The following is a 72,089-nucleotide window of genomic DNA, read 5'->3' on the forward strand; positions in this document are numbered from 1 at the left end:
AGGACAAATAACATGGTCTTCAGTGACTTCTCTCTCCATCCTGTAGATTGTAAGCTCTTATGATCACTCTCTGGTGTAGAGTGTAAATTTTATGATCAATGTTCACACAGGCTCGAGGTGTCTTTGTCGAAACCAGCAGACATAGACAAACGTACAGCCTTCCGGCATAAAGCAGAAGCAAAACAAAAATATTCCAAAAAAACATAAAACAAAAACCGGACATTTACGTCATGTGACATATGGTAAGGTTTTTAATACTGGAGGTTAGGACAGTCCCTAATAGGGTCACCTTGACATGGTGGGATGACTTTTATGTTTTTTTGTTCAAAATTATGTTAACTAATTTACCCTACTTTATTTTCATGCACTATTACTATTACTGAATGCCCGCACTCCTTTCCCATGGGCAGAATACTAATCAGACAACAAAGGGTGATGGTAACACAGTATGGCAATACTTTATTGAACCACTAATAGACAATAACATATAGTACAGTCCCAGAAAATACACAAGTTGGTGCAAATTACAGAGTCTCACCCTTCAGCTGGCTCTCCGAGAAATAGAACATCTATGACTTTGGGGCTTCCAGGGCCAACTGTATTTCTCTGGTTGAAGCCATGGTGTCTTAGCTGCTGTCCTTTTTATACCCATAGCTATCCTTCAGGGCATTATCCACAGGTTTGGGGGGAGGTGGGAGGAGATCATCTCTCATTGTTTAAGTGTTCAATTAAACTGCATATTTTGTCCTGTAATGTTTGCAGAACAACATGTTGCATGGACTATTACAATAGGTAATCAGCATATTAACAAACATCGATTGTTCAATTAACCTGCGTCTTTATCCTCCAAGATTATTTAGAAGAATAAATTATAGGGTTGAAACAAAAAATAATCAAACAGTACTTGCTCATTTTGTTTATATCTTAGGTTTAGGCCATTCCAAGGCCTGGAAGTGTAGGTATGGGAATAGCAACTCTAGTGGATCCAAAATCCGGGCCCATTAAAAACCTCTCAGCACTACTGTGCTGGAGCCTGGTTTTCAGGGTCCTACATCATGAGGCGAGGTAGCTGAAAGACACATACACTCCATCAAGGACCTAGTAGCTGCATCCTTACATAGCCCCCCTCTGCCCAAAGTTGAGGGGCTAGGCAACTTCTGCCAACATACAGTGTACCTATTTCCATCCACATTACCATGATATTTACAGGGTCTATGCTCTACCTGGAAGCTAAAATCCTGTAAAGCTAGGAACTAACTAGTTACTCGTCTATTGTTGCCCTTTATTTCACCCATCCATCTCAGCAGGGCATAGTTCAACACTCACCTAAACTTTCCACTTAACAGGTAGTACCTTAACGGCTCCAGTGCCAATTTGATATCTAAGCCCTCTTACGCTACAATAGACTAGTTGTTTTCACAGGGGGACAACTTTCTACTCAGATGACAGGCTCCTCTCCTTTAACTTCCTATGACAAGACAGCGCCTAGCCTGACTTTCAGCAAATCTATCTGGACTATAATTTCCTTGGAGAAAGAAAATCTGCATTTTGTGTTGACTTGTGTTAACTTTGTCTAATATTTTAATTTGTTTTGTTTTGTGATCTGAAACATTTAAGTGTGACAAACTTGCAAAGGAATAAGAAATCAGGAAGTGGGCAAACACCTTTTCACACCAATGTAGATGATGGGCAACATAACTTGGGGGCTTTGGATGTGGGCTACTGGTGAGGTTAGTTTGCATGTTTGCCAGAACCAACAGTAGCTTGAAATTTATCTGTACAACCCAGGCCAGTATTGTAAAGATCTGAGGTTGTGGGTTGTAAGTAATCACTTAGGCAGGTTAACGATGCAACAATATTTTATTGATCACAGCCATGGTAATAAAGCAATTCCAGGTAAATGGCCAAAATACAGATCTCTCAGTCCTCAAATTCCCAATCTGGGTTCAGTAGTTCCACTGGTTTTGTATAAGGCCATACTCACTGTCTCCCAAAGGTATCCAAGTAGCACCAGTCCTTTTAAGAAAGTGTAAATCCAAATGACATAATCCATAATGGTAACATGTTCATCCATTCATCCTTCCAAGTCCACGGTCTCCATCCTCTTCCTTCAATCCTTCCACACCACTCTCACTAAAATATGACTCTCCTTTATTTCCCTGGGATCAGTCCCCTCCCAGGTCAGAAGTGATCACCCTCCCCCTCAAGCATTCACTGTAAGCAAAAAAGCAATGAAGAATTTTCTAGAAGCCTTCATCTGAGACTGCCTGTAAGACCCCCTGTGGTGACGGCTCCACTGGGTCTCAATCCACACTCACCTAATGAGACCATTGGCAGTTGAAACAATGGACTCCTGAGATAAAGATGAGATTAGTGGAATGCTGGACATTTTATAAGTGAATCTTCCATACTGACAAGTAAGCAGAACTATATAAAACATAACAAGTAAATCACTAATAATACACAATAATAATATTGACAAAAATGGTGGTCCGTTGCTGGAAAAGTATCATAGTCTTTAGTAAGTGGACAGCTCCTCACAAGTATAATCTCAGAAGGATTTGTTAATTTGTCTTATCTACATCCAGTTGCCCACCAAACACATGAGAAAGAGCATGTTTAATACTCTTTATCTACAGGGCCCTGGCACCAGTAAATGCTATATTACCTCACCTCTTTGTGTGGTCAGTCTATATAACAGATCTCCATTCATGGCAAAACATGGGTACCAAGTGATGACCCTCGGCTCTTAAGGAACAGAATTCAACACTTGATTTCAAGTGCACTTTTCAATGTTAAGTCTCTGAGTTGTGCGGTTCCAAAAGTTTCCTGGACATCTCCAGCTTATTACATTGGTTTGAGATGATGCTTCCTCATCCTCAATCTCAATATGCACAGCTTGGAAATTTGTCGGCTGCATCACGCGATAAAGTTTCTTTCATTGCGATCTGCTTGTCGGCCAACTTACCAGGCTTCACCCACAAGTCCCAAAACAAGATGAATTCATGACCAATAATGACAGGGTGAAACTAGTCTTTAACTTCTCCCACTTCATGGGAAACTGAACCACAGTCCATGCTAATTTTGACTCGGGCCACAGAATAGTTTTTACTATACCCATGTACACATGTGATGCCCACCACCATCACAGATACAGAAGTTTGGCCCTTATCAGAGTCACTAAACACCCGGAGTCCAGAAATCCAGTCATTTGTTTCCAATTTACAGTCACCTGGCATGACTAAGGCCCTTCGCCAGATTGAGGAAAAGCGCTGCAGGCAGGGTAGACAAAGTAGGTGCACTGCCGGCCTATGCTGCAGTCCATTGACTCCAAGGTCCATGGGACATTGGGTGATATATGGCCAGGGGCATGACACCTCCAGCAGACCACAGCATATGATTTATGTCTCAGAAGAAGCTTAGACAACTCCTAGGATGCCCCTCAGGTGAAGATTTAGTTATTTAATTTTAGTGTCTGTCTCACTTTGGGAACTCCAGTACAGTGACTTAAATCCCTCTTGACTGCCCACTCTGGAAACTCTTGACCTCCAGATACCAATCCACCAGGCCAACCAGGATGTCTGCACTCTGGAGATCTCCCTGGTAAACCCAGGATTGAACCGGCCTCGGCAGAGAGTGGATAAACCGATCCATTACCCTTTTCACACCAACTGGCTAGAGAACAAGTCTCAGGTTGCATCCATTTTTGCACAAGGGGCAGGAGCTCAAACATCTGGGTTTGAAAAGGTTTGTGCCTGTGATAGCCCCAGTGATGCACCTGTTGTGCCCTGATGACCAGAATTATTCCCTGGCTTGACAACATTTCTGCCTTTATCTTGCCATACTCCTTGGCTTCGTGCAAGTCAGGCCAGAATACACCTTCTGCGGTTCCCCAGTCAAATATGGAGCCAGAACCTCCTCCCACTGTTCCAGAGGGAACTTCTTCTGGTCTGACACCCTCTCAAACATAGTCAGGAATGCCTCAATATCATCACCTGGAGTCATTTTCTGCAACACCCCTCTTAACTTTTTCCTCATCTGGGTCTTGCCACTTAAGCTTGGGGAAGGTGCCACCACCCTGGCTCTGACTGATTCGGCTGAGAGCGCCATCTCCTGTTGCTGCTGTATCTGTTGCATCAGGAGTGTGTTGGTATCCTGCTGCTGGATATTGGCCTGTGATTTTGTTGTCAGCCCATTCAACTTTGTACAGAACAAAGTATTCAATGAGAATATTTCATTGATTCTAATGTAGGATGTGTTATTTGAGTCTTCCCTTTATTTTTTTGAGCAGTGTATATTCAGATGGATATATATCTTGCTTTGGAATACCTATACCTAACTAATAAACCAACAATTCTTTCTCGATGATACTATGCGGTCAGCCAATCGCTGTAATGCCACAACAAACATGGCTACTGCATTACAGTGAGTGGCAGGCAATCCCTGTGTGTTAATTGTCTGTCTAAAAAGTGCCAAATATCGGGGGGTGGGAACCCGAGCTCCCGCCCGAGCATCCCGAAAGTACTCGCCGAGCATCTCGAGCAGTGAGCTGCTCGTGCGAGTACCAAGCAGCGCCGGGCACGCTCGCTCATCACTAGTTTTAGTGTATAAAATACAATACCACAGGCTTGAGCTGCAGGTAGCTGCCGAGTACCACTCCTAGGCAGTCCCTGGTTCGGCAGCTGCTTACCCCAGGGGTCAGGTTCGAAGACAGGGATAGGACTCAGGCTCCCTTCAGACTGCTAGGTTCTGGATCCTCTGCAGAATGCTTACTGACTCAGTCTCAGACAGGGCTGATTGGGAGACTGATCGGACTGTCCGGATACATGGAATACTCAGATATGCACACATTCATTCATTTTATAGGGCCATCTGGCGGCCTTTACTATTCTTAAATGGCCAGCAGTCGGCCCTCGCTATTCTAAGAGAGCCATCAGCCGGCTATGCTTTCTCGCTCCCATTACTAAAGAGTGGGTCTCCTATACTGTTATTGCATATGCAGTTAGTGACAGGTCTGCCCAAAATTTGGCCTCACCCCAATACCTCTTTGAAAATGTGGATGCACCCCAATACCCCTTTGAAGAGACTTATAGGAAGGCCTCCTGAAAACAATGGTCCCATTATTAGGAAGAGGGTCTCACATACTGTTTGCCTATGCAGTGAATGCAAGGGCTGCCAAAAATTTGGACATACTCCAATGCCCCTTGTAAGAGATGTAGATGAGGGCCTCCTGAAAAAAAATGTTCTCATTATTAGGAAGTGTGTTTCCCATTGTGTTTGCCTATGCAGTGAATGCAAGGATTGCCAAAAATTTGGAGGCACTCCAATGCCCCTGGAAAGAGACGTGGAGGTCAGAGGGCCTTCTGAAAACAATCTCCCATTATTAGGAAGTGGGTCTCCCAATGTGTTTGCCTATGCAGAGAATGCAAGGGTTGCCAAAAACTTGGAGGCACTCCAATGCCCCTTGGAAGAGACTTTGAGGTCAGAGGGCCTCCTGAAAACATTGTTCCCATTATTAGGAAGTGGGTCTCCCATTGTGTTGGCCTATGCAGTGAATGCAAGGGCACCCAAAAATTGGGAGGCACTCCAATGCACCTTGGAAAAGATGTGGAAGAGGGCCTCATAATTTTTTTTTCCCATTATTAGGAAGTGGGTCTCCCATGTGTTGGCCTATGCAGTAAAAGCAAGAGCTGCCAAAAATTGAGAGGCACTCCAATGCCCCTTGGAAAAGTCGTGGAGAAGGGCCTCATAAAAAAATGTTCCCAATTGGAAAGGAGCGGGTCTCCTCTACTTGTAATGCCCATGCACTAAGTGTATGGGCTGACAATCATTTACCCCTGGGGGGTATACATGAACATACTGTATAAAAGTTTTTTTTACGAGCATCATAAACACCCTTTAAAACAATTATGTTGGTGTTGCATCAAGGTCACCCTGGTGATATGGTGGTGAAGGATGAGGATGAGGAGAAGGAGGAGGACAAGAGCAAATAGCCAAAATCAAAAAGCGTATACCCATGTGTGGGTATGAAAAGGTGCGTGGGAATATACCTCCCAAAAAAAGACACTAGATTTGAGATTTATGTTACTCTGCTATCATTCGGTGGTGTTGAGAAGTCTGGCCCAATCCAGCCCCTGTTCATTTTCAGCCTGTTGGCATTTTCAGTTGACAGGCGGATTCTCTTATCAGTTCTAATTCCACCAGCAGCACTAAAAACCCGCTCTGATAAAACGCTAGCGGCAGGGTAGGCCAGGACCTCCAAGACGTAGAGAGACAGTTCATTCCACGTATCCAGCTTGGATACCCAATAATTATAAGGCACAAAGGAATCACGGTAGACGTTGGTACGGTCGGCAAGGTACTCCCTCAGCATCTTCCCAAACTTTTCACTCCTTGTGAGAGTACCCCATACCAAACCATAGATGTCCATAAATTAAGTCATGTGCAATAATAAGAAATGAAACATGGAAAAACTATTGAACACATGAAGAAAGAAAGGTGAAAAAAAGCCATGGAATGTCATGACACTAGCTGAAATCTGTCAGTAATTAGAAAGCTATCCTGACATTTAATGAAATATAATATCAGCTGCTTCAACTGATGGCCCGTGAAACGGTTTCTCATTACCAAGGTGCCACAAAAGAAACATCTAATAATGGGTAAAACTAGTGAATTGTCTCAAGACCTTCTCAACCTCATTGTTGCAAAACAGACTGATCTAGCACCAAAATTTCTGTGTCATTCCCAGCATTTGTTTACCTTTGCTCAGCATGTGACCCCTGCAGGTTAATTACTGACATTATGGCTAACATCTTTGATGGTTTTAATACAGAGTGGTACCATTGGGCTAAGTGCCCACGATGCAGAAATGCTGCTGATTTTTTCTGCATCTCCCTGGCAGGAAAACCGCATGCGGATTTTACATGCATTTTTCCTGCCAGTTAGAAGCGTTTGTCAAGCGTTTTTGCATGCATTTTCGCTTAAGGGTTATCAAGCACTTTTCCAAGCGATTTTAGAAAAGTGCTTGACAGCTTGGTCACACTATATAAATCCATGCAACCGGCATGTAATTATATAGTGTGACCCAAGTTAATAGTTAAAAAAAGAATAAAAATGGTACCTGGGTCTGGATGAGAGTCTCCTCTTCTCCAGACTCGGGTACCAACCGCACATTGAATCACTTAATATCCGCATGTGCACATGTACTCATGCGGATATTATGTGATTCAATGCAAGTCAATGGAGGCAATTACGCCGCTTTTCCGCAAATAATGGACATGCTGCTGATTTTTCCGCAATGATAATCCGCAGCACATGCGGATTATCATTGGGGATCATGGGGCACGTATTACCAAGCGTTTTTTAAGCGTTTTCACTGCGGAAATTCCTCGGCGAAAACGCTTGAAAAATGCATAGTGGGCACACAGCCTTGTAGTCAAACAACAACCTCAACAGTCATGTGCTACCTTCATGTAACAAAAGCAGGAAGCAGCCCTGGAAGATTAGTGTAGGCAATTCAGACTTCTATAAAAAAAAAATATATATATATTCTTGGAAACATAATTCATAAATTCATTTTTGTATTTACCTCAGTATTTAGACTTGAAAGAATAGAAATGTTAATCTATTCCGTACTATTACCTTTTCAAGTAGAAAAAATAAATGTATCCTACTAATACAAAACCAGGATTCTGTGGGGAAGGTAGGTTTAGACAGTTTGGAAGAACTAACATATGCCCTGTTTAATTTTGGTTTATTCATACTAATGTAGATGATTTTGATTAAGCCTCTATATTTCTGGTATTTTTAACATCAAGAATAGCAGAGCATACACATTTTTGAACCCCCTAAGGAGGATGATCACATTATATAGTCAAAATGATCTGGCATAGCTGTCATTTTCATCAATATAATAATATCCAGACACTACTGTGAAGGCAGCCACAGTTTTAACATGTACATTGCTAATGTTTTTTATATTGTATAAGAAATTTTTTTAAATGTCTTTATTTATCTTATATTACTGATAAAACAATTTGCTCTGATTTATTGTGTTTTATAATTAGCTTTTAATTTCCTTTCAGTGGCACAATAATGCATTGTATTCACTTTCATCATTGCTTCTTATACCTTATCGCTTACTTTAAATTAACTTTGAACATAAAAATATCCGCAAACTTTTTTTTAAGTCCAAGTGGGTGTGGATGTGTACTTCTCCTTGTGTGATGATGGCCATAGCTTAAAGCAGATTTCTCGGTGTGGGAGATGTATAATGACAGACAGCCCTGATCTCCTGATTTCACCTCCTGCATGATTAGAAAGCACATGGATAACACCTCCCAGAGGGTGGAGTTAGCTGTGTCACATTAAAAACTTTCTATCTGTGAGGGTGGTGAGGATAGCATTCCACTCCTCTGATATTTCTGTTGGTTGAATGTATTTTACATGCATGTTACTGCTATGTATTTAATGAGCAAGAGAAAGAGAGAAGACAGATTGTTCCTTGTGTGGAACTACAAGGCTCATGAGGAAAAGGACCTAGTTACAGAGGCAGCAGAATGACACAGGCAAGTGGGGAACACTGCAAGAGAAAAGCTTAGAAGTCCAGGAAGCGTACTGTCCAACAAGAAAGGGGACCTTGGGACAAGGCATCGCCCTGCTGTGGGTACTAAAACAGGGAGCACGTCTGTATGAGCGGCCCCTGGGATTGATATAAGCAAGGACACAGGGGAACAGAGCATAGGGACACACGTGGACCCGTATGACTCTACCCATAAGGAAAATTCAGGCATTTAAGATCTCTCCTCATTACTATGCTGTACCTGTTGCCAGAAACAAAGTGCAATGTAACTCTGAGAATGGAGCATGTGTACTGTGTGGCAAGTGATGAATAATGCATATCCTGCATATCCCATCTGTAGCAGATGGGCTACAGAGTACAATAAAAAAACAATGTAGTGGTTAAACAGTGTATAGGAAGAAAAAAATGTCCATAAAAGTCCAGATATATCAAAATGTGTGAAACTGTTAAATAGTGATGAGTGAATTTGTTTGAAATCCGATCTTACAAGTTAAATTTGACACGAATATGGCACATTTGGATTCGTGATCCGAAATGCGAGCAAAATTTCTTAAATTCGGGAAAAATTGTCATCGATCAGCAAATAAATGCAGGAACATGATTGTGGAGCAACTACAGCATTTTTAACTGTTTTGCTAGCATAGTGCTTGAGTATGATGAGCAAGGGGACATGATAGATAAGTAGAGGGGCTGGTGATAGCTTAGAACAGGTCAGATCAGCGTAATTTTTTTTTTTCTTCCTGTAGGTTGTAACTTTAAATCAGGAAAGCGCGGCTAGCCAATCAGAGAGCAGGAAGCACCCACACTGTCCAGACACAAGGGCTTCTGAAATCCCATGTTATCTCTATATAAAAAGCAGACACATTCCCTCAGCGCCATTTTATGCATATTACACTGCTGGAGACAGACTCTGCTGAGTGTGCGCCTGTTTACTGAGCAATATTAGCTAGATAGATGGGCACTTGTGTGGAAGTCAGATAGTGTAGTTAAGTCCTGTGCTATGCACCTGTTCAATCGACCTTGCAGCACATTTTTTTTCTTGTGCAATTAGAGATTCTGACAGAAAGAGCAGGGCCTATGCCATAGAACAGTGTTGTGCACTGGTTGTACTGTGCTCCATGCAGGAGTATACCTGCAATCTATTTTTGCACTTGCTAATGTGTTAAAGCAATCAAGCAAGCCATTGTAGGCCACTTTTTGATTTTGTGGGGTTTAAATTCAGCTATCTGCAGAGCTTGTCAGTGCAGAACACAAAAACCTTTTTTTTCTGTTGCTAATGTGATAGTGCAAGCTGTATTAGCCCAGTTTGTCATTTTTTGGGTGGGTGAACTTCAGCTGTATGCACAGTAAAACAAATATTTTTTTCTGTTGGCAGGCAGGGTCCACAAAAGTTTTTCTTTGAGTGGCAAACGTGATACATTCTGCTATACGTCAACTACTACTTTAGTGGCGGTGAACTTCTGCTGTTTTCAGAGTAAAAAAATAGATTTTTTGTCTTGCTAGGCAGAGTCCACCAAATATTTTTTTGCGTGGCAAACATCATACACTCTGCTATACATCAGCTACTACGTTCGTGGTGGTGAACTTCAGCTGTTTTCAGAGTAAAAATATTTTCTTTTTCTGTTGCTAGCCACAGTCCACCAAAGACTTTTTTGTGTCGCAAACGTGATACACTTTGCTTAAAGCCACATATTATTTTAGTGACGCTGAAATTCAGCGGTATGCAGAGCTCATGCAGAGTAAAAAAATCTATTTTTTACTTTGACTAACGTGACACAGCAGGCTAGATCTGAGTTTGAAATATCTTGGTGCATATATTCTATGTTATACAGGCCTCAACCACGGTCAAAAAATACTTTCTTCGATTCCTAAAGTTATACAGTAGAAGATATCTCAGTTTGAATTAGTTGGAAGGATATCTCATATCTTATACATGCCTCACCCACAATAAGAAGAGTACTTTCTTCTGTTACTAATGTGATACAGTAGGGGATATCTCAGTTTGAAATTGTTCGTAGCATATCTCCTATGTTATACAGGCCTCATCCACACTAAAAAAATACTTTCTTCTGTTACTAACTGACACTAGGGGGCATCTCAGGGTGCCAAGGGAGGGTGGTTCACTGCAATCGAGGGGGGGTTGGCGATACCAGAAAAACTGTTAGTGAAGGTGAGGAACAAATGGAAGAGGAAGAGGTGATGGGCCAGCAACAGTCAGAACATGAAGAGGATAATTATCCCCTCTCTGTTTATATTTGGCAGGAGGGGATGGAGGAAACAAGCATCAGAATTACCCAGCCACCAACACTGCATGGGCTTGAACCTCAGGAAAGATCTCCATATAGCTATGATTCGAAATAATGCTGACTACTGGGTTGTCACTCGGTTAAATCCACATTATAAGAGTAAATTTTGCCAGATGCTTCCTGCAATAGAAAGGGCCCAGCGATTGCTGGAGTATCAAAACTCGCTTTTACACAATCTTAACATAGGTTTTCCCCAAGCCAGCAGTGAGGTACACAGAGTTCATCGCAGCTCTAAACTTCCAACCTCCGGCACATCAATTAGTCAACGCCAAAATATTAGCAGCAGCAGTAATGTAAGTGGCAGAAGTAATTACTGTGAGTCCTTTCACACATTTTTTAGACCAGCTCGCGCACCTGCACAACAAAGTACAAGTCTGACATTTGGTTAATGACTGGAGAGGATGGTGTACTCCTGATTGAGTCTCCATCTTCTGGGTTGGCTGTAGTGGAAGAGGTTTTGGTTCCTAATTCTACAATTTCTACTGTAGTGAAATTAATGCCACTTTGCTGGTGTCTGCCACTAATTTTTGGAAATGTGGAGAATCTTGATTGGGTCTCCATCTATTGGGTTTGGCTGTAGTGGAAGAGGTTTCTGTCCCCATTAAACTACTTCTACTCTGGTGAAATTTATGCCATTTTGGTGGTGATAATCCCTAATTTAGGGAAATGTAAACACTTCTGAATGAGTCTCCATATCCTTTGTTGGTCGTAGTGAAAGAGGTTTTGGTCTCCATCCATTTGTATAGTTATACTGTAGTGAAATTAATTATTTGGTGCAGATATTGTTCTACACAAAGGGGTAGAGAAACATGATAAACTCCATATTGATTTGCAATAAACAACCATCAGCCCCCCCATCAAACGCATCTGCTGCTTCTTCCTCCTCCTCCTCCTCTGTTACCATGCCAAATATTGTCACTCAGGTCTCCGACCACAGAACCTACGGTTGTATACTCACTCAAGTGAGGCTGAGTGAGAGCCTGTCAGCTGTAACAGAAGCAGACATGCCTGCTGTGTTTGTTTCACTAAAAACACCACATGTTTCTCAATCCACCGTAACATCTCCATCTGCACCGCACTCACGGTCTAGCAGTTTATCCATTTCACCATACTCCGCCCTCTCTCAGCACTGCAGCCAGCCCTTGGTCCTGACGTTGTGGTCACGTAAAAGATTGTTTACTTCTACACATAACAAAGCTAAGAGGTTGAACTATACCCTCTCCAATCTGGTTGTCTTAGGCCTTAATTTTTTTAAATGTGAAAAGTTCTGATTGTGTCTCCATCTGCTGGGTTGGCTGTAGTGGAAAATGTGTTGGTAACCTTTATACTACTTAAACTCTTGTGAAATTGATGCCACTTTGGTGGTGTTAGGCCCTAATTTAGGGAAATGTAAACACTACTGATTGTGTCTCCATCTACTGGGTTGACTGTAGGGGAAGACGTGTCGTTCCTAATTCTACAATTTCTACTGCACTGAAATTGATGCCACTTTGCTGGTGTCTGCCACTAATTTTTGGAAATGTGGGGAATCCTGATTGGGTCTCCTCCATCTATTGGGCTTCGCTGTAGTGAAAGAGTCTTTGGTAACCATTATACCAGTTCTGCTCTAGTAAAATTAATTCTTTGGTGCAGATATTTTTGTCAGAAAGGTATACAAGATATAATCAAAATTGCATTTCTTAGTACCGTGGTATATAAAGCAGGCTATATTTTATCTTTTAATTTTTAGGTGCTGATATTTTTCTCCATACAGGGGTACACATTAGTAATGAGAGAGCAATAAATGTGCTCAACCTAGTGGTTCAGCGGTTTCTCAAACCTACCCAGATCTGCCAGAGCTGCTTGTGAAAGAACAATGCATGTGTGCCAATTTTAGAAAGTCAGCTATAGCTTTCACCACCCTGGCAGTGCATCAGCAGTGTTTACAGCTTCCAGCTCATCAATTGTTGTGCGATGTCACCACATGTTGGAAATCAATATTGTAGATGTTGGGAAGGATTTGTGAGCAGCAGAGGGCAGTTGCTGAGTACCAGTTTCAACACGTCCATCGACATTCAGGTCAGCCTCTGCATATAAGAGCCATTGAGTGGGCATGGATGTCTGACATCTGTGCCGTCCTCCAAAACTTTGGGGACTCTACTAAGATGGCGAGCGGCGGATGAGATGAGGTTGGGCTGTGTGTAATCACCCTGTATGTTTCCTTGCTCCATCTCACCGTGCTCCGCCTGCAATGCATCCTCTTTAATTGTGAGCAAAGAGCATTTCAGAAGACAGAGAAGCGGGATGGTAATGCTAATTATGGCATTATCGCCGCTCACCATCTTGGTGGAGTCCTCAAAGTTTTGTAGGATGGTACATATGTCTGACATCCATATCCACTCCTGAGGTCTTATGTGTGGAGTCTGACCTGAATACCGATGGTCTTGTTGATGCTGGTAGTCAACAACTGCCCTCTTCTGCTCACAAATCCTTCCCAACATCTGCAATGTGAACATGGAGGACATCAGAGATCAGTCGGTGGGCTGGAAGCTGCAAACGCTGCTGAAGCATGGCAAGGGCTGCAGAAGCTGTAGATGACTTTCTAAAATGGGCACATATGCGGTGTACTTTGACAAGCAGATCCGACAGATCTGGGTATTTTTTAGAAACCACTGAACCACGAGGTTAAGCACATGGGCCAGGCATGGTACGTGTGTGAGTTCACCTTGCCTCAGAGCAGCCACCAGGTTCCATCATTGACACATACGACCATGCCTGGCTGTGGGTTCAGCGGTGTCAGCCACATATCTGCTTGCTGTTTCAGAGCTGTCCACACTTCTTCAGCGTTGTGCAGTTTGTCACCTAAGCATATTAGCTTCTGAACAGCCTGTTGCAGCTTGGCCGAGGCAGTGCTGCAGTGCATCCAGCTTGCGACTGATGTGGTCATTTCGGAGATGGAGGCTGAAGAGGAGGAGGTGCAGGCGCTGTAGAATGTGGGGGCAACCCTGATTGACCCATAGCCCGCAATCCTCAGCGTCGGGAGAACGTGTTCTGTCCCAAATTCCAACTGGGTCCCGGCTTCCACTATATTAACCCAGTGTGCCGTCAGCGAGATGTACCGTGCCTTCCCACAAGCACTTGTCCAAGTGTCAGTGGTTAGGTAGCCTTTCTCAGTAACTGCGTTGTTGAGGGCAAGGCTAATGTTGTGGGACACGTGCTTGTGTAATGCGGGGATGGCACACCGGGAGAAATAGTAGTGGCTGGGGACCGAGTACCGAGGGATGGCCGCCGCCATCAGGTTGCGAAAAGCTTCCTTCTCCATGAGCCTAAAAGGCAACATTTTCAGCGAAAGGATTCGCGAAATGTGTGAATTTACTAGTGTGGCCTGTGGGGTATTGGCTGCGTATTTGTGCTTGCGTTCCAAGGACTGGGGTAGAGACAACTGAACGCTGAGCTGGGACAAGGACATGGACATGCTTGCTGATGGTGCTAGTGGAGAGTGTGCAATGACAGGTGTAGGGTGGGAGGCATCTTGGCATGCGCCATGGAAAGGGGATTGGCGTGCATGCACAACAGCGGAACAAGCCGTGGTGTCACCCGCAAACACTGTTGCTGGACCCTGGGGTTCAGCCCAGGATCTAATGGACACGTGGACAAGTGCTTGTGGGTAGGGATGGTACATCTCGCTGATGGCACACAGGGTTAGGCCCTTCACCCCCAAGGGTGCTTTGCAAGTTAATGACCAGGCCAATTTTTACAATTCTGACCACTCTCACTTTATGAGGTAATTACTCTGGAATGCTTCAACGGATCCCCCTGATTCTGAGACTGTTTTTTCGTGAGATATTGTACTTCATTACAGTGGTTAACTTTCTTCAATATCACTTGAAAAAAATGGAAATTTGGCAAAAATTTAGAAAATTTTGCAATTTACAAACTTTGAATTTCCATGCTCTTAAATCAGAGAGATATGTCACGCAAAATAGTTAATAAATAACATTTGCCACATGTCTACTTTTACATCAGCACAATTTTGGAACTAACATTTTTTTTTGTTAGGAAGTTGTAAGGGTTAAAAATTGACCAGCGATTTCTAATTTTTCCAACAAAATTTACAAAACCATTTTTTTAGGGACCACATCACATTTGAAGCGACTTTCAGGGTCCTTTATGACAGAAAATACCAAAAAGTGACACCATTCTAAAAACTGCACCCCTCAAGGTGCTCAAAACCACATTTAAGAAGTTTATTAACCCTTCAGGTGCTTCACAGTAATTTTTGGAGTGTGGAAGAAAGAAATGAACATTTACATTTTTTCACAAATATTTTAATTTAGACCCCAATTTTTTTATTTTTGCAAGGGTAGCAGGAAAAAAATTGACCTCAAAATTTGTTGTGCAATTCCTCCTGAGCACACTGATACCCCATATGTGGGAGAAAACCACTGTTTGGGAGCACAGCAGGGTTTGGAAGGGAAGGAGTACCATTGGCCTTTTTTAATGTAAAATTTTCTTGAATAATTAGTGTACGCCATGTTGCATTTGGGGAGTCTACGATGTGCCTAAACAGTGGAAACCCCTCATAAGTGACACCACTTTTTAAACTAGACCACTCAGGAAACTTATCTAGATGTGTGGTGAGCACCTTGAACCCACAGGTGCTTCACAAAAGTTTATAACATTGAGCTGTAAAAATGAGATTTTCACATTTTTCCCACAAAAATGTTTTTCAGCCCCCAATTTTGCATTTTCATAAGGGTAACAGGAGAAATTTCACCAAACCATTTGTTGTGAAATTTCTCCTGAGTAAGCTGATACCTCATATGTGGGAAAAAAACACTGTTTGGACGCACGGCAGGGTTTGGAAGGGAAGTAGCACCATTTAACTTTTTGAATGTAAAATTTGCTTGAAAAATTAGCGGATTCCATGTTGCCCCTGATGTGACTAAACAATGGAAACCCCCCACAATTAACATTTTGGAAATTAGACCCCTCAGGGAACTTATCTAGATGTGTGGTGAGCACCCTGAACCCCCAGGTGCTTCACAGAAGTTTAGAAAATGGAGCCGTGAAAATAAAAAAATCTAACTTTTTCCACAAAAATGTTTTAGCCCCAAATTTTTATTTTCACAAGGGTAAGAGGAAAAATTGGACCCCAAAAACTTTTTTGCAATTACCCCTGAGTATGCCAATACCCCATATGTGGGGAAAATACACTGTTTTGGCACACAGCAGGGTTCAGAAGGGAAGGAGCACGGTGTGACTTTTTGAACGCAAAATTGGCTGGAGTTGAGAGCGGACTCCATGTCACGTTTGGAGAGCCCCTGATGCGGCTAAATAGAGGAATCGCCCAACATGTGACCCTATTTTGGAAACTATACCCCTCAAGGATTTTATCAAGAAGTAAAGTGAACATTTTGAAACCAGAGGTACGACACAGAATTTGATAACATTAGGTCATCATATTGAATAAGTTGTCGTTAGTCTTGAGCGCAAGTGCAAACTACATGAGTTTGCATTGGGTACTCGGGTATGCACCATGTATCGCGGGTGCTCAAGTGACATGCTCGAGTCCCCACCCCGCATGTTTCACGGCTGTTAGACAGCCAAAAAAAAAACATGCGGGGATCGCTCGTGCATGGCAGGCAATCACAGCGAGGTTTTTTTGGCATCGAAGTGTATGGGGCGGAGACTCAAGCATGTCCCTCGAGCACCCGGGATACTCGGTGCATACCTGAGCACCCGATGCAAACTCAAGTAGCGAGCACTTACGCTCAACACTAGTCGCCATATCGTCATCATTTTTTTTTCTTTGCTTTTGAAAAAATCTCTACCCCATCACAACCCCAACCCTAGCACAACCCCAACCCTAGCACAACCCTAACCCTAACACAACCCTAACCCTAGTACAACCCTAACCCTAACACTAACCTAACCCTAACCCTAGAGTGTATTTTTTACGCCGTTCCTCATGCAGTATAACTGATTAGACGACTTTATTCTTCATGTCGGTGCGTTTACAGCGATGGCAGATTTATCGCGGGATTTTATTATTGACAGCTGTCACAAACTAAAAGACTTTTGTTTTGTTGCAAAGATTAGTTTTTGCATCGCCATATTTTGAGAGCTATAATTTTTTCATATTTCGGCCGACAGAGTCATGTGATGGCTTGGTTTTTGCGGGACAAGTTGAAGTTTTTATTGGTACCATTTTCAGGCACGTGACATTTTTTGATCACTTTCTATTCCGATTTTTGGGAAGCAGAATAAAGGAAAAACAATAATTCAGGAATTGTTTTTTTTTTAATTTTTTATGCCGTTCTGCGTGTGGTAAAATTGATAAAGCAGCTTTATTCTTTGGGGCAGTACATTTACACTGGTATCACATTTATATCTTTTTTTATGTTTTGGCGTTTTTACACAATGAAAGCTGTTTTATAGAAAAAATAATATTTTTTGCATCTCTTTATTCTGAGAGCTGTAACTTTTTTATTTTTTGGCTGATGCAGCTGTCTGGCAGCTTGCTTTTTGCGCGGCAAGATAACGTTTTCAGCGGTGCTATTATTATTTATATTCATCTTTTTGATCACGTTTTCTTCCATTTTTTATTTGGTGGGGTAATGATAAAGCATAGTTTTTTGCTTCGTTTTTTATTTTCATTAATTTCAATTATTTTCACTAAGGGGTTAACTAGTGGGACAGTTTTATAGGTCGTTCCAGAGGTGGCGATACCAAATACATACAATATATACTTTTATTGTTTGTTTTTTTTCATAATAATATTTATTTATGGGTACAGTATATTTCTATATTTTGGGGATTATTTTTTGTTACATTTTTAAAAAAAAAAAAAATTTTTCATTTTCTAACACTTTTTTTTACTTTTATACTTTGTCCCACTATTGGACTTTCACTTTTTTCACTCTTATCGCCTGTATAGCATAAGGATGGAGCACCATCCCTGTGCTATACAGGATGTCAGCGCTGCAGAGACATAAGATACTTTGATCGTGCACTGCACATGATCAAAGTATCTTCTGGTTGTCTGGTGACCTGGATGTTTTCATGACGACATCCGGGTCACCACAGCAACCAAGGGACCCGGCCTCAGACAGGACGGGACGCCGGGGGAGAGGTGAGTACCGGCGCTTACCTCAGGAATGCTGCGAACGACTTTGATCGCAGCATTTTGGGGGTTAATGTGCTGGGAGCGGTGCGGGACTGCTCCCAGCCCATAGTACCGGGTGTCAGCTGTGACAATCAGCTGACACCAGGCTGTAATCGAGCCTGCACAGCCTGTGTTCAGGCGAAATCGCCAGGACGTACGTGGCTCTTAAAGCCCAGGGCCCAGTATCAGTATGGCTTTAAAAGGTTTAATATAGTGGAAGCCGGGACCCAGTCGGACCTTGGGAAGGAACATGTCCTACTGATGCCGAGGATTGCATGCTCTGGGTCAGTCAGGGTTGCCCCCACATTCTATAGCTCCTGCACCTCCTCCTCCTCTTCTGTCTCCATCTCCGAAATGACCACATCAGTCAGAAGCTGTGCTGAAGCTAATATGCTTAGGTGACAAACCGCACAATGCTGTAGAGTAGTGGACAGCTCTGAAAGAGTAGGCACATCTGTGGCTGACACCGCTGAACCTACAGCCAGGCATGTTCATGTGTGGCAATGGTCGGAACCTGGTGGCGGCTATGAAATGAGGCGAGCTTAAACATGTACCATGCCTGGCCCATGTGCTTAACCTTGTGTTTTCTCAAAACCTACCTGGATCTGACGGATCTGCTTGTCAAGGTACGCTGCATGTGTGCCCATTTTAGAAAGTCAGCTACAGCTTCCGCCGCCCTTGACATGCTTCAGCAGCCTTTGCAGCTTCCAGCTCACCGACTGGTGTGCGATGTTCCCACGCGTTGGAACTCCACCTTTCAGATTTTGGGAAGGATTTGCAAGCAGAAGAGTTGTTGACTACCAGCCTCAACACAGCCGTCGGTATTGAGGTCAGACCCCACACATAAGACCCCAAAAGTGGACATGGATGTCAGACATTTGTACAGTCCTACAAAACTTTGACAACTCCACCAAGGTGGTGAGCGGTGGTGACGCCATAATTAGTGTCACCATCCCTTTTCTTTGTCTTCTGAAATGCTCTCTGCTTACAATTAAAGAGGATGCATTGCAGGTGGAGCTCATGAGATGGAGCAAGGAACAATACAGGGTGATTACACACAGCCCAGCCTCATCTCATCCCAATGTGGATTGGTTAACAATGAGGAAGAGGAGGAGGAAGAGGAGGAAGAACAGGAGCTAGTTTCCTGCGCTATAGATGGTACTACCGGCACAACTGTCATACCGTCTGTTCAGCGTGGATGGCCTGAGGACAGGGAAGAGGAGGAGAGAATGGTTAGTCATCCTCTTGCTGAGGACACGGAAGTTTTGCCTGTTAGCAGTCTGGCACACGTGGCTGAGTTGATGATAGCACTGTAACATAAATTCAAATCCAGTGTCTTTATTTTTGGGAGGTCTATTGCCATGCACCTCTTCACACGCAGACATGGGTATACGCTTCCTGATTTTGTCTATTTGCTCTTGTCCTCCTCCTTATCCTCATCCTCCATCACCGTATCATTCACCACCATGTCTGCCATATCACCTCCTCTACATCTCTTGCAAGGAGCATTAGAGTGCCTCCAAATTTTTGCCAGCCATTGCATTTACTGCATAGGAAAACATTATTGGAGACCCACTTCCTAATAATGTTAACATTGTTTTCAGGACGCCCTCCTCTACGTCTCTTGCAAGGGACATTGGAGTGCCTCCAAATTTTTAGCAGCCATTGCATTCACTGCATGGGCAAACAGTATGGGAGACCCACTTCCTAATAATGGGAAAATTGTTTTTAGGAGGCCCTCCTTTACATTCCTTCAAGGGGCATTGTAGTGCCTCCAAATTTTTGGCAGCCGTTGCATTCACTGCATAGGCAAACATTATGGGAGACCCACTTCCTAATAATGGGAACATTGTTTTCAGGAGGCCCTCCTCTGCGTCTCTTGCAAGGGGCATTGTAGTGCCTCCAAATTTTTGGCAGCCGTTGCAGTGACTGCATACGCAAGAATAGTATGGGAGACCCTCTCCTATATAATATGAACATGTCGTACTCATTACTGAGGCCCACCTCTATGTGACTTAAAATTATTATTGGGGTTTTTCCCAAATTTTGGCAGCCGCTGTACCCACTGCACACCCTATAACTGTATTGCAGACCCGCTCCTTTCTAATGTGAACATGTCAATATTGTGGCGCACCTCTATGTGTCTTTAACCCCTTAATAACATCTGACGTACTAATACGCGTCTGTGCCCTGGGACTTAAGAGCCAGACCCGTATTAGTACGTCATCGCGATCGCGCGCGCACACAGGCTGTGCGGGCGCGATCGCCGCCGGGTGTCATCTGATTGTCACAGCTGACACCCGGTACTATGTGCAGGGAGCGGTCCTGCACCGTTCCCAGCACATTAACCCCCGCGATGCTGCGATTGAAGTCGATCGCGGCATTGCGGGGGCAAGGGGAGGTGATCGGCGATACTCACCTCCTCTTCCGGCTTCCAGCGCAGTCTGCAAAGGCTTCCCGGGTGTTGCCATGACGACCCGATGTCGTCATGACAACATCCGGGTCACCAGAGAGCAGAAAGATTGCTTGGACATGCGCAGTGCATCTTCAAGCAATCTTCACACTGTGCACTTCTGACAGCCTTCATGGCATAGGGATGGTGCTCCATTCCTGTGCCATGCAGGCGATCAGAAAAAAAAAAGTGAAAGTCCCAGAGTGGGACAAAGTAATAAAGTGTATAAACTGTGTGAAAGTGGAAAAAAAAAAAAAATGTGCAAAAATATTATAAAAAAATTAAAAAAAATAATACACCAAAAATAAAAATATAATGTACCCATCAATAAATATTATTATAAAAAAAATTCAAAAAAAACAATAAAAGTACACATATTTGGTATCGCCGCGTCCGGAACAACCTGACCTATAAAACTGTCCCACTAGTTAACCCCTTCAGTGAACACGGTAAAAAAAAAAAAAAAAAAACGAAGCAAAAAACAATGCTTTATCACCATACCGCCAAACAAAAAGTGGAATAACACGCGATCAAAAAGACGCATATAAATAAAAATGATACCGCTGAAAACGGCATCTCGTCCCGCAAAAAACAAGCTGCCATACAGCTCCATCAGCCAAAAAATAAAAAAGTTATAGCTCTCAGAATAAAGCGATACAAAAAAATATTTTTTTCTATAAAATAGCTTTTATTTTGTATAAGCGCCAAAACATAGAAAAATGATACAAATGTGGTACCGCTGTAAACGTACTGACCCGAAGAATAAAGCTACATCATCAATTTTACCACACGCGGAACAGAATAAAAAAAAAAAAAAAAAAAAAAACAATTCCTGAATTGTTGGTTTTTGTTTATTCTGCCTCCCAAAAATCGGAATAGAAAGCGATCAAAAAATGTCACGTGCCTGAAAATGGCACCAATAACAACGTCAAGTCATCCCACAAAAAACGAGCCGTCACATGACTGTCTGCCAAAATCTGGAAAATTATAGCTCTCAAAATATGGCGATGCAAAGACTAGATTTTACAAAAAATGCGTCTTTTAGTGTGTGACAGCTGTCAGTCATAAAAACCCCATATGATTCTGGCATTGCTGTAATCACACCGACCCGAAGAATAAAGTCGTCTAATCACTTATACCGCACAAGGAACGGCGTCAAAAATAAACTCTTGGGTTAGGATTGGGCTAGGGTTAGGGCTGGGTTTGGGGCTAGGGTTGTGCTGGGGCTAGGGTTGTGCTGGGGCTAGGGTTGTGCTAGGGTTAGGGCTGGGGTTGGGATTTTTTTCAAAAGTAAGAAAAAAAGATGACGATATGGCGACTAGTGTTGAGAGCAAGTGCTCGCTACTTGAGTTTGCATCGGGTGCTCTGGTATGCATTGAGTATCGTGGGTATTTGAGTGACATGCTCGAGTCTTTGCCCCATATGCTTCGCAGCCAAAAAACTTTACGGGGATTGCCTGCCATGCACGAGCGATCCCCGCATGTTTTTTTTTGGGTGTCTAATAACCGTGAAACATGAGGAGCAGGGACTCGAGCATGTCACTCGAGCACACGCTGTACATGGTGCATACCTGAGTACCCGATGCAAACTCAAGTAGCGAGCACTTGCGCTCAAGAATAATGACAACTTATTCAATATGATGACCTAATGTAAACAAATTCTGTGCCGTACCTCTGGGTTCAAAATGTTCACTATACACCTTAATAAAATCCTTGAGGGGTATAGTTTCCAAAATGGGGACACTTGTGGGGGAGCTCCACTGTTTAGGCACATCACGGGCTCTCCAAACGCGACATGGTGTCCGCTAACAAATTGAATGGAAAATCTGCTCAAATTGTTAGCGGACGCCATGTTGCTTTTGGAGAGCCCCTGTGTGCCCAAACATTGGAGCTCCCCCCCAAGTGACCCCATTTTGGAAACTAGACCCCCCAAGGCACCTATCTAGATTCATAGTGAGCACTTGGAATCCCCAGGTGCTTCACAAATTGATTCGTAAAAATGAAAAAGTGAAAAAAAAAACACTTTTTCATTTTTATGAATCAATTTGTGAAGCACCTGGGGTTCCAAGTGCTCACTATGAATCTAGATAGGTGCCTTGGGGGGTCTAGTTTCCAAAATGGGGTCACTTGTGGGGGAGCTCCAATGTTTGGGCACGCAGGGACTCTCTAAATGCAACATGGTATCCGCTAACAAATTGAATGGAAAATCGGCTCAAATTATTAGCGGACACCACATTGCGTTTGGAGAGCCCCTCTGTGCCCAAACTTTGGAGCTCCCCCACAAGTGACCCCATTTTGGAAACTAGACCCCCCAAGGCACCTTTCTAGATGCATAGTGAGCACTTGGAACCCCCAGGTGCTTCACAAATTTATTCATAATAATGAAAAAGTGAAAAAAAAACACTTTTTCATTTTTATGAATCAATTTGTGAAGCACCTGGGGTTCCAAGTGCTCACTATGAATCTAGATAGGTGCCTTGGGGGGTCTAGTTTCCAAAATGGGGTCACTTGTGGGGGAGCTCCAATGTTTGGGCACACAGGGACTCTCCAAATGCAACATGATATCCGCTAACAAATTGTCGGCTCAAATTGTTAGCGGATATCATGTTGCATTTGGAGAGTCCCTGTGTGCCCAAACATTGGAGCTCCCCCACAAGTGACCCCATTTTGGAAACTAGACCCCCCCAAGGCACCTATCTAGATGATTAGTGAGCACTTGGAACCCCTAGGTGCTTCACAAATTGATTCGTAAAAATGAAAAAGTGTTTTTTTTTTCACTTTTTCATTATTACGAATCAATTTGTGAAGCACCTGGTGGTTCCAAGTGCTCACTATGCATCTAGAAAGGTGCCTTGGCGGTCTAATTTCCAAAATGGGGTCACTTGTGGGTTAGCTCCAAAGTTTGGGCACAGAGGGGCTCTCCAAACGCAACGTGGTGTCCGCTAACAATTTGAGCCGATTTTCCATTCAATTTGTTAGCGGATACCATGTTGCATTTAGAGAGTCCCTGTGTGCCCAAACATTGGAACTCCCCCACAAGTGACCCCATTCTGGAAACTAGACCCCCCAAGGCACCTATCTAGATGCATAGTGAGCACTTGGAACCCCTAGGTGCTTCACAAATTGATTCGTAAAAATGAAAAAGTGTTTTTTTTTTCACTTTTTCATTATTACGAATCAATTTGTGAAGCACCTGGGGGTTCCAAGTGCTCACTATGCATCTAGAAAGGTGCCTTGGCGGGTCTAGTTTCCAAAATGGGGTCACTTGTGGGGGAGCTCCAAAGTTTGGGCACACAGGGGCTCTCTAAACGCAACATGGTGTCCGCTAATTATTCAAGCAAATTTTACAATCAAAAAGTCAAATGGCGCTCCTTCCCTTCCGAGCCCTACAGTGCGCCCAAACAGTGTTTTTTCCCCAAATATTGGGTATCTGCGTGCCCAGGGGAAATTGCACAACAAATTTTGGGGTCCATTTTTTCTTGCTACCCCTGTGAAAATAAAAAGAATTGGGTCTAAAGTAACATTTTTGTGAAAAAAGTTAAATGTTCATTTTTTTCTTCCACATTCAAAAAATTCCTGTGAAGCACCTGAAGGGTTAATAAAGTTCTTGAATGTGGTTTTGAGCACCTTGAGGGGTGCTCTTTTTAGAATGGTGTCACTTTTGGGTATTTTCTGTCATAAAGACCTCTCAAAGTGACTTCAAATGTGATGTGGTCCCTAAAAAAATGGTTTTGTAAATTTTGTTGGAAAAATGAGAAATCGCTGGTCAACTTTTAACCCTTATAGCTCCCTAACAAAAAAAAATTTTGGTTCCAAAATTGTGCTGATGTAAAGTAGACATGTGGGAAATGTTATTTATTAACTCTTTTGTGTGACATATCGCTCTGATTTCAGGGCTTAAAAATTCAAATTTTGAAAATTGCAAAATTTTCAAAATTTTCGCCAAATTTCCATTTTTTTCACAAATAAACGCAAGTGATATCGAGGAAATTTTTCCACAATCATGAAGTACAATATGTCACGAAAAAACAATCTCAGAATCAGGGGGATCCGTTGAAGCGTTCCAGAGTAATTACCTCATAAATTGACAGTGGTCAGAATTGTAAAAATTGGCCCGGTCATTAACGTGCAAACCACCCGCGGGGCTTAAGGGGTTAAATTGTTATTGGGGTTTTTTCCCAAATTTTGGCAGCCGTTGTACTTAGTGTTGAGCCACCCCCATAGTGTTCGAGTTCAGTTCGGTTCGTCGAACACCCGTGTGTTCGCCGAACTGTTCATCGAACTGTTAGTCGAACACCTTCGAACACCGTTAAAACCAATGGTAGGCAAACAAAATCACATAGAAACACATAGAAAACACCTTCAAAGGTGTCCAGAAGCTGACAAACTGCTCAGAAGGCATAACTAACACATGGAAAAGTGACAAGTACATATAGTCATGTGAAAAGAAAAGAGGTGGAGGAGTAAAAGGAGGGGGAGACACAGATATAGGCATGTCATGCCCTTCTAAAATCCAAAAAGTGAGAAGCCGACACGTTCAGTCCGCTCCTGCCTGTGCCACCTCCGTGTCGCCAGGTTTGTGCCAGAGCCGCGGTGAACCCTGACGGCCAGCCCCCCTCTCCCAATACTGGTGCCTGTCCGCTGGTGGGTCGAGCGAGCCCCCCTGTGGTGGAGGCAGCTCTAAGCTTTTTAATTTAAATTGTCTCTCTAATTTGAATGAATACACTTTAAATCCATTTACAAGGATCTATTGGAGGGCAAGTCTCATGCCAGCAGCCGCGTAATTCCAGCTACAGTAGCGTCCACTAAATCTGCTGCAGTTAAAAAGCTTTTATAAGGATCTAGCTCGGCTGTCCACCGCAAGGCATCCTACTGCCAGTCCCAGCCCCTATGCCTTGGGGTGCCTCCTGATGCTCTTCACTGAGTATCCCGTGGTCCCGAAGCATTTCCTTTGAAAAAATTAAGTGTCCAAACTACAGGTGGTGTGGCTTGCTTAACAGCTGGGATAATCCGCTGACTAGCAGACACTGCTACTAGGCACAAAGTATTTCCTGGGCTAGATGCAGTTAAAAATTTGTAATTAGATACTCTCGTTGGATGCTGAGAAAGCATTCCATAGAGTCTCCTGGCACGCCATATATGATTCTCTTAAAAAGCTTGGGGTAGGAGTCTAGGGGACCCTTTTATAGCCAAAATCACGGCCCTGTATCGCAATACGTCACCTAGGCTGAAGATAAATGGAACTGCAGCACCCTGAGGGCTCGGTTGCTACAGAGGTATTGCACCTCACTCAGAGGTGTGATATCTCACTCTCAGGTAAGGATGGAGTGTGGATCAGGACCCGACACCTGCATGCATTACACCACATTGCCGTGGGGCAGGGCGACCAATATGCCCCTGAGATGGGCACGACAGTCCCTGTCCCTGGCTGGAGTGGGGGGAGGGAACACTGAGGAAGGGGAACCCTGTAGTGCAGGAGCAGGGAGGAAGCAGTTCCTGGGTGCATTGAGAAGGGAGTATAAAAGGTGGGCACCATCTTAGTTCAGTGCAGAGAAGTCTGAGCAGAAGTGACAGGGAGCAGGGGCTCTGCATGAGCTCTGCTCCGGAGGCGGGCCTAGTAACAGAGGCCCAGGCCTGGAAGAGGGAGAAGGAAGGAAGAGGAGCGGAGAAGGCTCCAGGAACGAGGAACGAAGTTATCCCAGGGTTGCGGACGGGCGAGTCGCCACCGCACGCCCGAATCCACCTGCGTGGAGGGGTCAGGCTAAAGGGGGAGACCGGTCCCCGAAACTAGTGGAGGCAGGAAACGACCCTCAGCTAGAAACCGGAGGCTGTGACATTTTATGTGGCGCAGCCCATCGCTACACCCGCTAGGAAGGCACCACATAGGGTCAGGGAAACTGGCGCCAAGTTTACCAAGAGGAGGCCCGAGGCAGCCGGACAGAATGGTTGGTAAGAAAGGCCAGACAAAGTACACACAAAGGGGGTCCTGTGAAGCGCTGCAAAGTTATCTGGGAGTTGTCTGAGCCCCTCACCTGGTGAGCACAGTACGACGTGGGCAGCCATTACCTGCAGACGTGGTCTGGATAATAAGATCTGTGAGTAAAGGCCCTGGACTGCATCACTGACTCCGTGTCGTTACTGCTGCTGCCCTGCACCATCACCCCCATCCTCCGCATACACTGCCCTGAGGCTATACTCCTCCCGTGGGGAGTTATGCTACGCTCTGGTGCACCCACAACACCAGCCTCAGCGGTCTGCCCTGCAGCGGCGGTTCACTCTGACCGCAATCCACGGGTGGCATAGTCGGACATTTAAACACCAAAACCACATAAATAGTTCCGCCACTGGTTTGACCGCCCTGAGCCACGGAACCGAGTCGCCGCCACGGAGACTACAACCACCAGCATCCACCAAAAAGGGTCCGGCTCCGGGTGTCCCAAGGCCCATGGGGTGCATCAGAACATTTTCATCACCTTTCACAATCACCAATGGGACAAGGCAGGGATGTCCTCTGTCCCCTCTCTTATACATCCTAGTGACGGAGCCCCTGCTCTCATCAATTCGCCATAACCCAAATATTAGGTGGATTGAGGTGGGAGGCACCGAGTACAAGTGCTCTCTATTTGCTGATGATGTCCTAGTATATATCACTCAATCACATATATCCATCCATGCTGTTATGGCTGAAATAGATCACTTTGTTACATGGTCAAATTTTAAAATCAATGCAGCGAAGTCTGAGGCCCTAGATGTCTCCCTCCCCAAATCCATACAGGATTCCATCCAGTCCAACTTTCCCTTTGCCTGGCCCTCACAGGGTATCAAATACTTAGGAATTCCTATTCATAGAGACCTCTCCCATCTATGTTTTCTTAATTTTGGGCCCTTTATTGAACAACTCCATACAGACCCTGGTTGGCAAGTTAGAACTGTAAGATTCACTACGTGAACCACTGGTGTTTTGTGGAAAAGCACATGTACACTGTGTTCCAAATTATTATGCAAAAAGTGTTTAGGAGTGATAAGGGAAGAATTTGTTTGTTTGTCAGTTAAGCTCATTGATGGTGATGTGTGTCAGGGCTCTTTATATCACTGTAAGCAATTGCAGACACCTGTGCTAATTAGTTTGGCAGGTGTGTCCAATGAAAGGCAAGACTACTTAAGAAGGCTGTCCCACATTATTAAGCAGCCTACATTTTCTGCCAAAATGGGAAAGAAAAAGGATGTGTCGGCTGCTGAGAAGCAACAAATTGTGGAGTGTTTAGGTCAAGGCATGACTACAATCAACATTGTGCGATGATCAGGATGAAGTGTTTTGGCAATCAAGTATGTAGCTGATTCACAGTACACACGTGTGCGTGCTGATAAGGGCAAATTGAGGACTCTTTCCTACAGGCAATTACGTCAGGTTAAAAGAGCAGCGGCAAAAAAGCCTTGTCATAGCAGCAGACAAGTTTTTGAAGCTGCTGGTGCCTCCAACGTCCCCCGAACAACAAGATGCAGGGTCCTTCAGAGGTTTGCAGCTGTGCATACGCCATCCTGTCGACCTCCTCTATCCACTTCACACAAGCAGAAACGGCTCCAGTGGGCCAAACATTTCATGAAGACTGATTTCCAAACACTTTTGTTCACGGATGAGTGCCGTGCAACGCTCGATGGTCCAGATGGATGGAGTGGAGGATGGCTGGTTGATGGACACCCCACGCAAACACGGCTACAGCGCCAACAAGGAGGAGGTGGAGTAATGTTTTGGGCTGGAATCATAGGGAGAGAGAATGTTGGCCCCTTTAGGATCCCTGAAGGGGTAAAGATGAACTCCATAATGTATGTGGAGTTTCTCAAACAGCACTTCCTGCCATGGTTCAAGAAGAAGAACCGTGTATTCCACAGCAAGATCATTTTTATGCATGATAATGCACCATCTCATGCTGCACATAAAACATCTGCATCTCTGGCTGATATGGGCATAAAAGGGTCAAACTTATGGTGTGACCCCCATGCTCCCCTGACCTCTACCCCATTCAGAACCTCTGGAGCATCATCAAAAGGAGTGTCTATGATGGCGGGAGGCAGTTCACATCTAAGCAACAGCTCTGGGAGGGTATTCTGTCCTCATGCAAAACAATTGAAGCAGAAACTATCCAAAACCTGACAAATTCAATGGACGAGAGAGTTCAGAAGCTCCTTTCGAACAAGGGGTCCTATGTGAAAATGTAACATCACCTAGAATAAAGTTTTGAGTTGAAAACTGTTTGATTTCTGTTTCTAATAACCTGCTAATGCTTATAATTTCAAAAATGACCATTTTTTTGGTCTTTATTAAAATGAAAAGGTTGATCGAAAAGTTTGGGGGATCTAAGAGTGTGGCAACCCAGTAGTCAGGATTACTTCGAATTCTGACAATATGAGGGTCATGTTGCAGGTAGTGTAGCAAGAAGTCACTTATGTGTCTTGCGCATCTCGGAGCCCCAAAATTATTTTCCGGGCTAGATGCAGCTAAAAATTATTATTAATTTTAAATCTGGTGGAGCTTAGTATAGATGGCCTAATAGAATCAGTGCTGCACACTGCTACAAAGCCCAAATTATTTTCCAGCCAAGGTACAGATAAACATGATTAGTAATTTTAAATCTGGTGGAGCTTATTATAGATGGCCTAATAGAATCAGTGCTGCACACTGCTACAAAGCCCAAATTATTTTCCAGCCAAGATACAGATAAACATGATTAGTAATTTGAAAGCTTAAAACGGTTGGTGAGGTGATTTTAACCAATCATCAAGCTTTTACTCTCCCCAGGATGACACAGGGGTAGAAAAGTCGTTTCGGATCCATGATTTGTTCATCTTTATGAACGTGAGTCTGTCTACATTATCAGTGGAGAGCCGCGTGCGCTTATCTGTCAGCACACCACCAGCAGTGCTGAACACACGTTCAGACAGAACGCTGGCTGCGGGGCATGACAAGATCTCCTAGGCGTAAGTGGCTAGCTCCGGCCATTTATCCAGATCCAAAAAGAGCAAGGGTCCAGTGACACAGTCATGGCTTCATTGTTTACTTGGAGATACTCCTGTATCATCGTCTCTAGGCGTTGACTATGTGTCAGACTTCTTGTCTCCTGTGGCCTTGCAAAGGATGGGCTAAAAAAGTGGTGAAATGATTCCGCAAAATTGATGTTACTAGCAGATACTGTGGTTCTGTTACGGTTTGAGTGCTGAACACTCGACGGTCCCACGGTTGGCAAGTTGGAACTGTGAGATTCACTACGTGCACCACGGGTGTTTTGTGGAAAAGCACATGTAAGATTCTGCAACAGTCTCTGCTGATACTCCTGCATTCGTGCACCCTTTCTATGGCAGGAATAATTTCTGCAAATTTACTTTTGTACCGGGTATCTAACAGTGTGGCAACCCAGTAGTCAGGATTATTTCTAATTCTCACAATTCGAGGGTCATGTTTCAGGTAGTGCAGCAAGAAGGCACTCATGTGTGTTGCGCATCCAGGAGCACCAAGTCCCTGTTGTGTTGGTGGCGAGGTAACAACCATGCTTCCTTCCTCTGTCCTCTCCCCCCAACCTCGCACAACAGAAATGTGATCAAGGTCTCCCTCATCTGATGAGTCTTCCATCAGTTCGTCCTCCACTTCTTCCTGGGCTCCTGCACCTTCCTCACTAGTTTGGCTGCTACCATGCACCCTGGTAAAACCATCTGCCCCACCCTGACATGCCTGCCGCCTTGGTGCTGCCGACCGTCTGTACCTTGCAGATATTAGCCCTTCTGCATACAACTCCCCTCCTCCTCTACTTCCTCCACCTCCTCTTGTGCCACCACCTGACTCCGAATTCTGTTTAACATGTGCTCCAGCATGTAAATCACCGGAATAGTCATGCTGATAATGGCATCGTCAGCACTAAACATCTTCGTCGCCATTTCAAAACTGTGCAGAAGGGTGCATAGGTCCCTGATCTGAGACCACTCCTCCAGCGTGATTTGCCCCACCTCTGGATCTCGTTGGCCCAGGCTATACGTCAGAACGTATTGCACCAGGGCTTGTCGGTGCTGCCACAGTCGCTTCAACATGTGCAGAGTTGAATTCCACCGGGTAGGCACATCGCATTTTAGCCGGTGAAGTGGCAGGCCCAACAATTTCTGTAGAGATGTAAGTCGCTGAGCTGCGGGATGCGAACGGAGGAAGTGAGCACACAGCGACCGTGCCCTCTGCAGAAGGCCATCTAGTCCGGGAGAGTGGGCTAAAAATTGCTGGACAACCAGGTTCAACACGTGAGCCATACAAGGCACGTGTGTGACATTGCCCCGGAGAAGGGCCGCACCCAGGTTTGCAGCATTGTCGCACACTGCCTTCCCTGGTTTCAGGTCCAGTGGAGACAACCATTCATGAAATTGGTTCTCCAGAGCTGACCACAACTCCTCAGCTGTGTGACTCACATTTCCCAGACATTTCAATGTAAAAACCGCCTGATGACGTTGAGCCCTACTGCCAGCATAGTAAGGAGGTGAGCAGGATCCATTCTGCGCAGTTAGAAAGCTTGTGGCATGACCAGACAGGCTTTGGGTGCAGGTGGAGGACCGAGAGGAGGTTAAGGAGGCAGAAGCAGTGGAGGAACTTTGAGATAAAGAGGATTGACGCACAACTCGTGGGGACGGCAAGACTTGGACAGCAGCCCCTTGTCCTGCTGTCACCATAGTTGCCCAGTGCCCAGTCAGCGACATGTAACGCCCCTGTCCATGCCTACTCGTCCAAGTGTCTGTGGTGAAATGCACCCTGTCACACACAGAGTTTCTCAAAGAAGCGGTGATGTTTTGTGCGACATGCTGGTGGAGCGCAGGCACACCTTTCTTTGAGAAGTAGTGCCGACTGGGCATCTGGTACTGGGGCACTGCGACGGACATAAGGTCTCGAAAATCCTCTGTGTCCACCAGGCGGAAAGGCAGCATTTCTGTAGCCAAGAGCTTTCAGATGGTGAAATTCAACCTCTTAGCTTTCTCATGGCTAGGAGGAAATGGTTTTTACTTGTGCACATCTGAGGGACCGAGGGCTGGCTTTTGTGCTTAGACGGGGTTGATAAGGGTGTCCCCGGCAAACTGCCGGTCTGTGAGGAAGATGCAGGCGGACATGTTAGGTTGCCTTGATCCAAAGGTGGTGCTATCGATCACGGACAGCGCTCAACACCAGCTGGTGTTACCACCTCCAAAGAAAATGATGACCTGCCAATCACGCTGGCTGTTGCGGGTAAAGAGGTGGCAGGTCTGCGCCCCAAAACAGGTGTGACTGCTGTCCCCCCAGTGACAGAGGATGAAGAGGCCGCGGATGCACAAGATAAGGCAGACGGTGGTTGGCCCGGCCGGCTAGGCTGCATTGTAGCACAGTGAGCTTCCCACTGCAACTTATGCTTCATGTCCATGTGCCGGTTCATGCATGAAGTACTCAAACTATGTATTTTTTGGCCTCTACTTAGCTTTTGCTGACAAATGTTACAGATAACACGAGTTGGGTCATCTTTATCGATCTGAAAAAATGCCCAGGCTATGCAAGGCTTAGCACCCATGCGACCTGAAGAGCCACCACGACTTGTGGTGAGAGGCAGAGTTGTGTTTGAGGATGCAGTTGTTGACATGCTTCCAGTACTACGTCTCTGTCCAGGAAGGCGCAACCTGACCTCGTCGTCATTAGCATCCTCCTCCACCTCCTCTGCTGACCTCATCTCTTGGCTGACTGTGGGTTGACAGTAAGTGGGATCTCCAACCTCATCATCATCACCCTGTGCGTTATCACACCCGTCGTCCTCAGAGCCAACCTGTTCCTGCCCTGACAAAAAACTAAAGTTGTCGCTCCAATCAGGTATTTGAGTCTCATCATCGACTTCCTCATTGTCTCCACCAACAGGAGTTACAATTTGGGAATGAGGATCTACATTATGGTCAGAACCTTCTGCGTCTGGTCCTGGATCCGACTCATAAAGATTCTGGGCATCAGTGCAGATCATTTCCTCGTCTGGATTCACAGAAGCGCTGGAGTCGACCTCTGATTCCCAGGCTATAGTATGAGTAAACAGCTCTGCAGACTCAACCATCTGTTCTACCTCATACTCAGACGGGCAGCTGGAGATTTGAGAGCTGTGAGGAAGCAAGTGCAATTGGGGTGACACCTTTGAGGACTGGAGTATTTGTGATGTTGAAGTTGATGTGGAGGAGAGCCCACTTAAAGGAAAACTTGATATCTGTTGAAGCACCTGCTGTTTTTGTGCCTCATCTGGAATTTGTAGCGATTGGCGTGGCCATAAGAAAGGGATCTTATCACATTGTCCGCTAAAAGAAGTAGACATTTTAGTTTGGCTGGAAGATGGTCTTTCTTCTGCAGATGTTACTGTTGCTTTAACACCTACCCCACGCACACAACCTTTTTTCCCCTTCCCAACACGCCTATTCCCCTTTCCACCAGCAGCAGGCCTTTTTCCACTCATTTTGGTGGTTAACTAATTCACAACTCTAGAGTGGTTTGCACAAAAAAACAATGGATGGGAACCAAGCAGAGCTGAGTGGCCAAACTGTGGTATTAGGCCAAAACTATTGGCTGGGTTAGATGCAGAAAAAAATTATATTCAATTTGCAACCTGATGAAGGTCAGTATAGATGGATTAATAGAGAAAGTCCCACACACTGCTAGAAGGCCAAATATTTTTTCAGAGCTAGATGCAGACAAAAAATTATTTAGAATTTGCAACCTGATGGAGGTCAGTATAGATGGACTAATAGAACAAGTCCCACACACTGCTAGAAGGCCAAATATTTTTTCAGAGCTAGATGCAGAAAAAACTTATATTCAATTTGCAACCTGATGGAGGTCAGTATAGATGGACTAATAGAATGATGCTATGCCCAAAAGATTTTACTTCACTAGGTGCAGTAAAAAAATTGGTATTCTATACACAGGTGGTATATCTTGCAACACAGATAGGCTACTCCACTGACTAACACACTCTGCAATAGGCCAAAAAGGATTAGCTTTGCTAGATTCAGCCAAATGCTGTGAAAAAAACTTGCACAGCACTGGCACAGACCTGCCTGGCAAAAACTGATAGGAACTGATGTAACCTAGTCCTGAAAAGGACTGCAATTACAATTAGTCTTTACTCCCACAACCTATCTATTTAAGAGCACAGACCTGCCTGATAAAAGTCGTAGGAAATGCTGCAACCTAGTCCTTAAATGGACTGCAATCACAACTATTCCCTACTCCCAAGCTATCTGTAGATTTGTGCGAAAATTGGCTTGAAATTAACAAGGTATAGCGCACACAGCAACAGCGGTGCCGTCTAACACGCAGCTGCAGCAGTGAGAAAATGGTGGCGACGGGGAAAATGGCTTGGTCTTATAGGGCAAGGACATGTGACATACACTGCCAATGACACATGCCCTTGCTTGTGTGAAAAAAAGCACTTCGCTCCGTGTGTGCGCTGCTGATAGGCTGACAGATTGCACCTCCCCACTGTAAATGCGGGAAAGAGAAAAAAAAATGGAGATCTTCATTATTCCTGCAGAGATCCATCCCCTGCCCCTCCCCCCGCCCCGCTGTACACTCAAGCTGCGTATTAACATTAATTTTCATCATTACTGAGAAAAAATCCAGTTATGATTTTGGTGCATGAACAGTTATCGAACATAACCTCGAACAGCCGAATTTTTCTCAAATCGTTCGTGTTCGCCGAACGGCTCGAACACCGCCCAAAACAGCTCGAATTTGAGATTGGCGAACAGTTCGAGTAGAACAACGCTCTTCTCTAGTTGTACTCACTGCATACTCTATAACTGTATAGCAAACCCGCTCCTTTCAAATGGGAACATGTCGTTATTGAGGCCCACCTCTGTGTCTTTAAATTGTTATCGGGGTTTTTCCCAAAATTTGGAAGCCATTGTACTCACTGCATACCCTATAACTGTATTGCAGACCTGCTCTTTTCTAATGGGAAAATGTCGTTACTGTGGCCCACCTTTATGTGTCTTTAAATTGTTATTGTTTTTTTTTCCTAAATTTATGCAGCCATTATACTCAGTGCATACCCTATAACTGTATAGCAGACCCGCTCCTTTCTAATGGGAACATTTGTATGTTTTATTGTCCGTAAAAGTGGCGTAATACTCTGACAACATTGTTGACAGCAGTGATCTATTAGTTAGAGATGCTTCCAGGGGTCTTCCCCATGCTGTTCCCATGTTATTTTAGCACTGTTCCAATTGATTTGGGCAATTTTTTTAGGCCTCTGCAGAAAGCTGATTGGCGCCTCCGGAAAAATGCTCGAGTTTCCCATAGACTTACATTGGGCTCGTTGCACTCGAGCATTCCAATTTGCTCGACTCGACTCGAGCAACGAGTACCCGAGCATTTTAGTGCTTGCTCATCACTAGTGCTAGAGCCTAATAACAGGTATAGGTGTCAGTAATACTGTTCATGATTTGAATTCAAACAAAATTTTCACATACTGTAAATCTATTTTCCCTTGTTCCTCATCTGCTAAATAGGAAGCAAGCAAAAGATCGGAGTCAAATATAACCCCAAGATACAAAGCATGCTGCTTGGAAGTTATGGTAGAACTACACTAAAAAATGGAGATATTGTGTTTATGAAGATTACTATAGAGGGTGGAAACACAAGGAGTTCAATTTTTGAAAGATCGTGTACTAGAAGGAATTCATAATTTTAAAGACAGTGGTCAGACATTTACTGGCATTTTGTAGGAATGCAAGGGTGAAGCCAGGAGAAAATGTGAATTAAAAGCTGCTTTTGTTTTGTCCAATAGGGACGGCATACAGAGAAAATAAGGAGAGGACATAGGATTGAACCCTGAGGAGTTTAAACAGTAAGGGTAAGAGGAAGGGAAGAAGAGGCGGCAAATTATATAACGAAAGAACAGTCAGAGAGGTGGGAGAGGAGGAGAATATGATGAGTGAGCCCAATAGAAGTCAATGGTGACCCAAACTTCGGTATTATAAAATGGCTGTAGAATGGTCATAGTAAGGACTAGAGGTATGCAAAAGGAAGCAAAATAGGGGTAAGAGCAGGTCTATTGCCCTGCTAATAAATGTGGATAGGAAAATGACTTAAAATAACATAGAATAAAAGAATAATAATCTTGAATCTTGAACCAGGAGGTGGAGGTCCAAATGGAGGAGGAAATTAAGGGGGTGGTGGAGAAGGACATGGTGGTGTAGATGCAATAGGCAGAGGAGTAGGAGGTAGCCAACACTGTTTTTGTGGGGTTTATTCATAGATTTTTTTTTGGAGGCACTCTGCATACAGACAGTGTAATAGTCTGCTGGCCTCTCTCTCTCTGTATACAGGATGTGTAATACTCTGCACTTTTTGGGGGGTGCAAACAATGAGGAGAACACCTTCCTCTGGTGCACGCAGGTGACAGGACATTCTGTATAATTTTTAAAGCCCAAGCACTGCTGGATGAAGAATGAGGTCATAACAAGGAGAGGTGATTTTAGATTAGATGGCTGGGCTTACATTCAGTTCCTTTGCTTTATCTTCCACTCGGTCTTCTGCTGAAAGCACAGATATTGCATCTGCATCCCATGGGCATCTATCTTCCACCTCACCCCCTTGCAAATCAAGCAACTTCTGCTTTTTGATGACTCTGCTGGCTATGGTTCAGTGGGCCATCCACCTGGCCCTGCCCCACATGTGGAAGAGATTCATTGCACTGATGACCAAACACTTGTTCTGTTTGAGAATGAGTACATGGCAGAGGTAGTGCAAACATTGAGTGGACTATAACAGCACATCTCTGATGATGATGATGACAAAATAATGGTGTCAACTGCTGCGGCTTTCTGCTCTGTGTAGACTGGCAAGGAGGGCAGGGGTGAGGACTGGGTGGAAAATCATGCGGGGGATTATTATTTTTAGTTTCAGTTAGGGCACCATTGATTCTGTAGTGCTGTACATGAAGAGGAGTTATATACAAAACACTAATAGAAATTACAATGAACCAACTAATAGTGACAGATAAGTACAGAGGGGAGAGGACACTATCCTTGCAGTCTTACATTCTACAGAAAAATTGGGAAGGAGACAGTAGGTTTGGGGGTTGCAGCTGCTCCGGTGTTGGTGAGGCGGCAGCTCTGGTAGTGTTAAGGTGGCAGCGAGATCATTGCAGGCTGTAAGAGATGAGTTTATAGTTCCACTTGAAAGTTCTGAATGTAGGGAATAATCGAACATGTTGGGCCACAGAATTCTACAGGATTGGGGATACTTAGGAGAAGTCTTGCAGGCGATTGGATGATAAATGTATGGTTGTGCAGGAGAAAAGGTCTTGGGAGGACAAGAGATTATGTGGTGGGAGAAATCGGGAGTTCAGTTCAGAGATACTATATATGAGGGAGACAAATTATGGACGGCTTTGTAGGTCAGTGTTAGTAGCTTGAAGTGGATACATTGTTGAATTTGTAGACAATGAAGGGATTTGCAAAGGGGAGAAGTGGAGGAGTAGCGAGGACAGAAGTGGATAAGTATGGCAGCAGAGTTTAAGACAGACTGAGAGGTACGAAAATGTGGTGGGGGATGATGAGGTCCTAGACTCCACATTGAGTCAAGGTCATACGAGTAACATGGGCAGTTTGGAGGAATAGGTGATAGTCATGCTACCCCCGCTGCACAGAAGAAGAGGGAGCAATGTGCAAAAATGCAGAGGCCGGCCCCTATCCATTACGTCGGCTGCTACTGCGCCCCACAGCTGGACCCTAGCCATTACATTGACTGCTACTGTGCACCACTAGGATGAACTGACAACACCAAATCCAGCTCAAAGGAGTTCCCTGACAAGAAATGGGTGTTTTGCATGCTGTTCCATCAGAAACTGAAGCGAGGCATACATGTTCTTAACCAAAGCCCTACCTGCATGATGAGGCAAAGCAGGAACTGCAGTTGAGTAAACACCTGAAAAAACAGGAAAAATCTGAGCTTCCTCCGGCTCCATCTTCTACTGCCTCCAGCTCCCGAGAAACAGGGCCACCTGGCTCCCTACAAAGACATGATGTGACAGCACTACCACTAGGAGTGTCACCGAGCATCTCCACAACAGCCCATTGAAGCGTTAAGCTGTGCATCCCCCAAACACTGGATCTCATATTGTACATGTGGCCTCACAAATGATTTATAAAGGGATAACACAGAAAATACTGTACTTGTTTCTCAGCATCAACTACTTTTCCAGGCGGGCCATCCTTGCCCAGCACAAACATGTTGCGGACAAAATCAGGTGTGCACTGTGCAACACCATCAGTGTAAAGGTCAACATAACCACTGATACCTGGACCAGTAAGCAAAGGCAGGACCGTCATATCTCACTAACTGCCCACTGGGTAAATGTGGTGGTGGATGGGCCTGAGGCAGAAAACATTTTGGTGCATGTCCTACCACCACTGAAGTTTGCTGGATATTTTCTGGATGTTTCTCTGTCCATGTTGCCTCCTCCCCCTACTCCACTTCCTCCACTGCCTCCTCATCCAGTCAGTGTAACACCTGCACCACAAACTTTAACAAAGCCAGGAAGAAACGACAGCAGTCTGTTCTGAAACTCGGGAGAAAAAATCCCACACCGCGGAGGAGCAGTAGACAGAGATCAAAGATGAGTGGTTGGTGCTGTTGAACTTCAAACCTGGTCAGGTGACGTGTGATAATGGGCAAAATCTGGTAACAGCTCTGGGTCTAGCCAATTTGACGCACATCCCTTGCTTAGTACATGTGCTGAATTTGGTGGTGCAGAGCTTCCTTAAAAATTACACAGATATGTCAGAGCTGCTGCTGAAAATGTGGGCCATCTATGCATACTTTCATTGTTCTCAACCTGCTGCTGCTCGTCAGTCTGCGCTGCAGCATCACTTCTGCCTTCCCTCTCACTGCCTCATATTCAATGTACCGACAAGGTGGAACTCCACCTTCTATATGCTGGAGAGACTCTGCAATCAGCAGCAGCTGATACTGGAGTAGGAGCTGCAGCATGCACAGATGAGTCGCTTTGTGGAACCATGCAACTTCACGACCAGCGACTGGGCCTCTATGCAGGATGTGTTGCGCTGCTTCAAGTACTCCATGAACATGACCAGCACTACCATCATCATCAGTACTATCCCACTTCTATGCCTCCTAGAAAAAATGCTTCAGGTGATGATGGATGATGTGATGGCACAGTAGGGAGAGGAGGAGGAACAGGGACCATTCACACCATTATCAGGCCAGTCGTCCTTAGATGGCTCCAAGGATGGGTTCCTGAACCAACAGCGGCCATGTACACAACTTTCCAGCCAGTGGACATTTTTTGAGGATGAGGAGGAGGAACAGTGTTCACAGCAGGGTTGCACTCAAAGCAGCTCACGGGCATCCCGGGAGGGTACAGATACAGACGATAAAGACAATACAGAAGACTCAGACAATACACATCCCACTGAGGACAGATTGCTTTGGCCTCTGGGCAGCCTGGCACACATGAGCCAATAAATGCTGCTGTGCCTGCGCAAAGACTCCCCAGATTGTTACAAGTGCTGATTATTGGGTGGCCACCCTGCTAGATCCCTGCTACAAGAAAAACATGAAATCATTACTTCCATCACTGGAGCATGATTGGAAAATGTGGGGAATACCAGAGCACTCTGGTGGATGCACTACTGACGGCATCCTCACCTGACAATGGGGGCTTGGAGGAAGCACAAGGCAGAGGAGGAGGAAGTCAACAATGCAACTGGAGCACCAACACCACCTCGGAAGGGAGGTTCAGCATGGCCAAAATATGGAAAACATTCCTCAGCTCAACACAACATCCAGCACCACCATCTGATATGGTCAGTATTAGCAGGAGGCAGCATTTCTGTTATGGCTGTGCAGCAACTCACTTGGGATGAATAAGTTATACACTAAAAAGATGCATCTGACCATGCTGGTACCTGTACAGACTAGATACCCTGACACCGCAGTCCCTAGTGCTGCCTGCGGGTACAGATATATCCCTAAAGAAAGAACTAGGAGATGGCAACTCAGGTTCAACCTGCCTAAACTGCCATTGAGTTTCACAGACCTCAGCAAGAACTGGAGGACAGAGCAGAGTGTGAATCAACTACAAGAGGAGAAGTGTGCTGAACAACAGAAATATGTTAGAGTGAGTAACGTTAATAATGAAATACCAAACAAATATTAAAGCAATTACTGTTAACAAATATACAGCCTACTTACTAAAGATAAATAGTACTGATGAGCGAGCATGCTCGCTACTGCTTGGTGCTCGCCCGAGCATCTCACTGCTCGAGATGCTCGGCGCTTGCTGAGTATTTCCAGGGTTGCTCGGCGGGAGCTCGGGTCCCCTCCCTGCATTTTTGGCGCTCTTTAGAGCGCCAATCTACATGCAGGGATTGCCTGCCACTCACTGTAATGCCGTAGCCATGTTGGTTGTGGCATTACAGCGATTGGCTGGCCGCACAGCGTCATCAGGTCTATATCAGACCTGGCGCCGCCATGCTCGTCACAGTCATTCCGGAATCAGACAGTGTAGGGAGAGGTGCTGCTGCGTCAGGGAGAGATTTGGTGGTTTATTAGGTAGTGTAGGGAGAAAAACCATGCATTACACATATACATCTTAACAAACAGTCCTTTTGAGGACTAACTAATTCATCTGAAGAGATATCAGGCAGGCAGTGTATACAGGCAGGCAGGCAGGGTATATAGCAGACTGCAGTGCATATAGCACAATAGGCTCCAATCCAATTGTGCCTTCTGCTGCTGTTAGATATTTCTATGCAAAGGCCCAGGTCTCAGGGGCCAGGAATACTTATTCTTCGATCTTAATCCTCATTATTTGCTTAAAAAGCAATGCAGAGAACACCATTTTTGTGCGCCATTTGCTTGTTGGCACTGCAGATTACAGCCAGGTCCTTTCCATATTACAGCGCTAGAAATCCAGCTATTTAAAACTGTGTTTTCTCCATCAAATAGATCACATATACGTTGTCAGAAAATACTGCCATTTCTGGCCTCCATTAAAAATTTCTTTCAGTGTGTCAGTGAAGCAAGTTACACCAGTTTGCTGTTCAAACTACTTACCTACAGGCCAGGTATACAAAACTCTGTTTTCTCCGTCACACGGATCACATATACGTTGTCAGAAATTACTGCCATTTCTGGCCTCCATTAAAAATTTCTTTCAGTGTGTCAGTGAAGCAATTCACACCAGTTTGCTGTTCAAACTACTTACCTACAGGCCAGGTATTTAAAACTCTGTTTTCTCCGTCACACGGATCACATATAAGTTTGCTCCAAAGTCAGTCATTTGTAGTGAGCATGGAAGATACTGTCCTCCATTTAATATGGGCAAGGCACGGGGCAAGGGACGGGGAACTGGACGTAATGGTGATGGTGCATGCAGAGGCAGAGGACAAGGCAGTGGGCAAGCTGAAATTGTGCCACAACAAACACTCACATCTTCTCGCCTGACCTTCCTGTCCCAATTCCTAGGGAACCGCAGCACACCACTATTGAACCCAGAGCAGTGTCAAAAGGTTGTTGGTTGGATAGCGGATAATGCTTCCAGATACTTAGCCACCAACACCACCCTGTCTTCCACACCTTCAAGTCTCAGTAGCTGTGAGTCTGGACCGCATATTCCTTGCCCTGATCCTACTTCCTCCCACCATGCCAACTGCCCAGAGACAACTGATCCCACACTTGGACATTCTGAAGAGCTGTTCACTTTTCCATTTATAGATTTGGACCTCTTGCCCAGTCCACTTGAAGCGGGGTAAGAGGAGATCACATGAAGCGATGCCCAAATATTTGAGCAGCCATGGTCACATGAAGGCGACAGTGGGAAAGTGTCACAAGAGGTGGATGATGATGAGACACAATTGCCAGAAAATAAGGAGGAGGACCAGGGTGCGGTAGTGGAAGACGATGTAGTGGATGATATAGTAACTGACCCAACCTGGCAAGAGGACATGCAGAGCGAGGACAGCAGCACACAGGGGGAGGGAGGCAGAGCACCCCAACAATCAGGAAGAAGCAGTGTGGTGGCCGCAGACAGAAGACAGGCAACCATTCCCTGTAACACCAACATGAAGGAAATTGCCAGTACAACTGTTATGTCTTCCCGAGTCTGATTGTTTTTTTAAAGACTCGAGATAACCCTAAAAAGGCCTTTTGCACCACCTGCCAGGCTAGCATCAGCAGGGGTGGCAAAACGACCAGCCTGACCACCACCAGCATGATCAGACACATGGCAGCAAAGCACCCGACTTTTTGGGCCGAACCCCAGGGTCCAGGAACAGTGTCTGCAGGTGGCACCATTGCTTCTTCCACTGTTGTGCATGCAAGCCACTCCCCTGTCCATGGTGCATGCGAAGATGCCTCCTGCCCTGCACCTGTCATTGCGCACTCTCAAGTAGCAGCATCAATAAGCACGTCCATGTACTTGTCCCAGCGCAGCGTTCAATTGTCCATACCCCAGACCTTGGAAACCAAGCGCAAATATGCAGCCAACGCCCCACAGGCCACACTACTAAATTCTCACATTTCACGACTGCTTGAGCTCGAAATGTTGCCTCTTAGGCTTGTGGAGATGGAAGCATTCCGCAACCTGATGGTGGCGGCCGTCCATTGGTACTCAGTCCCCAGCCGCCACTATTTCTCCTGGTATGCCGTCCCCACATTATACAAGCATGTGTACAAAAACATTAGCCATGCCCTCAACAACGCAGTTACCGGGAAAGTCCACCTAACCACGGACACGTGGACAAGTGCTTGTGGGCAGGAATGGTACGTCTCACTGAAGGCACACTGGGTTAGCATAGTGGAAGCCGGGACCCAGTCGGACCTTGGGACAGAACACATCCTACCGACGCCAAGGATGGCAGGCCCTAGGTCTATCAGGGTTGCCCCCATGGTCTACAGCTCCTGCACCTCATCCTCCTCAGCCTCCTCCTCCTCTTCAGTCTCCATCTCCGAAATGATCACATCAGTCACAAGCTGGAAGCACTGCAGCACTGCGTCGGCCAAGCGGCAACAGGCTGTGCCGAAGCTAATATGCTTAGGTGACAAACCACACAATGCTGAAGAGTTGTGGACAGCTCTGAAAGAGTAGGCAGATCTGTGGCTCACACCGCTGAACCTAAAGCTAGGCATGGTCATGTGTGACAATGGCCGGAACTTGGTGGCGGCTCTGAGGCGAGGCGAGCTCACACACGTACCAAGCCTGGCCCATGTGCTTAACCTTGTGGTTCAGCAGTTTCTCAAATCCTACCCGAAGCTGCCGGATCTGCTTATTAAAGTATGCCGCCCGTGTGCCCATTTTTGAAAGTCAGCTACAGCCTCCGCCGCCCTTGCTGTGTTTCAACAGCGTTTGCAGCTTCCGGGTCTCACAGACTGGTGTGTTATGTCCCCACGCGTTGGAACTCTACACTGCTGATGTTGGGAAGGATTTGTGAGCAGAAGAGGGCAGTTGTTGAGTACCAGCATCAACAAGGCTATCGGTATTCAGTTCAGACTCCACATATAAGACTTCAGGAATGGACATGGATGTCAGACAAATGTACCATCCTCCAAAACTTTGAGGACTCCACCAAGATGGTGAGCGGCGATGACACCATAATTAGCATCACCATGCCGCTTCTTTGTCTTCTGAAGCTCTCTCTGCTCACAATCAAAGAAGATGCATTGCAGGTGGAGCACGATGAGATGGAGCAAGGAACCATACAGGGTGATTGCACACAGCCAAGCCTCATCTCATGCCAATGGATTGGGTGACAATGAGGAAGAGGAGGAGGAGGAAGGACAGGAGCTAGCTTCATTCACTATAGACGGTACTACCGGCACAGCTGTCATACCATCTGTTCAGCATGGATGGCCAGAGGACAGAGAGGAGGAGGAGGAGAGCATGGTCAGTCATACTCTTGGTGAGGACACGGAAGTCTTGCCTGTTAGTAGTCTGGCACGCATGGCTGAGTTTATGTTAAGCTGCCTTTCTCATGACCCTCGCATTCTCAAAATTTTGGGTGACAGTCATTACTGGTTGGTGACACTTCTAGACCCACGCTACAAGAAGTACTTTATGTCTCTTATTCCTGAGGCGGACAGGTCTACAAAAATTGGGCTGTACAGGACGGCCCTTGTTGCAGAACTATTAAAAAACTTCCCATCTGAAAACGCTGGTGGCAGAGGGCACACTACGTTGTACAACCAAGGAGTACAGGCGAGAGAGACACAACTTCAATCCAGCAGAGGCAGGGGAACACTGTCAAAGTTCTGGGAGAGTTTTCTCAGACCCTCCCATCGCACAGGCCCTGAGGCACGGGGTACTCTCACAAGGAGTGCAAAGTTTGGGAAGATGCTGAGGGAGTACCTTGCCGACCATACCAACGTCCTCCGTGATTCCGCTGTGCCTTATAATTATTGGGTATCCAATCTGGATACGTGGAATGAACTGGCTCTCTATGCCTTGGAGTTCCTGGCCTGCCCTGCCGCAAGCATTTTATCAGAGCGTGTTTTTAGTGCTGCTGGTGGAATTATAACTGATAAGCGCATCCGCCTGTCAACGGAAAATGCTGACAGGTTGACTCTTATAAAAATGAAAAAGGGCTGGATTGGGCCAGACTTCTCAACACCACCGAATGATAGCAGCGTAACATAAACTTAAATCCAGTGTCTTTTCTTGGGAGGTTTATTCCCATGCACCTTTACACACCCACACATGGGTATACGCTTCCTAATTTTGGCTATTTGCTCTTGTACTCCTCCTTCTCCTCATGCTTCACCACCAAAGCACCAGGGTGACCGTGGTCCTTGATGCAACACCCATATAATTTTTTTAAAGGGTGTAAATGATGCCCGTAAAAAAACATTTTATACAGTATGTTCATGTATACCCCCCAGGTGTAAATGTTTGTCAGCCCATACACTTAGTGCATGGGCATTACAAGTATAGGAGGTCTGCTACTTTCTAATGGGAACATTTTTTTATGAGGCTTTCCTCCATGTCTCTTCCATGGGGCATTGAAGTGCCTCCAAATTTTTGGCAGCCCTTGCATTCACTGCATAGGCCAACACTATGGGAGACTCTCTCCTTTCTAACTGGAATTTGTTGTTACTGTGGCCCTGCTCTATGTCTCTTTAAATTCTTAGTGGGGTTTTTCCTAAAATTGGTCAGCCGTTGGACTCACTGCATACCCTATAACGGTATAGCAGACTCTCTCCATTCTAATGGAAATTTGTCGTTAATGTGGCCCTGCAAATGTGTCTTTAAATTCTTATTGGGGTTATTCCTAAAATTGGTCAGCCGTTGGACTCACTGCATACCCTATAACTGTATAGCAGACCCTCTCCTTTCTCATGGGAACATGTCGTTCTTGTTACTGTGGCCATGCTCTGTGTGTCTTTAAAATCTTAGTGTTTTTTTTCCTAAAATTGGTCAGCCGATGGACTCACTGCATACCCTATAACTGTATAGCAGACCCTCTCCTTTCTAATGGGAACATGTCGTACTTGTTACTGTGGCCCTCCTCCGTGTGGCTTTAAATTCTTAATGGGGTTTTTCCTAAAATTGGTCAGCCGTTGGACTCACTGCATACCCTATAACTGTATAGCAGACCCTCTACTTTCTAATGGGAACATGTCGTACTTGTTACTGTGGCCCTGCTCTGTGTGTCTTTAAATTCTTAGTGGAGTTTTTCACAAAATTGGTCAGCCATTGGACTTACTGCATACCCTATAACTGTATAGCAGACTCTCTCCTTTCTAATAGGAATGTTAGAACCCTCCTGTTAGTTTTTTCTTTCTATCTTGTGTTTTGCAGTCCCGAGACCATCTGCCTATATACTTCAGCTCCGCCCTTCTGGCCTTGCTGGACTTCAGTGTTGTTTTGACTGTCTCTCTAGCCAGGTGCTTCGGTGCCTATCTCTCTCAGTTTTTGGTCCTCTGGGACCGTTAGTACTTTTTGTCAGTTTGTCCTTTTTGCTCTGCAACAACTTCTGTTTAGGAGGTGTCCCATTTTTGTCCCAGTCTATAGTTCCTTTAGGGACCCCTTCCTTTATTCTATTTGTCTCCGTTCAGACTAGCCGAGGACGAAGGCGGGTCTGTTCACAAGGAACAGGCAGCCTGTTACATCGTAGGGATTCAGCTTAGTCTTACTGTAGACACAGCTTTCCTTATCTTTCCTTAGTTTTGTTGCAGATCATAACAGTAAGTCCAGCCCAAAAAGAAAAAAAAAATCAAAAGGAAAGAAATTCGGGGATCAGTAATGTTTCCATCCAGGATTTGGCTCAACTCCTGCAGGGATTGTCTCTGGAGGTGGCCGAGCTTCAGCGACACATGAGTAGCGGTCCTGGAGCACATTTTGTGGAACCGAAGGTAGGACTGCCTGATGCTTTTTATGGTAAACAGCAAGATTTTTTTTCTTTTAAAAATGCTTGCTTGTTGTATTTTCGTTTGAGACCAAGATCCTCTGGGAATGAATCACAGCGCAATGGTTTTATGTCACTTTTGCGCAAAGAACCACAGGGTTGGGCCTTTTCTCTCCAACCTAATGATCCGTGTTTAAGTTCTGTTGAAGATTTTTTTTCTGCTATGGGGCTATTATATGACGATCCTGATCGAATCTCATCTGCTGAATCAGAACTTAGACGTTTGAATCAGGGGTCAGATGATATTGAAATTTATTGCACACACTTTAGAAGGTGGGCTTCAGAAGTTAAATGGAATGATTCTGCGTTGAAATGTTTATTTCTTGCTGGTCTGAATGAAAGGGTTAAGGATTTGCTAATTGCATTCCCTGCACCTGAGTCTCTGCAGGAAGCTATGCAGTTAGCTGTTAGTACAGACAGGAGACTGAGGTCCAGGGTTAATGATGTAAAGACTCCTGTAACTTCAGGCCCTAGTTCCCAGAAAATCTGCTCTGACAGCGGAGAACAAATGGAGCTTGGGGCGATGTCACTCCGCTCTCAGGAAAGAGATCGGAGATTCGCCTAGGTTTGTGTCTTTATTGTGGTAAAAATGACCATTTGATTAAGTATTGTGAGCGTCGTTTAAGTAAAGAAAGAAAAAAAAAGGTCAGTTATGCCCTTATAGCTTGTTTATGCTCTGCAGGAGTTTTCCCTTCTGGGAGTACTACTCTGCAGGAAGATTTGATTGAAATTCAGGTATTTGTGGATTGTGGTTCAACACTTAATGTGATTGATAAAGTGTTTTTGGAAAACCTTAAATTGAAATCCAAACCTTTGTCATCACCTATTTCTGTGGTTGCTATTGATAACACTCCTTTGAAATGTATTACTCACAAGACTGCAGCATTTCCTCTCAGTATCAATGGAGTTCATCAAGAAATTTTGGACTTGGTTGTTTTGGATAATTTACCCTCTCCAGTTGTTCTAGGATTGCCTTGATTAAAACTGCACAATCCTTTATTGGACTGGTCTACTAATGTGATTAAGTCTTGGAGTCCGAAGTGCTATGATAAATGTTGTAATGGTCGCATTGCGGATGTGGAAAAAGTGGAATTACCTGTACCTATTCAAGATTTTTGGAGGGTTTTTTCGGAGGAGGAGTCGCAAGTTTTACCTCCTCATAGGGATTATGATTGTGCCATTGAGTTTGTTCCGGGTGTTACTCTTCCCAAAAGTCACTTGTTTAATCTGACTATCCCTGAAAGAAAGGCCTTGGAGGAGTACATACAGACTAGCCTGGCTGCTGGTCACATTAGACCTTCTAAGTCGCCTGTGGCAGTTGTATTCTTCTTTGTTAAAAAAAAGGACGGCAGTTTACGTCCATGTCTGGATTTTCGCGAAATTAATAAGATTACCGTACGCAATTCCTACCCATTGCCGTTAATTCCTGACTTGTTTAATCAGTTAGTGGGAGCCAAGTGGTTCTCCAAAATTGATCTCCGTGTGGCATACAATTTGTTACGTGTGAAGGAGGGTGATGAATGGAAAACTGCTTTTAACACTCCGGTAGGTCATTTTGAGAATCTGGTGATGCCTTTTGGTCTTACCAATGCACCTGCATTTTTTCAGAACCTTATTAATGACGTCCTGAGACCTCTGATTGGTAAGAATGTGGTTGTGCATTTGGATGACATTTTGATTTATTCACCAGATTAGGAGTCCCATTGGCAGAGTGTACGTGAAGTTTTGCAGTTAGTGATAATTCACTCTTTGCTAAGCTGGAGAAATGTGAGTTCGCTGTGCAGAAAATTAGTTTTTTGGGCTACATTGTCTCCAGCGATGGCTTTGAAATGGACCCTGTGAAGGTTCAGGCTGTGCAGGAATGGCCTAGGCCTATTGGTTTGAAATCTATACAGTGATTTTTGGGTTTTGCTAATTATTACAGGAAATTCATTAAGAATTTTTCTGTAATTGTTAAACCTCTAACCGATCTCACCAGGAAAGGTGCGAATACGGCCCAGTGGCCTACTGAGGCCATTGAAGCATTTGAGTATTTCAAAGAGAGGTTCAGTTCTGCCCCTATCCTTATGCAGCCTGATGAGACCAAGACTTCTTTGGTCGAGGTCGATGCTTCATTGATGGGGGTCGGAGCAGTTTTGTATCAGGAGAACAAGGGTGGAGTACATCCTTGTGCCTTCTTTTCGAAAAAAATTTTGGAAACCGAACTGAATTATGATGTTGGAAATTGGGAGTTGCTGGCTATTAAACTCGCGTTTGAACATTGGCGTCATTTTTTGGAAGGCGCTAGATTTCCTATTCAGATTTTCACAGATCATAAGAATTTGACCTATCTGGATGCTGCCAAGCGCTTGAATGCCCGTCAAGCTAGGTGGGCACTTTTTTTTTCTCGGTTTCATTTTTCTGTTACCTATATCCCTGGTACTAAGAATGTTAAAGCCGATGCTTTATCTCGCAGCTTCTCTCCTACGGTCGGTGCCGAGGAGGAGGAGAGCATTTTACAGAAAGGAGTTGTGGTGGCGACTTTGGACTCCGTTTTGGAGAATGGGATTCTGAAAGCTCAAGATGATGCTCCATCTAACACTCCCCATTGGAGGTTGTTCGTGCCTAGAGCCTTTAGGAGAGATTTGTTTGTGGAGTGTCATGAGTCTCGGTTGGCAGGTCATCCAGGAATTTCTGAGACTAAGAGATTGATCAGTCGCAGTTTTTGGTGGCCTGGATGGCAGAAGGTAGTCATCAAATGGGTGCGTCAGTGTACTGTGTGCGCTAGTTCAAAGGCTTCACATACTCCTGCTGCGGGGTTGCTTTGACCTCTGGAGGTTCCTAGTTCGCCTTGGACGCATCGCACTATGGATTTTATTACTGATCTTCCTGTGTCCGAGGGTATTAGTGTCATCTGGGTGGTCGTGGACCGTTTTAGTAAGTTGTGTCATTTGGTTCCATTCATTAAGTTGCCCTGCGCCAAGACACTCGCTAAGGCGTTTGTTAAGGAGATTGTCATGCTCCATGGCGTTCCCACGGATATTGTTTCTGATAGAGGACCTCAGTTTGTGGCTCGCTTTTGGCGTGCTTTTTGTGAAATGTTGGGAGTCCATTTGTCATTTTCGTCTGGTTATCATCCTGAGTCTAATGGACAGACTTAAAGAAAGAACCAGGATGTTGAACAGTTTTTGTGTTGTTTTGGGGCAGACAATCAAGAGGTGTGGTCTGAGTTTCTGCCTCTCGCAGAATTTGCTCTTAACAATCATACATCCTCCTCTGCTGGGTGTTCTCCTTTTTTTGTTGTACTGGGAGACATCCGTCTTTTGGTTCGTTCTCCAAATTAGGGTCGGCGGTGCCGGAGGAGGCAAATTTTTCAGGTGATTTGGAGAGAGTTTGGACTAGTGTACGTTGCAACCTGCAAGAGGCTAACAAGAAGTCCAAGAAGTATTTTGACAGGAAACGTAAAGAGGTTTTGTTTACTGTGGGTGACATGGTTTGGTTGTCCTCGAAGAACCTGCGGTTGAGGATTCCCTCTAAAAAAAACTGGGTCCTAAGTTTGTGGGGCCATTTAAGGTGCTTCAGGTTGTTAACCCGTCTGCTGTTAGGTTGGATGTCCCTACTTCCTGGAAGATTAATATTGTGTTTCATGTTTCCTTGTTGAAAAAGGCTGACGTATCTAATAGGGATGCCACTGTCACAGTTTCCCCTGTGGTGTAAGATGGTGAATATGAAATTTCTCGTATTTTGAATTCTAGATGGCATAGAGGGAAGTTACAGTATCTTGTCTCCTGGAAGGGTTTCGGTCCCGAAGACAACTCCTGGATAAGGAAGGATGATGTCTCTGCTCCTAGGCTTGTTAAAGCTTTCCACAGGAGGTTTCTGGATAGGCCTGGGCCTGGAGGATCCGGAGGATCCTCATAAAAGACAGGGTATTGTTAGAACCCTCCTGTTAGTATTTTCTATCTTGTGTTTTGCGGTCATGTGACTATCTGCCTATATATTCCAGCTCCGCCCTTCTGGCCTTGCAGGACATCAGTGTTGTTTTGACTGTCTCTCTGGCCAGGTGCTTCGGTGCCTATCTCTGTCAGTTCTTGGTCCTCTGGGACCGTTAGTACTTTTTGTCAGTTTGTCCTTTTTGCTCTGCAACAACTTCTGTTTAGGAGGTGTCACATTTTTGTCCCCGTCCTTAGTACTTTTAGGGACCCCTCCCTTTATTCTATAGGTCTCCGTTCAGACTAGCCGAGGACGAAGGTGGGTCTGTTCACAAGGAACAGGCAGCCCGCTACATTGCAGGGATTCAGCTTAGTCTTACTGTAGGGACAGCTTTCCTTATCTTTCCTTAGTTTTGTTGCAGATCATAACAGGGAACATGTCGTACTTGATACTGTGGCCATGCTCTGTGTGTCTTTAAATTCTTAGTGGGATTTTTCCAAAAATTGGTCAGCCATTGGACGCACTGCATACCCTGTAACTGTATAGCAGACTCTCACCTTTCTAATGGGAATTTGTCATTACTGTGGCCCTGCTCTATGTATCTTTAAATTTTTAATGAGGCTTTTCCTAAAATTATTCAGCCGTTGGACTCACTGCATGCCCTATAACTGTATAGCAGACTCTCTTGTTTCTTATGGGAATTAGTCATTACTGTAGCCCTGCTCTATGTGTATTTAAATTCTTAGTGGGGTTTTTCCTATAATTGGTCAGCCATTGGACTCACAGTATACCCTATAACTGTGTAACAGACTTTCTCCATTCTAATGCGAATTTGTTGAAACTGTGGCCCTGCTCTATGTGTCTTTAAATTCTTAGTGGGGTTTTTCCTAAAGTTGGTCAGCCGTTGGACTCACTGCATACCCTCTAACTGTATAGCAGAATCTCTCCTTTTTAATGGGAATTTGTCATTACTGTGGCCCTGCTCTATGTGTCTTTAAATTCTCAGTGGGGTTCTTCAAAAATTTTGGCAGCCCTTGCAGTCACAGCATGGGCATTACCACTATAGGAGACCCGCTCCTTTATAATGGGAACATTTTTTTTACTGAGACCCTCCTCAATATCTCTTCAAAGAGGTATTGGGTTGTGTCCAAATTTTTGGCAGCCCTTGCAGTCACTGGATACGCAATAACAGAATAGGAGACCCACTTGTTAATGATGGGCTGATGGCTATCTAACAATAGCGAGTGCAGACTACTGGCCTTATAAGAATAGTAAGGGCCGTCTGATGGCCCTATAAAAATAGGCTTTATGATTTTCAGAGTCCCTCCATCATAAGTAAAACAGGATGTGTCAGATAATGTGTCACACACCACATTGCTAGATAAGGCTGTAAAATGTTAAAATGATATTTCCCGGTGAATGCGTTTGTCTTAAAAAATAACGTAAAAAAAACCAAAACAATATGATCTTTCTTTAGTATAAAAAACAGCGTCGCCAATTTAACCTCAATGTAATCACATTGTTCAGCTCCTGCACCTACTCCTCCATCTCCGAAATGACCACATCAGTCACAAGCTGACAGCACTGCAGCACTGCCTTGGCCCAGCGGCAACAAGGTGGCTGAAGATAACATGCTTAATTGACAAACCACCCAGCACTGCAGAGTTGTTGAAAGCTGTAACACAGCAGCCTGATCTGTGGCTCTCACCGCTGAACATACAGCCAGGCATGGTCGTGTGTGACAATGGGCGGAACCTGGTGACGGAGAAATGACAGCCAGAGTAGATACGGTTTCCCTCTATGCCGGTCCTTTCACCGAGCTAAAGAATATGGCTGTGTTGAAATACAACTTACACTGAGAAGCTGTTTCAGATTGAAAAACATTGTGCCCACCAGAGGATTTGATTCTGAGGGCTCACCTTTCTCCCCCGCTCAAGAGCCCTCAGAATCAAATCCTCTGGTGGGCACAATGTTTTTCATGATAGCAGCTGCAAAGTTAGCGCTATCCTGAGCTCTCCTGAGGGAGAAGCCAAGACACACCAGATGATTTTCTGGTGGGACCGTCCAACCCTGCCGAGAAGCAGTCCTTGCTAAGAAAAGTGTGGGGGAAGGTTCCCGGACACTCTATGGCTGCTTTTTTAATGCGGATCAGCCGTGTTTATGCATGTTATTTCCCAAACCACATTGGATATCAGGCCATTGCCCAACTCTGTAGTCATGAAATTAAATGCACAAAGAAAGATGTGTGAGTGGCAAAGCACCACCGGCAAGTGCGAGTTGATGTTGGACGGGCTGCCATTTCTTCTGCAACAAGCTGCATTAGAGGACTTCCTGGGAGAAATGACACCCAGGGTAGATACGGTTTCCCTCTATGCCAGTCCTTTCACCGAACTAAATACAACTCTCAGCAAAAAAAGCTGTGGACTGGCTCCATACTAACCATCCCTGGCCACATACACCTGTCCACGTGTTTGTGGTTAGGCGGTCCTTCCCAGTAAGTGCTCTGGGGAGGGCACGAGTAATGTTGTGGGACCCGTGCTTGTGGAAGACGGAGACGATACCGGGAGAAATAGTGGCAGCTGGGGACCGAGTATGGACACCCAGCTGCCGCCGGCATGAGGTTGTGAAAAGCTTCCGTCTACACGAGCCTAAAAGGCCTTATTTCAAATGCAAGCAGCAGCCCAGAAGTCTGGCAGTTTAGTTTTGCGGCCTGTGGGTGGGTGGGTGGCTGGGTGTATACTTGTGCTTGCATTCCAAGTAACAGAAAACTAAGCAGATGGTGGCCTCTGTCATCATCATGGCCTCACCTCTGCACTATGAGCTCTCCTGAAGGAGAAGCTAGGGCCCACTGGAGGAGTCTTCGGTTCTCTGGTGGGCCCGTCCAACCCTGCCGAGAAGCAGCCCTGGCTAGAAAAAGTGTGGGGGAAGTTTCCCGGACACTCTATGGCTGCTTTTTTAATGTGGATCGGACATGCTAATGCATGTTATTTCTTAAACCGCATTGCAGATAAGACCATTGTCCAACTCTGTATTCATGAAATTAAATGCGCAAAGAAAGATGTTTGTGTGTCAAAGCACCACGACAAGTACAAGTTGATGTTGGATGGGCTGCCATTGCTTCTGCAACAAGCTGCATAAGAGGGCTTCCTGGGAGAAATGACACCCAAGGTAGATACGGTTTCCCTCTATGCCAGTCCTTTCACCGAGCTAAATACAACTCTCAGCAAAAAAAGCTGTGGACTTGCTCCGTACCGTCCCTGGCCACATTCACCTGTTCACGTGTTTGTGGTTAAGCGGTCCTTCCCAGTAAGTGCACTGGGGAGGGCACGGGTAATGCTGTAAGACCCATGCTTGTGGAAGGTGGAGACGATACAGGGAGAAATAGTGGAGGCTGGGGACCGAGTATGGACACCCAGCCGCTGGCATGAGGTTGTGAAACGATTCGGCCTGCATGAGCCTAAACTGACACATTTCAAGCGAAAGCAGCTTTAGAGGACTTCCTGGGAGAATTGACATCTGGGTAGATATTGTTTCCCAAGTTCTTTCACCAAGCTAAAGAATATGGCTGTGGTGAAATACAACTTGGCGCATGTGAAGATGCCTCCCGCCATGCACCTGTCATTGCTGACTTGCAGCAATCACCGTCCACGTCCTTGTCCCAGTACATCGTTCAGTTGTCCGTACCCAATTCCTTGGAATGCAAGTGCAAGTATGCAGCCAGCCACCCACCGACCCACCGGCTGCAATACTATGCTGCCAAATTTTTGACAGCTGCTTGCACTTGAAATGAGGCCTTTTAGGCTCGTGGAGGCGGAGGCTTTTCATAACCTCATGCCAGGGGCGGTCAGGTGTCCATACTTGGTCCCCAGCCGCCACTATTTCTCACGGGATCGTCTCCACCTTCCACAAGCATGGGTCCCACAACATAAACTGTGCCTTCCCCAGTGCACTTACTGGGAAGGACCGCCTACCCACAAACACATGGACAGGTGAATGTGGCCAGGGATGGTGCGGAGCTAGTCCTCAGCTTTTTTGCTGAGAGTTGTATTTAGCTCGGTGAAAGTACTGGCATAGAGGGAAACCGTATCTACTCTAGCTGTCATTTCTCTATCACCAGGTCCCGCCCATTGTCACACACGACCATGCCTGGCTGTATATTCAGCGATGAGAGCCACAGATCAGGCTGCTGTGTTACAGCTTTCAACAAATCTGCAGCACTGGGCGGTTTGTCAATTAAGCATGTTATCTTCGGCACAGCCTGTTGTCGCTTGGCCAAGGTAGTACTGCAGTGCTGTCAGCTTGTGACTGATGTTGTCATTTCGGAGATGGAGATGACTAGCCAAGGGGATGGGGGATGACTCGGTTACCCGGGCCTTTAGCCTTAAGGAGGTCGCGGTGGTCGGCTCCCGGGCCCGTACTCTGGGGTCTCTCTTTAAAAAGGCGTTGATATTTTTGGTTGAGTTTATAAAAGAGTTCGTGACGCCACCTGTGGCTTCTGGTGAGAATCACCAGCGCTGCGCAGTCCACTGAGGCTGATGATAAGACAGCTTGATGGTATAGCTCCCCACAGGTTGAGCTGGGCCTCAGGGCAGTATAAGAACGGGGATGCAGGACAAGTAGACTCAGCCGAGTCGGAGCAAGAACAGGGAAGGACACAAAAGTCACTTCAGTACCTTTTGCTGATGGAAATTCAGGCACTACCCGGAGCACTTTAGGGTGAAGGGTGTATGTCCGGATCCTCCCCAATGAGCAGGTTTTGGGCCTCCTGGTTCTTGCTGCTGCGTAATAAGTTTCTGACCTGCCTGGAGCTAGACCTAACTTTGTCTCTGTCCTGCGCTGGCTGACCTTGTGGTAGGGCCTTCTCTTGGAGTGCACGCTCCCGACCTACGGGGCCTATGTGTCTCCTGGCTCTGGTATGTATCAGCACTTTAGTGATCCTGGCACCTATAGTTCTCCAAGGATTCAGGTTTATCTTACTGGGTCGTGGAGATCCCGGTAAGCTTCGGACCCGGTGTCCGGTAACTGCTTCTACGGGGTGAGCTAGTTAAGCTCTTCTGCCCCCTATGAACTAACTCTCTCTACTCACCTTCGGCCTACTCGGACCCTCGATAGGCTACTCACACTAACGGCAGCGTGCCGCTGTTAACCGATCTTATGGCGCCGTCACACCTAAAGCTCACCTCTCTGAGCTACACGGAGTCTTGATCTGGAAGCTCCACTGCAGGATAGCAATTGCAGGAGCTGGAAGAGGCTTTTGTCCTCTGAGGTAACTCTTCTCAGACTGCACTGGACTCACTGCTAAACCAGACTGAACTCTGACTCCAACTGACTAACTGCTGCCTGGCTCCACCTTTCCTTTTATATCTCCGTAACGGGATCCCTCTGGTGGTCTGAGGTGGAAGGTGGAGATGTGTGAATGGTTATGGGGGCCTCTTGTGGAGGAATCCTTCAATACACCCTTCTAGGATCTGTGATACCAAGCACAGCTGGGCTTCACAGAGGAGGAGGTGCATGAGCTGAACAATGTGATTACATTGTTGCTAAATTGGGGACGCTGTTTTTTATACTAAAGAAAGATCCTATTGTTTTGTTTTTTTTACATTATTTTCTAAGACAAATGCATTCACCGGGAAATGTCATTTTAGCATTTTACAACCTTATCTGGCAATGTGATGTGTGACACATCATCAGACGCATCCTGTTTTATTTATGATGGAGGGACTCTGAAAGTCATAAAGCCTATTTTTATTGGGCCATCAGACGGCCCTTACTATTCTTAAAAGGCCAGCAGTCTGCCCTCGCTATTGTTAGATAGCCATCAGCCAGCTATGCTTTGTTGTTCCCATTATTAACAAGTGGGTCTCCTATACGGTTATTGCGTATTCAGTGACTGCAAGGGCTGTCAAAAATTTGGACACAACCCAATACCCATTTGAAAAGACATAGAGGAGGGTCTCAGTAAAAAAAATGTTCCCATTATAAAGGAGCGGGTCTCCTAGAGTGGTAATGCCCATGCTGTGACTGCAAGGGCTGCCGAATTTTGGGAAAAACCCACTAAGAATTTAAAGACACATAGAGTAGGACCACAGTAATGACAAATTCCATTTAGAAAGGAGAGAGTCTGCTATACAGATATTGGGTATGCAGTGAGTCCATTGGCTGACCAATTTTAGGAGAAACCCCACTAAGAGTTTAAAGACACACAGAGCAGGGCCACAGTAAAAAGTACGACATGTTGCCATTAGAAAGGAGAGGGTCTGCTATATGACGCACCCCCTGGGCCGTGGGGTACCCGGTGCCGGGCCAGTAGATGCTGGGGGATGTCACAGTGGCAGTGACCCAGTCCGTGACCCAGGGCGATCAATAAAAAGGGGTTATTGTTAGGGGATTTATAGTGATTGTATAAAGTTCATGACGCCACCTGTGGTATGCGGCTAACGGAGCCGCCGCTGCGGAGCAGATCCTCTGGAGCTGATGTTACTGCAGCAGGGATGATGTGGCTCTCCACAGGTAGAGCTTAGCTCCAGGGCAGTGTAGATGTTATGGGTTATGCTGGGCGTTGTAGTGCAGGGTTTGATGGTGCAGCAATAATCAGTCCACAACTTAATGGCAGTTTCCTCTTATCTTTACTGGTGATGATTAGACAAGCGGGACTAAGGTACTGGCTAGAAGTGGAAGTCCGGGCAGCCTGGAAGAAGGAAAGAAACCTCCTTGCCAGGTGAAGTTGGAGGCCTTCCCTTTCCACTAAACTCTTTGGCCCTGATGCTTGTAGCTGTGCGGTGGCCCTCGTCCCTGAGTGCAACGTTTCTGTGCTCACCCGTATGGCAGGCAGCCCGGGCCTTGCTGGTGCGTCGCTCCCACTTGGCGGTGCTGGGCCCTCGGTGCTGCTGAGCCTCGGGCGTCTGATGGGGCCAGGAGACCTGCAGTCTCCTGCCCTCTGGTTTCTGCGGCTGGGGCTTCAATGTCCCAAAACCTCGGACTCCGCTGTCCGGTTCTTCTGTGTCCCTCTGGGGTGATCTGCCGCGCTTCTCCACTCCCCAGCTCCTCTCTCCTTGGCGTCCTGATTTCAACTCCTCACACTAAGTCTAACTAACGCTGCCCCCAGATCCCAGTTGCCAAGGGGAGGGACTCCCCTTGCTGGTCTGGAGCCAGGAAAGTGTTGCATGCTTAGTAAAACCTGATTTGGGGACCCCTGCTTGCTTCCAGGCATGGCATCACCTCTTGTGAGGGAGGCAATGCCACTGTGGCAACCGGACCCCTGGGGTGCCACATTCCCCCCTAGTTATCTACAGTACTCCCGGACTGAGGATACCTTTTAAAATTAACAGATAACAATTCACATTACAAACAGTGTAACAAGTCAAAAATTACAAAAACCCAACAAAAATTGAAAGCAGTCACTGCGACACTTAGTCCTTACGCCACAATCCTGGTAACTGTAATTTGGCTGGTGGGAACCGCATCAACCCACTTTGTGCATCGTCCATGGGCGTGGCTTCAGGGCACTCTTTCGTTGGGTCTGGTCTTCAGCCACACCTGCGGTTTATTTTCTAGGCCTATTAGTAACTATATTCAATATTGTCCTGACCACACCTAGTCCTGTGGTCCAATTGTCCATAAATTCAACAAATATACTTTTCCAAGACTATTTAACTTGTACAACTATAAACAACATACACTTTAGTTCTCTTATACTTTAGTTTCTCCAGCGAGCAGAGAGCTGACCTTTTGTACTCCTGGTCGATCTACATAGTAGTTTCGTTGTCACTGCCCTACAGTGGTCCCAAGTGTTTACCCCTGGTGTGGTGGATTCAGTGTGAATTACACTACGGGTAGTTTGAGGTAACACTGGTAACCTGGGTAATCTCCTACGAATTCTTTGGCTCACCATGGGTACGACAGGTTCACTGCAAGCAGAGGGTCGATTCTCCTGCTCTGCTGATGATGAAACCTCTGTCTCTGGGGCCGACTGGTCTTCCAGCTGTTCTGGGACTTCTGCAGTTTCCGGTGAGGCCGCTTGGAGAAAGGTAAGGACCGGTGCTACAATTGTACTGTTCACCTGAGTCCAAGACCGGGGAAATTCTCCGAGTACTGTTTGGACCACTCCCTCCACTCCTTCTGTGGGCTGAGAGTTGTCTTGATCTTCTTCTGTGTGTTTCAACTGTTCAGGACAGATCTTCAAGTGGTCTCTTGTGACTGCCGCTGAAGTTTCCCTCCATCTTTGCTGATGAGGCACACTTTGGTGTTGTCGTAATTTGAGGGTAGGACGTTGTATGGCTCAACCTCCCACTGGTCATCTAACTTGTGGACTCGTCTCTTCCTCTTAAGTACTTGTTCTCCAGGTGATAAGGGAACGGCAGGTGCGTGCTGATTATAAGTTTTCTCTTGCTTCTGTCTCGCCTGGGACAAACTTTTCTCAACACACTCTTGCACCTTGCGGTATTGTTGCTACCGCTCAGTATCCCAATCCGCATCTGGTGAAGTCGTCTCTGGTGTTTGGACTCCCATTTCCAAGTCAATGGGTAGCTTACCAGGTCTTGCTCTCATAAGGTAAGCGGGTGTACAGTTGGTGGAGTTCACCTGGATGTGGTTATACCGGTCCACCAAATCTGGTAACTTCTCTGGCCACAGGCTGCGCTCTTCAAGGGGCAACGTCTTCAACAAGTCTATCACCACCTGGTTCATCTTTTCACACAACCCGTTGATCTGGGGATGATACGTCGTCCTTATTTTCTTGCAGCCATAAAAGTTACAGAATTCCTGGAACACCTCTGCTTCAAAGGCTGGACCTTGATCAGTAAGCACCCGTTCAGCGTAACCGTGCGGATGACAAAAGTGCTGTTGGAACGCTTTGGCTGCCGTCAGAGCTGTCTGGCCTTTTGCTGGCACTATTACCACGAACCAGGAGTAGTGGTCTACAATGGTTAGCGCGTAGACATAGCCTGACCTGCTTGGGGCTAGCTTTACGTGGCCCAAGGCTACCAGTTCTACTGGCTGTTTGGTGATGATGGGCTGCAGGGGAGCACTCTGGCTGTCAAGGTCTTTTCATCTCAGGTTGCATGGACCACATTCTCGACATCATCTCTCGATTGCTTTCCTCATGCCAGCCCAGTAGAATCGCTCACGTAGCAGGACTTCCAACTTCTTCCACCCGAAGTGTCCTGCTCCATCGTGGTACGCTTCTAAGACCATTGACGCATCCTGCCTCGGGACTACCACCTGCCAGACCAGTTCATGTGTCCGGGACTTGATGCTTCTTCGACATAGCTTTCCCTCGTAGATGAATAGCTTGCCCTTCTCCTTCCACAACTGTTGGGTCTCCTGTGGAGCATCTGGATCAGGGTGCGAGTCAGCTTGCATCAGCAACTCCTTGACTAGGCGGACAGCCGGGTCACTATTCTGCGTTTCTGCCCATCCATGGTGGGGCAATGGGTTGAACGTGGCCTCTCTGTTGGCGGAGCATTTGTCACTCATACAGTGGGAGCACTGGGTTACCCCATGATGGTGGGAAGCGGGTATCTCTATCTCCTCCTGCTCTTCCAGGTCTTCTCCCCCATCTGGCAAGTTGGGCATCCTGGACAGCGCATCAGAATTTGCCTTTTTATGCCCCGCCCGATACTTGATGGTAAACTCAAGCAATGTGAACTGACATCTAAGATGGTACACATGCAAGAAATAGGAGCATGTTCACACTAGCAAAAAGAAGCAAAATCTACAAAAGACAAAAAATATATCTTATACCCTACCATCATTATATATAAATGCAAAGCAAAGTTGCATATTAAATACAGGGTACTTAGTGAACTATTTTTGATCAAAAAAAGTATACAAGCCGTCCCACCAGCGACAAGGTGACCCCAAATTGGGACGGTACCTACACTGTCTATATTAAAAACCGTACTGTATATCAAAGTTGAAGTAATGCACATAAAAGAGTAGACAAATAGGACCGGGTCCCAACTTCAGACCACCTAGGCCCGTGGTAAGCTACATATATACAAATCAGCTCATCAAAGGGGATGGCACACCCTTGATTTGCACAGAATGCAAACAAGACAAAAAACTAAGCATTGTGAACTGAGGTCTAAGATGGTACACATGCAAGAAAAAGGAGCATGTTCACACTAGCAAAAAGAAGCAAAACCTACAAAAGACAAAAAATATATCTTATACCCTACCATCATTATATATAAATGTAAAGCAAAGTTGCATATTAAATATAGGGTACTTAGTGAACTATTTTTGATCAAAAAAAGTATACAAGCCGTCCCACCAGCGACAAGGTGACCCCAATTTGGGACGGTACCTACACTGTCTATATTAAAAACCTTACTGTGTATCAAAGTTGAAGTAATGCACAAAAAAGGGTAGACAAATAGGACCGGGTCCCAACTTCAGACCACCTAGGCCCGTGGTAAGTTACAACTTTGCTTTACATTTATATATAATGATGGTAGGGTATGAGATATATTTTTTGTCTTTTGTAGGTTTTGATGGTAAACTCGTAGTTAGACAGTCGGGCCATCCATCGCTGCTCTAGGGCACCAAGCTTCGCAGTCTCCAGGTGCGTCAGCGGGTTGTTATCTGTGAAGACTGTAAATTTGGAGGAGGCGAGATAGTGCTTGAAGCGCTCTGTTACAGCCCAGACTCTGGCGAGAAACTCCAACTTGAAGGAACTGTAGTTGTCGGGGTTCCTTTCCGTGGGCCAGAGCTTCCTGTTGGCGTAGGTAATGACTCTCTGCTTTGCTGTACCTCGGGTTAGTGTTGAGCCACCCCCGTAGTGTTCGGGTTCGGTTCGGTTCTTCGAACACCGGGATGTTCGTGGAACTGTTCGTCGAACACCTTAGAACACTGTCGAACACGGTCGAACACCGTTAAAACCAATGGCAGGCAAATAAAAACACAGAAAACACCTTCAAAGGTGTCCAAAAGCTGACAAACTGCTCAGTCTTTAAAAAAGCCGGCCGGCAATTCAGCATCGGTACCCGACAATTTAGAACAGAAAGAATAGAGCATCACACATAGATTAGATAGATAGAAACATGTCAGTCACATATATAATAAGTACAGTGATAATGTTGACTACTGTTCTTGTCATTTAGTGATAAAATAAAGGACTTTATTCTGGGTGTTGTGTTTTTTTTTTTATTTTGACAATGGGGTTAGTAGAGAGGGTGTCTTATAGACGCCTCTCCATTACTAACCTGGGCTTGATGTCAGCTGGCATTATAAGCTGACATCAACCCCAGCCCGATTACCCCACTGCCACCGCTACAGGGCATTGGGAAGAGTGAGACTGAGTGCCAGAATTGGCTCATCCTATGGATGCGCCATTTTTGGGGCGGCTGATGACTGCTGTTTCTAGTCTGGGAGGGGGCCAATATTCATGGCACCCTTCCTCCGTTATTAATATCAGCCCCCAGCTGTCTGCCTAGCCTTTGCTAGCTATTAAAAAAGGGGGGACCCCACGTCATTTTTTTTGAGGTCCCCCATTTTTATAGCTAGTAAAGGCTAGGTATTCAGCTGGGGGCTGATATTAGTAGCCTGGGAAGCTCCGTGGGTATTACCCCCTTCCCAGGCTTCAAACATCTGCCCCAGCCGTCTGCTTAACCTCCGCTAGAGACTAAAATTACAGGGAACCCCACGCCAATTTTTTTTTTAATAAATCCTTTATTTTAACACTAAATGACAAGTAAAGTAATCAACACTATCACTGTACTTATTATATATGTGACTGACATGTTTCTATCTATCTAATCTATGTGTGATGCTCTATTCTTTCTGTACTAAATTGTCGGGTACTGCTGCTGAATTGCCGGCCGGCTTTTTTAAAGAGATGGTGTATGAAAACACTATTATTTTTTTTAATAAATCCTTAACACTAAATGACAAGTACAGTAACCAACACTGTCACTGTACTTCTTATATATGTGAATGACATGTTTCTATCTAGCTAATCTATGTGTGATGCTCTATTCTTTCTGTTATAAATTGTCGGGTACTGATGTATGCCACTGCTGAATTGCCGGCTTTTCATGTTTCACTGTGAGCACTGTTCCCATCGATTTGGGCAACCACTGTAATGCCACAACCACCATGGCTGTGGCATTACAGTGAGTGGCAGACAATCCCTGCATGATGTGAAAAAAATCCAGTTACGCTTTTGGTGCACTAACAGTTATTGAACATAACCTCGAACAGCCGAATTTTATGCAAATCGATCGCGTTCGTCGAACGACTCGAACACCGCCCAAAACAGCTCGAATTTGAGATTGGCGAACAGTCCAAGTCGAACACCGCTCATCTCTACCTGGGACAGCACCACTCCCAATCCCACGTTGCTGGCATCTGTATGAAGTATAAATGGTTGGCCATAGTCGAGGTAGGCCAGGACTCCGTCTCCGGTCAGAGCCATCTTCAGTCGGGTGAAAGATTCATCCTCTGGTTTACCCCATTTGAACCGAGGTTTCGGGTTCTTGGCCTTCTTGGACTGGCCCACTAAGAGGTCCTGCAAGGGTGCCGCTATCTTGGTGAAACCCTTGATGAATCTCCTGTAGCAACCTACCAGCCCGAGGAACTGCCGCACTTCCTTGATATTGGAGGGTCTTGGCAGTCCTTGATCATGGTAACTTTTTCAGGGTCTGGTGCTACAACTCCGGCGCTTACCACATGACCTAGGTACTGCACCTTGGGCTTCAGCAGTTGGCACTTGGACGGCTTTACCTTCAGGCCAAAACCAGATAGGGCTTCAAACACCTCAGCCAGGTGCTCCAGGTGGTCTTCATATGTCTTTGAGTAAACGATTACATCATCTAGGTACAGCAGGACAGTTTCGAAGTTTTTGTGTCATAGACAACACTCCATTAACCGCTGGAAGGTTCCTGGGGCGTTGCAGAGCCAGAATGGCATGCAGTTGAACTCGCTGAGACCCATTGGTGTTGTAAACGCGGTCTTTTCTTTGTCTGCCTCTGCCACCGGAACCTGCCAGTAGCCACTGGTGACATCCAAAGTGGAGAAATAGTTAGCTGATCTCAATGCTGCTAATGATTCCTCAATTCTGGGTAATGGGTAGGCGTCCTTATGTGTAATGCGGTTAATCTGCCTGTAATCAGCACACATCCTCATTGTACCATCCTTCTTTCTAACGAGAACTAATGGAGCTGCCCAGGGGCTACAACTATCTCTGCTCACCCCAGCCTCCTTCATCTCCCGTAACATTCCTTTGGCACATTGATAGTGAGGTGGGGGTACAGGCCGGGACCTCTCTTTAATGGGCGGATGATCTCCCTTGGGGATATGATGTTGGACCCCTTTTACCTGCATAAAGTCTAGTGGGTTTTTGCTGAAGACTCGTTCATACTCTTGGACCACCCGGTATACTCCATGCTTGTGGTGCAAAGGGGTGGAGTCAGTGCCCACTTGTAGCTTCTGACACCAATCCTCCATCTGCCCCTTGGAGCCATTATCCTCCGCCGGTTTGGACGGAAGCAAGGGTTCCACTCTCTTTATTGAGTTGTTACTGACAGTGAATAGCTTAGCAAGGGTAGCATACCAGGGTAAATGGACCTCTTATTCCCCACAGTTCAGGATGCGTATCGGTACTCTCCCCTTGCAGACATCAACTACCCCTGTGGCTGTCAAGATGATGGGCCTACTGTCAGAGTACACGGGTTCCACCAGGGCCTGATAATCTTGACCCCTGAGACCAATTGCTGCCCGACACCATATCAACATAGCAAGGGGAATGGATCACTCATCCTGGCACTGCCAATTTCCCCTCCAGACAGCTCTACCTGTTGTCTTTTCATCAGGGCTCTGATCTCCTTCTGCAGAGCTCGCTGCTGACTGTAACTGGCAGTCTCTGCGACCTGTTGCAACAAAACAATAATTTCTCCAAGACAATTTTCTATCACATTAGTGCCTAAGGTTATCATAGGGTGACTTTCTCGGCGATCAATATCAACAAAAATCATTCCTTGTGATGGCAATTCTACTTTGCCAACTTTTATGGTCACCTCTTTATACCCCACCTGAGGGAAGGGCTGACCATTGCTGGCATAGAAACTGAGATGTTCATCTGGACGGCGGGTAATGTCTGAATCAGTCCAGTATTGTTTATAAAGGATATACGGCATCGTCGTCACCTGGGACCCAGTGTCCAGCAATGCGCTCATTGGGATGACATCAAGCACGACGGGTAGGATCTGTCGTCCCCCCACATACTTGTCTCGCCAACTTTGTGGGCCTGGTCGTCTTACTCCTGGGGGTTGGCCCTCTTCCCCAGTTGTTGCTCGTTTAAATTACAGAATCTTGCATAGTGCCCCACCTTTTGACAGCGGCGGCAGATGGGTTGTCCTTCTTGGTCGTAGCGATCGCTGTTCCTCCCTCTGGTCAGTGGAATTCTTCTCTGTCGTCGCCACGGCATGTCATCTGGACTGGAAGCCAGCTGGATCTTTTCCTTTGGAGACACTTGCATGGCCTGCACGGTTTTGGTTAGTGTAGCCACACTTTTGGTCAGCTCCTGGACCTGAAGGCGTAGGTCTGCAAATGGATCATTATCTAGGGTCTGCGCGTCAGCCTCCACAGGTAATGGGGGAAAGGACGCCACCTCCTGGTGGTATGTGATATCTGGACGCCGGAGGGATGCAGTGCCACTTGGGATTGATTCTCACAGCACCCAGATGGCTCTGTCTTTAAATTGTGCCAAGTCCAGATCAGGGTTTTGCAAAGCCATAATGCTCAGCTGTGTCCTGTGAGCGCTGGACAGGAGCCCCTCAATAAACTGCTCAGTTAGCAATCTGTCCTCATCTCGCACACTGTCAGGGTCTACCTGTTTGATGGCCCGCAGCGCCTCCTGCAGGTTTAGAGCATACTCCAGTACACTGTCCTGCACCCTTTGTTTGCACCCGTAAAACTTCATTTTAATTTCTGCTGCAGTGCGGTATCCTTTAACTGGGCCAGTATTTCTTTTACAGTGCCTTTTTCTCTGCCCGGCCAGGACTTCACTTCTCTCTGGGCTGCACCGATTAGCTGGCCTATGAGGATGCTGTCTTTCTGCTCCTCCGACAGGGGGTACACTTTAAACAAACTGCGCAGTCTCTCCTCAAAGTCGTTCAGGGTGTGCGACTCCCCTGAGTACTGGGGCAACCACGCCGCCCCCGGTATGTATGGCATTGATAACGGCATTACAGTGGCAGTGGCCGCGCCTGCGTCTGAACCCTCCTCCATGTTGGGCATCTTCCTCCCCCCTATTGAACCTCAGCCAGGTCCTGGGCGTCTCCTGTCGTACCAGTATGCTGCTCTGCAGGTGGAAGGATCTCTTACACGGCGGTTCCGGATAGGGGCATCTTTCTTCCCCCTCGTCGGGTGGCAAACCACGTGGTAACACAATTCAATAAAGTCTATGGCACACAGGACCCGGTTATACCGAGCTTCGTGAATCCTCTTCGTGACGCCAAGTTGACGCGCACCCTGGGCCGTGGGGTGCCCGTTGCTGGACCGGTAGATGCTGGGGGATGTCACAGTTGCGGTGATCCGGTCCGTGACCCAGGAAGGTCAATAAAAAGGGGTTATTGATAGGGGATTTATATTGATTGTATAGAGTTCGTGATGCCACCTGTGGTATGCGGCTAAGGGAGCCGCCGCTGCAGAGCAGATCCTCTGGAACTGATGTTACTGCAGCAGGGATGGTGTGGCTCTCCACAGGTAGAGCACAGCTCCAGGGCAGTGTAGATGTTATGGGTTATGCTGGGCATTGTAGTGCAGGGGTTGATGGCGCAGCAATAATCAGTCCACAACTTAATGGCAGTTTCCTCTTATCTTTACTGGTGATGATTAGACAAGCCGGGACTAGGGTACTGACTAGAAGTGGAAGTTCAGGCAGCCTGGAAGCAAGTAAAGAATCCTCCTTGCCAGGTGAAGTTGGAGGCCTTCCCTTTCCTCTAAACTCTTTGGCCCTGCTGCTTGTAGCTGTGCGGTGGCCCTCGTCCCTGAGTGCAATGTTTCTGTGCTCACCCGTATGGCAGGCAGCTCGGGTCTTGCTGGTGCGTCGCTCCGACGTGGCGGTGCTGGGCCCTCTGTGCTGCTGAGCCTCCAGGCGTCTGATTGGGCCTGAAGACATGCAGTCTCCTGCCCTCCGGTTTCTGTGGCTGGGCCTTCAGTGCCCCACAGCATCGGACTCCGCTGTCCGGTTCTTCTGTGTCCCTCTAGGGTGAACTGCCACTCAGCTCCACTCCCCAGCTCCTCTCTCCTTGACGTCCTGACTTCAACTCCTCATACTAAGTCTAACTAACCCCGCCCCCAGATCCCAGTTGCCCAGGGGAGGGACTCCCCTTGTGCATCTGGAGCCAGGAAAGTGCTGCATGCTTAGTAAAACCTGATTAGGGGACCACTGCTTGCTTCCAGGCATGGCATCACCTCTTGTGAGGGAAGCAATGCCACTGTGGCAACCGGACCCCTGGGGTGCCACATATATAGTTATAGGGTATGCAATGAGTCCAACGGCTGACCAATTTTAGGAAAAACCCCACTAAGAATTTGAAGACACAATGAGCAGGGAAACAGTAACGACAAATTCAATTTAGAAAGGAGAGAGTCTGATATTCAGTTATAGGGAGTGTTGAGCAGTCTGATACAGCGAATATCGGTCGATACCCGATATTTCTGTATCGGAGTTCCGATAATGAGTTCCGATACTTTTCGAATATCGAATACCGGAATCTGAAGTTCCCATAATGTAATGAGCCAGTTTGATTTTATTCAGCCAATGAGGATCCTAAGAAGTGTGGGCACATCCTGTTAGGCATGTTGGGCATGTTAACTAATGGCATGGCTGTGATTGGCTGCTGAAATGAGGTCATGATGTACTATAAAAGCTTCCGCCGCCATTTTGGGTTCAATCTGCTGTGAATTCAGTTAGTGACAGGACGCTGCTGTTCAGAGGGATAGTTTGAGATAGCGATTTGCTTTATTGTGCTTTACCCAGTCTTCTTTATAAACCGCTGTGCGAGAAGCTTTCTTTTGCCTTGCAGCGCTAGTGCACAGTTCTCTGCACTGTTCACGGCTGTCTGCGAGGTCTCTGTGTGTGAGTGCAGCTCATGCTGTAGTGTGTTCTGCAGCCACGTCCGATTGTAGTCCGCTCAGCGTGCGTCACTGCCTCATACATTGTCCTTTTTTGCATTAGTGCTGTTCATTTTTCCTGATTTCTCCTATTAGTGTGGTTCCATCCGTATCCAGCTAGATTGCTTCCAAACACACTATATAGGAGTAGATAGAGAAGCTTTCTTTTGCCTTGCAGCGCTAGTGCACAGTTCTCTGCACTGTTCACGGCTGTCTGCGAGGTCTCTGTGTGTGAGTGCAGCTCATGCTGTAGTATGTTCTGCAGTCACGTCCGGTTGTAGTCCGCTCAGCGTGTGTCACTGCCTCATACATTGTCCTTTTTTGCATTAGTGCTGCTCATTTTTCCTGATTTCTCCTATTAGTGTGGTTCCATCCGTATCCAGCTAGATTGCTTCCAAACACACTATATAGGAGTAGATCAAGGAGCCTTTCTGCAGCCTTGTGCCCTGCAGCCCCAGCCAGATTAGTATTAGCCTATCTTTTGTAGCCTCATCTATTGCATTGTAGGTTACCTTCCTGCATTGTAACAGCTACAAAATGTTTGTGATACTATCGGTTTTACATCTTTGGGCACATCCAGTGTCTTTTTGTGAAAAAAAAAACGTAAATAAAGGTCACCAAACACTCCACTTTACAGTTGTGTAGGCCACATTAGCTCATATTAAAGTCTAGTCCACACTTTATAAAATTAGTGTTTCTTATACCTGTTAGCAGCTGTTCAGCAATAAGCACACTAAGCCCTTAGTACTTTTCTGCCTATCTTTATCAGTCTACCAAGATGAAGAAGGCAGGGAGTAAGGCATGTGGTCGTGGGCGTGGGTGTCGAGTTTCTGCAGGGAGAGGACGTGGGGATTCTGTGCCTGCTGCGGGCACCAGTGACTCAGCATCCCCCAGTTTTACCAGGGAACAGTCCTTTATGCGCAGCTTTGTAGGAGCTCGCCATACCCCACTGCTGTGGGAGGACCTAATTGAAGCCGTTTTCGGATGGATGGCAGCTAGCGCATGAACTTCAATTAGTTCCAGATCCTCTCAGGTCCTGACCGCTAAAGAGAACCCATCTGTCTCTTCACCACCTGCCAAATTGCCCAGGCAGTCAGAGAGCCCTGGACAGGAGCCATCTATACTTCTGTTCTCTGAATCTCTTGACTTGGAAAGAGGGGCCAGCCAAACAGAATTCTAGAGTTTGAAGAAGAGGTAGTATGCAGTGATGCGCAACCGCTTTGTCACTCTGAATCTGAAGAGGCGGGTGAGACAGTGCCTATGGTCAGCACACCTCAGTACGCATCTGATGATGAGACTCAGTTGCCACTTTCTGGTGAATACTGTGCTCTCGAGACTACCCAGGAGAAGCAGTTGTTTGAAGAGGGTAGTGTAGATGATGAGGTCCTTGACCCATAATGGCGTGAGGTACAGGAAGGTGGTGGGAGCAGCTCTGAGGAAGTGATTCCCCGAACGGCCCAAAAAGGAGGGAGAGGGAGGGGGCAGACTTGATTGCCTGTAGCCTCCACTTCGGCACCCATTAGGAGCATGCATCTTCCAAAACCCAAAACGGGCGCTCCCAAGACGTGCATTGCCTGGTCCTTTTTTGACACAGTTGCAGATGACATTTGCTTTGTCAAATGCAAGCTGTGTAATCAGAAAGTGAAAAGAGGGAAAAGTGCCAGCAACCTCAATGCCACAAATATGTGGAAACATGTGCGGACCAAGCACGTGGTCGAGTTACAAAGATACACTGAAGACCTAGGCCAACCTACAGCGCCACCTACCACCTCTTCAGCTCATGTTGTAGCCCCTTCCTCCAGCTCATGCACATCCTCACAGGATCACCATGGAAGAACCTCTGGCACTGTTGTACAGAGACACTGTCATTCCACCCACAGCACCACGCTCCCTGTCATTCTCACACTCCCAGGCCAGTCTACAGCCATTGTTAGCACAGGCATGGGAGGAAAGGCACCCATACTCGGCAAACCACCCCCGAGCACAGGCTCTGAATGCTTGCATTGCAAAACTATTGGCCCTTGAAATGCTATCATTAAGGCTGGTGGAGACTGACACCTTCCGTAACTTGATGGCATTGGCAGTCCCACAATACAACGTGCCCAGCCGCTTTTATTTCAGCAGGCAAGCCGTCCCTGCCCTGCAACAGCATGTGGTGGGAAAAATGAAACATGCGCTACAAAACGCCGTCAGTAGCAATGTCCACCTGACCACCGATGCGTGGACCAGTAAGCATGGGCAGGGATGATACCTTTCCCTCACTGCCCATTGAGTAAATTTTGTGGAGCCAGGTACAGATCATGAGAGTGGCGCTGTACGTGTTCTGCCAACTCCAAGGATTGCAGGAATCCAGTCTGTACACATTGACTCCTCCTCATACTCCAGTTCCTCTGAATCAGTGCTGCCGGAGCCGTCACGGTCTACCTCCACATCGACCCGTGAACAGTTACCTGTTATGAACGATATTAGCACAGCCGTGGCCAAAAGTCAACAGGCCGTTTTGAAATTAATTTCTTTGGGGAATCGAAGCCACACAGCGCAGGAGCTCTGGAATGCCATCAAGCAGCAGAGCGACATGTGGTTTGTGCCAGCGAATCTACAGCCAGGCATGGTAGTGTGTGACAATGGACAAAATCTGGTGGCAGCTCTGAGCCTAGGCAACCTCACTCACATCCCATATCTGGCACATGTGCTCAACTTGGTCATGCAGAGCTTTTTGAGGCACTAACTGGATCTTGATGCACTGCTGCACAAGGTCCGTGTAGCATCGGCGTCTCAGCCTTCTGCCAGGCAGAGACGCCGACCCTCTCACCGCCGTGCTTCCTGCACGGCGTCCTCCAGCGCTCCACTTCCTGCTTCTGCTGACGGTGCGCGCAGCTTCCCGGGCACTGTGCTTAGGGCGTGCGCGCGCTCCCTTCCTCTTAAAGGGGCCGTGCGCGCCGCCCTAAAGAGTCCCCGGCCAATTGCCGGAGGTCCTCCCATATTTATGGCGCCTCCTCCAAAATGGAGGTGCCCGAGCAACAGTTGATGCACAGTGTTCTAACCTCTGCTTCAGCCCTCAGGTCCCGCTGCTAGCCTGACTACTAGTCTTGCCCGCAAGCCTGACTATCAGTCCAGTCCGCCAGCCTGACTACTCTCCAGCCCGACAGTCTGTCTTCCCTTCAGTCCACCAGTCTGTCTATGGGCTTCACCTGCCTGCTTACCTGCAAGCACCTGCCTGTTACCTGTCAGCCTACCTGGAGGCTCCTGCCTGTCACTTGCCGTGACCACCTGTCTGCTTACCCGGAGGCCCCTGTCCATCACTTGCCGTGACCACCTGTCTGCCTACCCGGAGGCTCCTGCCCGTCATTTGCAGTGACCAACTGACAGCCTACCTAGAGGCTTCCGCCTGTCACTTGCCGTGACCACCTGTCTGCCTACCCGGAGGCTCCTGCCCGTCACTTGCCGTGACCACCTGACAGCCTACCTATAGACTTCTGCCTGTTGCCTGCTGTCTCTGCCAGTTCATCTTCCCGGACCTCTCGTCAGCCTGCCTGCTGTGTCCATCTGCAGTATCTGTCAGTCTCAGCCATCTGACCCGTGGGAGTCACCTGCTCCCTTACAATGTCGTCCCCAGAGTAGCACCTGGTCCCTCTGCTCAGTCCCTCCCTGGTCACTGAGTCGTTAGCCACCATATGACCAGGGTCTGTCTGAGTTGATACTTATATACGCCCATCTGGGTCCCTCCTTGCACCGCAGCACAGAGGTTCCACCACCCGGATCCGTAACAGTCCGCATAGAGTGCGCTTACTTGAGGCATTCCAGCATCGCAAGATCGCGCATTGCAGCTCTGCAGCGCCGATTACGCCTTCCGGAACATTGCATCATATGTGACCTACCCACCAGGTGGAATTCAAAGTTACATATGTTGGAGAGGTTGTGTGAGCAGCAGGCAGCAGTAATGGAGTACCAGCTGCAGCAGGCGCAAACAAGTCACACTGCATGCAGTTCACACTTCACCACCACTAAGTGGGCCTCTATGAAGGACATCTGCCACATTTTGCGTACCTTCAATTATTCCACGCAGATGGCGAGTGCAGATGATGCACTAGTCAGCATGACTAACCCCATTATCTGCCTGCTTGAAAAAACACTGCAAGCACTAAGGGAGGAGGTTTTGGAAGAGGTGGAGGATGAGGAGTCACAAATGCCATCTGCCTCTGTACAGTCTGCGCAACGTGGTTCCTCACAAAGGCCTAGGCAGGGGACACTTTGTGAGGAGGATGAGGAGGAGTCAATGGAGGAGTCAATGGAGGAGGAAGACATCAGTCCAGAGGAGGGAGGTACACAATGCTCTAGTAGTCAGTATCTAGAGTGAGAGTGGGGTGATGCAGAGCAGGCAGAGATCACGCCTCAAGCAGGGGACAGCGTTTCTTGGCCAGTTGGCAGTCTGCAGCACATGGTTGATTTCATGCTGCAGTGCCTGAGAAACGACCACCGCATTGCCCACATTCTCAATACAGCTGCTTATTGGGTGTCCACCCTCCTAGATCCTCGCTACAGGGACAACTTACAAAGCCTCATAACACTGTTGAACCGGGAGCGTAAAATGTGGGAGTACCAAGACACACTGGTGCATTCCATCATGTTCTCCATTCCACCCGAAAGCAGTGCTGATAGTGCTTTACAAAGCAGCTCAGTGCGTCGAGGCAGTGGAGGAAGCTCTGCACAAAAAGGGAGCAGAAGCAGCTCCTCAGCACAAGGCAAGACCAGTATGGCCCAAATGTGGCAAAGTTTTGTGCCCCCGCCACAAATGTCTACACCATCACAGACGGCTCCAGTCAGCAGGAGGCAAAGTTTCCATCAGATGGTGACAGACTACATGTCTTGCCCTCTCACTGTACTCCCAGATGGCTCTTCCCCCTTCAAGTTTTGGGTCTCGAGGCAGGATACATGGCCAGAGCTTAGCCAGTATGCATTCGAGGTGCTGGCTTGCCCTGCTGCTAGTGTATTATCGGAACGCGTCTTTAGTGCCGCAGGTGGTGTACTAACAGACCGTCGCATCCGACTATCCTCCGATAGCGTTGACTGGCTTACTTTTCTGAAAATGAACAAGGCATGGATCTCGCATGAATTTTCC

Source organism: Phyllobates terribilis, unplaced genomic scaffold (genome assembly GCF_046119375.1).
Source record: "Phyllobates terribilis strain yellow unplaced genomic scaffold, ASM4611937v1 Scaffold_1__5_contigs__length_1240528914, whole genome shotgun sequence".
NCBI lineage: Eukaryota > Metazoa > Chordata > Amphibia > Anura > Dendrobatidae > Phyllobates > Phyllobates terribilis.